Genomic DNA, 72089 nt, shown 5'->3' on the forward strand with positions numbered 1-72089 from the left:
TATTTAGAGACCGGGAATGGTTGCAAGAAATGTTCATCTCTTGTGACGTACCACTGTATATTCCATTTTAAGTTGACAGTGTTATTAAATATATAGACATAGATATGGATATAAATGTTATATATCTATATCTCTCTATATAATCATGTGTATAGTTTGTAAAAAATTAGTTTATAAAAATTAGTTCATTTATAAAAAATTATGAATTCATAGTGATACCGTCCATTCCAATACAACACCAGCGTTGATTTTAATCTTCTCCATTTCCACATTAGTAATACCCCCTTAATAAAGTTAAGAAATCTGACTCTCAACCTCCTTGCTATATTAACTTATTTGCTCAACCATCCTACGCACTGAAGGAAGGTCACCATGTACTACTTCACCAAATGGGAATAACAGACCTACTCAATGGACTACTCAAAAAACAGAGTATGCAAAAAATAGATCTTTTGCAGTTCTTTTTTTCTTTAGAATGACAAGACAGATATTCAAAGTACTGTGTTCAAAATGTAATTATGTTCATTTTTTGCCACTACCAGAGGGTTATATCACACATTTGAAAAATTTTGAGTTCATTTGTTTCTGTTTGTTTCTATTTTAGGGTTTTGCCCTCCATTGATTTAGATATAAATTTGTTGTGTAAAATACTAACATGCCTCCCAAAACCAAACTATATAAACAGAACTATGTAAACAGAAATCCATTGACCTGCCACCTGCTTCCTTGCCCTTCTACTGTTATGCCCAGAATTCGTGATCCCCAAAGACAGCCAGGGAGCCGAGTCCAATGCAAAAGCAAAGAGCCCTTATTCGAGGTAGCTCGAGCTCAATCCCCTACCTGCACTGACCCAGCGGTGAGATACCAGAGAGAGAGAGAGAGAGTAGGTTTCAAAAGCACAAAGGTTTTATAGGGATCATGGCCTTAGCCGATTGGCTGGGGAAGGGTCGTGGCCTCAGCAGATTGGCTGGGGAAGGATAGAACAATGGCTGCCAAGGTGTGGTCACAGATCAGCAATTATCAGCGTCACCTGGAACTTGTTAAAAATGCAAATGTTGGGCCTGGTGGTCATAGACGCACTGAATCAGAAACTCTGGGGGTGGGGCTCAGCAATCTGTGTTTGAACAAGTCTTCCAGGAGATTCTGATGCACCTGAAGTTTAAGAACCACTGTGTCTGAGGATCTCTAACATGTTTGGCCTCAGTGTATACAGAACGTTTCTCACTGGTCACCTATTAACCATTGGCTGTCAGCCTCGCTGTGCTATATAAATACCTAGCACCAAACACCATCCCCAGAGACTCTGATTTAATTGGTTTGGGGAGGGGTAAAATGCTCCCGGGTCATTCTAAGCCTGGACAGGGTTGAGGGCTCCTGCCTCTGGCCCCTACCTGAGAGAAGCCCTCCCTCTTCTACTCACACTTTCCATGCCTCTCACACTCCCCTTCCTCCCACTTTAGACTTCGGAAGAATGCATCATTTGGTAGCCTGCTTTCTTAGAAAACATAAGTTACTCAAGGGGAGGAGGCGTGGTCTGAGGTTTGAGCGGGAACTTCTTTCTGCGGCCATGTCGGGGACATAGTCACTAGTCTGCAGGCCTAGGTCTGCTCTTTCACTACCATATTTAACAATAGCCTCCTAGATAATCTATCACATTATTCTCTGGTTTATTCTCCTTCTGCTTCATTTTGCAAATGGATGCAGATAAGTTTATATTTTTATTCTCTTCCTCCCTTTTTAAAAAAATAAAAATGAGCTTATTATATTTATTCTTATACTTTGTTCTTTTTTAGTTAACAGATTAGAATTGTTAATAATTGCCTTGCTCATTGTAGTTTATAGCTGCCTATTATTCCAGTGTGTACATGTATTATAGCTTCATTCCTCAATTTTAATTTTTTCCATATTTAAGTATTAGAACTAGTAGTCCTCTGTATGTGATGAACATTATAAATATTTTTTCTCCCACTTTTCATTTGTATTTTGACTGTACTCATGGTGATGTAGCATGAAAAAAGGTTTAATATTCTCCAATTACTTGAATTAGTTAATTTTTCTTTGTCATATCAGAATTTTTCAGTCATATTTACAAAGTCTTTCCATACACACAATTTATGGAGGAATTCACCTTTTTTTAGACCCAGTGTGTTACCATTTTTTATATTAAATCTCTGATGTATTTAGAGTGTACTTTTTGATATGTTGTGAGATATGAATCAAATATTGTCATTTTCCTAAATGACTGTCCAATCATCCCAACAATCTTTGTATGAGCCACCATGCTAGGTGCTATGACAAGAAGATAAATAGGACCAAAATCCTGACATTTAGGGTTGTATGGTTTCTAAATAGACATATATGTTAGCAAATAGTTTCAATATAGTAAGAACAATGCTTCAAAGAGGATGCAATGAGTTGTTGCGGGTGTGATGGCCAAGTCCAGCCACACTAATGTGTTCACGGTAACATTGCGTATTGAAGAACATGTAAAAGTTTTTTGTTCCAACAAGAGCAGATTGCATTTCTGAGAGAGGACACAGTATGGTCCAACACACAGAGGAACAAAACAGCAAAATGTATTGGGATGAGTGACAAAGATTCCATCCTAGGCTCAAATTTTAGTCAGGATTCTCTGAAACCTCTTCCAGACTAGGGATCAATCATAGCCTGCTGCCCTGCCGCTGGCTAGCTGAACCCACTTCCAGTAAAGAATCCTGCTAAGCAAGTTTATGGAGAATCTCTCCACCCTTGATATCTGATCACTTTGGTCTTCCTGTAACAAGAATTCCTTATCCTTGATCTAACTAAGTTACTCTAGTAAATTTCTATCCACTGAATCTTTGAGAGGCCTGAGAAAATTAAAACTTAAAAGCTTAAGTTACGGGAAACTGAAACCTAACCAAGCTTAACCAGCTTGTTCCGCTTCTGTACAATTGCTTGGCGAGCCCATGTATTCCTGATCAATCATTGTTGCCTGGCACATCCGTATATTTCTGATCAACCATTGTTACTTGGCACATCCGTGTACTCCTGATCAATCATTGTTGCCTGGCACATCCATGTATTCCTGATCAATCATTGTGATACCCGTACCCCCGGTTGTGGTCTGACCTAAAGGCAGGAACCAATTGAATACTGTTAAGTGTCCAACTTTAAACACCAACCAATCGCAGCTCTGTAACTGTGGAAAATTCCTGATTTCCCCAAGACTTGTTTGTACCTGTCTATAAAAGGGGTGTAAAAACCTCTCTCAGGGCCTCTTGGCGTCACCGGCAATGGGGGCACAGAGGTCCAGGTTCGAACCTGCAATAAACGACCCTTGCCGCTTGGCTTTGACTTACGACTCTGGTGGTCTTTTGTGGGAGGTTTCAGAACTTCGGGCATAACATCTTGACAATGATTCTCTCCTTGATCAAACTCTAATGAGCATTAGGTAAGTGTCTTCTTAACTAGACTCTGACTTTTACAATTGCATGTTCATCTCTACATGGTCTGATTTAGCAAGAATCCTGTCAGTTTAGGCAGACCCCCATTCTCAAAATCTGATCACCCTCTGTAGCTAATTGGTTTCCTCACCTCTACTATCCCCACCCAGGGTGAGGTCTGATCATGCTGACATGCCTCTCAGCAAGAATCCTGTTAGGTAGGTTCAGCCCCTTATTGCTGATGTTTCTTTGCAGTGATTTTCCATCCACCTTTCCCCACTCAGCAACATGGTTAAAATTGCCACTTTTCATTGTATTCAGAGTTGAACCCAATCTCTCTACCCTGTTGCAATAATCCCTAAACCTATCATGATAGTCCTCCCTTGAGTAGTCTTTCTTACCATCTAAACAAGAGCCATTAAATAATTTATCTTTAACATCCCTTGACTCTGCTTATTGGCTATGAATCTTCACCTGTCCTTGCTGAACTTAGAGATGAGTGCAGTTTCTCTTCCCTGTTGCAACATACTCTTCCCTGTGGCAACGTCTTAAACAAAGTCTTCCTTGCAAGGGTTCGCACCTGTCCACATGATTTCTCATTAATGGGTGTAGCATACATGGGAAATGGGCAAGAGGTGGGTAGCTGAAGGTGTGCCTACAGTGATAACCAGAGAGAAATCATAGAGGCTTTGTATTCCATGTAGTGGGAGCCACAAAGAATTTTAAATAGGGAGTGATGAGATCATTTTTCCATGTCATCAAGACAATGATTGCATGCCTATGGAAGATGTCTGGCAGAAACAAATTAGAGGCATCATTCTCCATGGCTCACTGGCTGTTGTTGATCCAATTTCAGGGGAATGAGTGGGCCTGAGGAAGCAACTTACACAGAAGTGGCCTCAGAAATTACCCAAATGTTAGGGGAGAACAGCATGCTGGGGATGGGAGGGAGGAAGTTACCAGCCAGGGAGCCCAATCCTTCAGCCCTAGTGTTGGTCTTTGGGGAAAATATGGGGACTACTGACCCAACAACAATGCAAGAAACTGTCACATCATTCTTCAAGGACTATTGCCACAGACCATTTCAAGTGGTTTCAAGAAAATTCAAAAATAAAATCATATTTCACACACATGCAGAGCCACACACCCAAGGACACGTTTTCTACACGTGATATTTCCTAGATGTTTGTGGCATTCTTACACTATCAGAATTCACAAACTGGGTAGATATTGAACATCCAGCCTTAGAGACTTCCAAGTGTATGTTTTGTTAGATACGGCAAGTGAGAGGGCCTTTACTGTATAAATAAGGGAATTATTTATGGCAGCTCTTTCTTTTTATTTTTCTTACTTTATTTAGACAGAGAGAGAGAACAGGGAGAAGGGAGGGGGAGAGACAGAGAAAGAGAGAGAGAAAGAGAGAGAGAACCTCAAGCAGGCTCCAGGCTCAGGGTGGAGCCCAACATGTAGCTCCATCCCACAGTTCTGGGAGCATGATTCAAACCAAAATCCACAGTCAGATGCTCAACCTACTTACACCAAAGTACCCCATAATATTTATATTTAGTTTTTACAAGATCTGTTTCACACACCAGAATTAAGCAATCAAAAACGATGGTCCTCCCAGAGACACTACATATGTCTAATGCTCTTTTTCTATATTTTTAACCCATGAGGTAACATACATTTGAAAAATTTAAGGAGGAACTTAATTCCATTTAGGAATGAAAATCAATTATGAGAAAATAATCATTTGATGATGAAATATTTCATGAAAACCATACACCAAAAAAAAAAAAGACAGTCTTTTGTATGAATTTAGAAAGAGAACAAATCTTTTTCAAAAATTATATGTATAATATGTGTGTGTGTGTGTGTGTGTGTGTGTGTGTGTGTGTACACAGACACAGAGAGAGAAAAGAGAAAGAAACTTCTGTGGACATGACAGATCCACTGAACCCACACTCCATTGCCTGACTTCAGGCTTTGTCAATGAAAAGAAAAACCAAACAAACAAAAACTCTGGTGGTTAAAGCACACTTTTTCTGATTTATGTTGCCATGAACTGAATGTAATTCCCAAGGGATTTACACATAAAGGGATATCCCTTGCCACAACAGTTACAGATGGATGCTCTCTAAATCAACAAAGTCTTGGAAACGACTATACTCACAGGACCTGAAGCCCAAGAGGCTCTTGCAGATGTCCGAGTTCCCTACTGGAGGTCTCCATGACTACATTTTTAAGAGTGGGAAACTTGAAGGAAATTGTGGGAAGTGAAACACATAGCATCAGATGTGCCCAAAGACAGACTCCAGGTCTGACACCAAAGTAGGTGCTCTTCCAAGATGGACTCAGGACAGAGACCACAGGTAGAGTCCTAGAAAGGCCATCCAGGCCTCACTGCAGGACAGAGGCCAGGCTTCCTGAACTGAGTGGTGAGGTGAGAAGAAGATGCAAGAAGAAGACCCATAAAGGAAGAACTTGTCAATATATTACGTCATAGCATGAAATGAAAACTAAGTAATGGCAGAGAGACTACAAGTGTCCAAACAGCAATGATGAAGTAAACATGGCCCTGTGCTAATGACAGGGAGTAAGGAGGAATGTGGGCTGCCTGCTAAAGTTTGGATCTGAGTGAGGAGTCCATTGATGAGGGGCAAGTCAAGAAGCCAGAATCAAATTCATAGACACAGAAAGTAGAACAGGAATTGATGGAGATTCGGGTGGAGGGGAGCATGTATATGAGGAATCACTGTTTGATCAGCGAGGAGTTAGTTTATTCTGGAATGATGAAAACAGTTCTGGAATGATTTATAGTGATGTATGCAGGATAATGTCAATGGTAAATGCCTCTGACTGTACACTTAATGGTAAAAATGTCAAATTTTATATAATATATATTTTACTACAATTTAAAGAAGAATCCCAAGAATGCTTCACAAGAATTTTTAAACACAGACAGAAGTGAAGAGCAATTTATGTGCCACCATCAGGTGGAATACGAGGAACAGTAGGGGTGTCCTGTGTGGTTGGAGACTTTGTAGAACCAGTGGCTTCTCAAATACCCATCAAGGATGAACCCCCATCAGGTCTTCTTCAGCTTCCTGGCCCCACACAGCCTCCTGGCCACCATGCCCAGCAGCTTCCCGCAGAGCCACAGGGTGCCCAGGGTGACCACCAGCAGGAACAAGAAGACATCCAGCAGGTATTGCTCATGCCACGGCTGCTGCAGGGCATGGGGCTTGAGGTGGGCCGCACCCCCTGTCTGGAGGATGTGGTCGGTCCAGCCCACCAGCCTCTGGGCAGGGGTCAGGGGGTGGGAGCGCCTGATGATGCTGGCGGCCACCGCTGCTGACTTGTACCTGTTGGCAGACACAGAGGTAGGCATTACCTCTGTGGTCATGGAAGTCTTAGAAACCTTGAATCTCACACACACTCGTTCCTCCACATGCACAGAAAACTCAGTTTCAAGGAAATATGTTGACCTGGTCTTGCCACACTAGCAGGGTCACATTGAGAAGTTCAAACGGGTCCTTATGCAAAGATCCATGTCTAGTGCCCAAAGTGCTAAACTATAAAACAGTGATTAAGCTGTAAGGAAAAGTCTCTTCCCAGGAAGCTTATGGTACACTAAAGGAAAAAGCACGTATGAATATATGTGATGTAACATACCCCTGACTCAGGGTAGATGTCCTGAAGATGCTAATAAGATATTCCACCCATCCTCATTATCAGATCATTGTGCCGGATGGGGATTTACCTAAGACATCATGGGTCCTTCTACCAAACCACTTAACAGAAATTCATCTCAACCTACTTTGTGGCAGGCCCTGTGCTAGGCCCTGGGAACACAGGGGAAAACAAGAGACACACTTGGCCATCCAGGGAGGCTTAATCTCTACTTTCCAGTGTGACGGACGCACAATAAATAAAAACAGAAAGAAATGGGGTAGTTACCTATCCTGAGAAGTGTTAAAAATAAAAACAAATTATGACTAAAGTGGGTGAGAGAGGAGTGCATTTAGGACTATCAAAGACCACCTCTCTGAGGGTAGGACATTGAAGATGAGCCCAATGGTCATGAAGGAACCAGTTGTGAGAGGAGAAGGAAGGATGTTCTAGGGAGCAGCACTGACAAAGGGCCTGAGGCTGGAGAAACAGTGTGGCTTATTGGGGAACAAAAAGGAGACCTCCTGCCTCAGTGAAATTCTACTATAAGCAGCATCAAAATATAACACCTCTCTGAGACCCAGTGTAAATAGGTCAGAGTCTTTGCAATACTTATGGTAGAAAATTGTTCTCAGCATCTAACCTAAACGCCTAGTCTTACTCTCAGAGGAAACAGATCAGGTATTAGTATCATACGCATATCATTGTCTGTCCCTAAAGTTTTGCCTTTTTGCAAAAAAAGTGCCACACAGGGGCGCCTGGATGGCTCAGTCGGTTAAGCGTCCGACTTCGGCTCAGGTCACGATCTCACTGTTCGTTAGCTTAAGCCCCGTGTCGGGCTCTGTGCTTACTGCTCAGAGCCTGGAGCCTGTTTCAGATTCTGTGTCTCCCTCTCTCTCTGACCCTCCCCCGTTCATGCTCTGTCTCTCCCTGTCTCATAAATAAAACGTTAAAAAAAATTAAAAAAAAAAAAGAGTGCCACACAGTACTCATCGTATTTCATATCTTCTTTTAGTCTCAATGACAAGTTCAGAGAGCTGCATACCTCTTGTCTTCTATGACTTCCTTCATCTTCAGAGCCAATGTCTCTGCCTTGATCTGCTTTAACTGGATAGAGACACCAAACTTCTTGGCTTCTACTCGGACCATGTTTTCAGGCTGGTCTCCAAGGACTGGAATCCCCACTATGGGCACACCATGTTGGATGGCCTCCATTATGCTATTCAACCCACCATGGGTGACAAAAAGACGGATGCGTGGGTGAGCTGTTGTAAATCAGGAACAGAGCAGAATATTTCAGCATGAAAACTCTCAGAACACCAGGGAAATCATCAGGGCAGAGGAAAATACCAAGGGATTTCAAGGTATGGTGGAGAAAATGGATTTACTGGTCCAGCTTTGAACACACTCAAGGGTGCATATTCCAAGATAGAAGATTCTGGCCTTGTCTGTGTACAGAGATTCCTCTAAGTCAATCCATCTAAGACTCAGAGCCAAGGGAAAACTGCAGAGAACAGTGTTAAGCAAGGCATATTCCTCCTCCCAACTATCCATCCACCTATCCGTCCATCCATTCTTCTCTCTACCCTGTTTCTCTCTTTGCTTTTCTTATGTCTGCTCTCTTTGTGTCTCCTTCTGTCTCTTTTCTGTCTCTCACTCTCCACGTCTCACCCTCTCTCCTTCACTGCCCATTATTTTCCTCTTATTGAAGTCTTAATACTTTTATTGTCATCGCATCTCACCTGGCATTCCTCAAACATACACTCTGTGTGCTTTCTCCTCAATTTAATAAGAAATCCTCTAAAGTAGGGTGTGATGGACCACCCATCTCAGTATTTCCAGTTCCTGTGTGCTACTCTACTCTTTTTTAGAGAAAACCAAAACAAGTGTTGATAATGAAGAGTTCATCTCAAACAGTGCCTCTCAACAGGGATGTGCATCAGAATCTATTGGTGTTTCCTTGAAAATCAGAATCCTGACATTTTGCCTCGAGGAGGTTCCGGAAGATGGCGGCGTAGGAGGACGCGGGGCTCACAGCGCGTCCTGCCGATCACTTAGATTCCACCTACACCTGCCTAAAGAACCCAGAAAACCGCCAGAGGATTAGCAGAAGGGAGTCTCCGGAGTCAAGCGCAGACTAGAGGCCCACGGAAGAGGGTAGGAAGGGCGGCGAGGCGGTGCGCGCTCCACGGACTGGCGGGAGGGAGCCGGGGCGGAGGGGCGGCTCGCCGGCCAAGCAGAGCCCCCGAGTCTGGCTGGCAAAAACGGAGGGGCCGGACGGACTGTGTTCCGACAGCAAGCGCGACTTAGCGTCTGGGAGGTCATAAGTTAACAGCTCTGCTCGGAAAGCGGGAAGGCTGGAGGACAAAGGGAGGGAGAGCTGCTGAGCCCCCGGAAGGCAGAGCTCAGCTTGGCAGGGAACAAAGGCGCCAGCGCCATCTCCCCCGCCCATCCCCCAGCCAAAATCCCAAAGTGAACCAGTTCCTGCCAGGGAACTTGCTCGCTCCGCGCAAACACCCAACTCTGTGCTTCTGCGGAGCCAAACCTCCGGCAGCGGATCTGACTCCCTCCCGCTGCCACAGGGCCCCTCCTGAAGTGGATCACCTAAGGAGAAGCAAGCTAAGCCTGCCCCTCCAGCCCCCGTGCACCTTGCCTACCCACCCCAGCTAATACGCCAGATCCCCAGCAACACAAGCCTGGCAGTGTGCAAGTAGCCCAGACGGGACACGCCACCCCACAGTGAATCCCGCCCCTAGGAGAGGGGAAGAGAAGGCACACACCAGTCTGACTGTGGCCCCAGCAGTGGGCTGGGGGCAGACATCGGGTCGGACTGCGGCCCCGCCCACTAACTCCAGTTATACACCACAGCACAGGGGAAGTGCCCTGCAGGTCCTCACCACGCCAGGGACTCTCCAAAATGACCAAACGGAAGAATTCCCCTCAGAAGAATCTCCAGGAAATAACAACAGCTAATGAACTGATCAAAAAGGATTTAAATAATATAACAGAAAGTGAATTTAGAATAATAGTCATAAAATTAATCGCTGGGCTTGAAAACAGTATACAGGACAGCAGAGAATCTCTTGCCACAAAGATCGAGGGACTAAGGAACAGTCACGAGGAGCTGAAAAACGCTTTAAACGAAATGCAAAACAAAATGGAAACCACGATAGCTCGGCTTGAAGAGGCAGAGGAGAGAATAGGTGAACTAGAAGATAAAGTTATGGAGAAAGAGGAAGCTGAAAGAAAGAGAGATAAAAAAATCCAGGAGTATGAGGGGAAAATTAGAGAACTAAGTGATACACTAAAAAAAAATAATATACGCATAATTGGTATCCCAGAGGAGGAAGAGAGAGGGAAAGGTGCTGAAGGGGTACTTGAACAAATTATAGCTGAGAACTTCCCTGAACTGGGGAAGGAAAAAGGCATTGAAATCCAAGAGGCACAGAGAACTCCCTTCAGACGTAACTTGAATCGATCTTCTGCACGACATATCATAGTGAAACTGGCAAAACACAAGGATAAAGAGAAAATTCTGAAAGCAGCAAGGGATAAACGTGCCCTCACATATAAAGGGAGACCTATAAGACTCGTGACTGATCTCTCCTTTGAAACTTGGCAGGCCAGAAAGGCTTGGCACGATATCTACAGTGTGCTAAACAGAAAAAATATGCAGCCGAGAATCCTTTATCCAGCAAGTCTGTCATTTAGAATAGAAGGAGAGATAAAGGTCTTCCCAAACAAACAAAAACTGAAGGAATTTGTCACCATGAAACCAGCCCTACAAGAGATCCTAAGGGGGATCCTGTGAGACAAAGTACCAGAGATATCACTACAAGCATAAAACATACAGACATCACAATGACTCTAAACCCATATCTTTCTATAATAACACTGAATGTAAATGGATTAAATGCGCCAACTAAAAGACATAGGGTATCAGAATGGATAAAAAAACAAGACCCATCTATTTGCTGTCTACAAGAGACTCATTTTAGATCTGAGGACACCTTTAGATTGAGAGTGAGGGGATGGAGAACTATCTATCATGCTCCTGGAAGCCAAAAGAAAGCTGGAGTAGCCATACTTATATCAGACAAACTAGACTTTAAATTAAAGGCTGTAACAAGAGATGAAGAAGGGCATTATATAATAATCACAGGGTCTATCCACCAGGAAGAGCTAACTATTATAAATGTCTATGCGCCAAATACCCGAGCCCCCAGATATATAAAACAATTACTCATAAACATAAGCAACCTTATTGATAAGAATGTGGTCATTGCAGGGGACTTTAACACCCCACTTACAGAAATGGATAGATCATCTAGACACACAGTCAATAAAGAAACAAGGGCCCTGAATGATACATTGGATCAGATGGACTTGACAGATATATTTAGAACTCTGCATCCCAAAGCAACAGAATATACTTTCTTCTCGAGTACACATGGAACATTCTCCAAGATAGATCATATACTGGGTCACAAAACAGCCCTTCATAAGTTTACAAGAATTGAAATTATACCATGCATACTTTCAGACCACAATGCTATGAAGCTTGAAATCAACCACAGGAAAAAGTCTGGAAAACCTCCAAAAGCATGGAGGTTAAAGAACACCCTACTAACGAATGAGTGGGTCAACCAGGCAATTAGAGAAGAAATTAAAATATATATGGAAACAAACGAAAATGAAAATACAACAATCCAAACGCTTTGGGATGCAGCGAAGGCAGTCCTGAGAGGAAAATACATTGCAATCCAGGCCTATCTCAAGAAACAAGAAAAATCCCAAATGCAAAATCTAACAGCACACCTAAAGGAAATAGAAGCAGAACAGCAAAGGCAGCCTAAACCCAGCAGAAGAAGAGAAATAATAAAGATCAGAGCAGAAATAAACAATATAGAATCTAAAAAAACTGTAGAGCAGATCAACGAAACCAAGAATTGGTTTTTTGAAAAAATAAACAAAATTGACAAACCTCTAGCCAGGCTTCTCAAAAAGAAAAGGGAGATGACCCAAATAGATAAAATAATGAATGAAAATGGAATGATTACAACCAATCCCTCAGAGATACAAACAATTATCAGGGAATACTATGAAAAATTATATGCCAGCAAAGTGGACAACCTGGAAGAAATGGACAAATTTCTAAACACCCACACTCTTCCAAAACTCAATCAAGAGGAAATAGAAAGCTTGAACAGACCCATAACCAGCGAAGAAATTGAATCGGTTATCAAAAATCTCCCAACAAATAAGAGTCCAGGACCAGATGGCTTCCCAGGGGAGTTCTACCAGACATTTAAAGCAGAGATAATACCTATCCTTCTCAAGCTATTCCAAGAAATAGAAAGGGAAGGAAAACTTCCAGACTCATTCTATGAAGCCAGTATTACTTTGATTCCTAAGAGACCCAGTAAAAAAAGAGAACTACAGGCCAATATCCCTGATGAATATGGATGCAAAAATTCTCAATAAGATACTAGCAAATCGAATTCAACAGCATATAAAAAGAATTATTCACCATGATCAAGTGGGATTCATTCCTGGGATGCAGGGCTGGTTCAACATTCGCAAATCGATCAACGTGATACATCACATTAACAAAAAAAAAGAGAAGAACCATATGATCCTGTCAATCGATGCAGAAAAGGCCTTTGACAAAATCCAGCACCCTTTCTTAATAAAAACCCTTGAGAAAGTCGGGATAGAAGGAACATACTTAAAGATCATAAAGGCCATTTATGAAAAGCCCACAGCTAACATCATCCTCAACGGGGAAAAACTGAGAGCTTTTTCCCTGAGATCAGGAACACGACAGGGATGCCCACTCTCACCGCTGCTGTTTAATATAGTGCTGGAAGTTCTAGCATCAGCAATCAGACAACAAAAGGAAATCAAAGGCATCAAAATTGGCAAAGATGAAGTCAAGCTTTCGCTTTTTGCAGATGACATGATATTATACATGGAAAATCCGATAGACTCCACCAAAAGTCTGCTAGAACTGATACATGAATTCAGCAAAGTTGCAGGATACAAAATCAATGTGCAGAAATCAGTTGCATTCTTATACACTAACAATGAAGCAACAGAAAGACAAATGAAGAAACTGATCCCATTCACAATTGCACCAAGAAGCATAAAATACCTAGGAATAAATCTAACCAAAGATGTAAAAGACCTGTATGCTGAAAACTATAGAAAGCTTATGCAGGTAATTGAAGAAGATATAAAGAAATGGAAAGACATTCCCTGCTCATGGATTGGAAGAATAAATATTGTCAAAATGTCAATACTACCCAAAGCTATCTACACATTCAATGCAATCCCAATCAAAATTGCACCAGCATTCTTCTCGAAACTAGAACAAGCAATCCTAAAATTCATATGGAACCACAAAAGGCCCCGAATAGCCAAAGTAATTTTGAAGAAGAAGACCAAAGCAGGAGGCATCACAATCCCAGACTTTAGCCTCTACTACAAAGCTGTCATCATCAAGACAGCATGGTATTGGCATAAAAACAGACACATAGACCAATGGAATAGAATAGAAACCCCAGAACTAGACCCACAAACGTATGGCCAACTCATCTTTGACAAAGCAGGAAAGAACATCCAATGGAAAAAAGACAGTCTCTTTAACAAATGGTGTGCTGGGAGAACTGGACAGCAACATGCAGAAGGTTGAAACTAGACCACTTTCTCACACTATTCACAAAAATAAACTCAAAATGGATAAAGGACCTGAATGTGAGACAGGAAACCATCAAAACCTTAGAGGAGAAAGCAGGAAAAGACCTCTCTGACCTCAGCCGTAGCAATCTCTTACTCGGCACATCCCCAAAGGCAAGGGAATTAAAAGCAAAAGTGAATTACTGGGACCTTATGAAGATAAAAAGCTTCTGTACAGCAAAGGAAACAACCAACAAAACTAAAAGGCAACCAACGGAATGGGAAAAGATATTTGCAAATGACACAACGGACAAAGGGCTAGTATCCAAAATCTATAAAGAGCTCATCAAACTCCACACCCGAAAAACAAATAACCCAGTGAAGAAATGGGCAGAAAACATGAATAGACACTTCTCTAAAGAAGACATCCGGATGGCCAACAGGCACATGAAAAGATGTTCAACGTCGCTCCTTATCAGGGAAATACAAATCAAAACCACACTCAGATACCACCTCACGCCAGTCAGAGTGGCCAAAATGAAGAAATCAGGAGACTATAGATGCTGGAGAGGATGTGGAGAAACGGGAACCCTCTTGCACTGTTGGTGGGAATGCAAATTGGTGCAGCCGCTCTGGAAAGCAGTGTGGAGGTTCCTCAGAAAATTAAAAATAGACCTACCCTATGACCCAGCAATAGCACTGCTAGGAATTTATCCAAGGGATACAGGAGTACTGATGCATAGGGGCACCTGTACCCCAATGTTTATAGCGGCACTCTCAACAATAGCCAAATTATGGAAAGAGCCTAACTGTCCATCAACTGATGAATGGATAAAGAAATTGTGGTTTATATACACAATGGAATACTACGTGGCAATGAGAAAAAATGAAATATGGCCTTTTGTAGCAACATGGATGGAACTGGAGAGTGTGATGCTAAGTGAAATAAGCCATACAGAGAAAGACAGATACCATATGGTTTCACTCTTATGTGGATCCTGAGAAACATAACAGAAACCCATGGGGGAGGGGAAGGGAAAAAAAAAAAAAAGAGGTTAGAGTGGGAGAGAGCCAAAGCATAAGAGACTGTTAAAAACTGAGAACAAACTGAGGGTTGATGGGGGGTGGGAGGGAGGGCAGGGTGGGAGGGAGGGCAGGGTGGGTGATGGGTATTGAGGAGGGAACCTTTTGGGATGAGCACTGGGTGTTGTATGGAAACCAATTTGACAGTAAATTTCATATATTAAAAAAAAAAAAAAAAAAAAAGAAAATCAGAATCCTTTTTACTCCATGCCTTGTGAAAAAAAAATATGCATAACACTCTATCTTAAGTTCCCAATATGTTTGTGAGCCTTGGGGTGAATAATCTTAGGGTGAACCTCTGAGGTATTCAGTTGTTGTGGTAGCTAGGATGCTGAAAAAACTGGCACAAGGACAAAGTAAACCTTGGGGTGTAAGGAACTGTTACCAGACAATTTTATGGACCAAATGACTGGCTGACAAGTTACTCACCTTGACAGTCAGATATTTTGGCACACCCTTCAGACACCATCAACATCAATTTTTTGAAAGTATGACTATACCTTTTGTAACATAGGAGAATGTGCTAATATGTGTGTACGTGGAAGGGGAGAGTGTCTGTAATGGCACGTGGCCTAACAGGTTCTCAAGGGCCCAGGAAAAGCAATGGCAAGAAGACCCCTGATGTGTGTTCTCAAAGTCCACAAACTGTCTCTTGTTGGACTTGGACAACTTTCTTCAGTGCAAATATGTTAGAGTTAAAATAACCTGACAAAAATATCACTTCTGACTGAAAATAGCAGGACTAGAATAGAAAGGAAGAAGCAAACATGGCACTTTTAACCATTTTGGCTGTATATCCTGATTTCCCAGGGACTCCAGTTGACTGCTCCATTCCTGTCCTCTAAACGTTACTTTAGCAACCAACCGTCCCTTCTCATGGTGATGGAGTTGCCCCATGGAGCCCTAAAGAGACATAAATAGAAAAAGAGAAATAGATCTGGTCAGTCCTTACCCAAGAGGTCATTCTGAGGAAGCCAGTCCACGATTTTCACATTTGTTGCCAATTTGATGTCTTTGGGCCACTTGGAAGGCTTACAGTTCCATATCACCCCTTGGGAGAGACGAGCAAAGGCACTGTTCATCTCCATGAGAACTTCCTGGGACTGATAGGTGCCCACCATGGAGCCCATGGCCACAAGGACAAAACCAGAGTCTCCAAACTTGCTGATGAAATTCTCAAATTCCTGGAGAGAGGTAAGAAAGGAAAGGATGTGAACAAAGTTGTTCGTGAAAACCTAGATGTGAAATGTTTATAAAATCATTTCATAAAATGAAAGTCAACTGTTAACAGAATGCACCATCCTGTCAGTACCTAGAGCTCACTGTCTTGAAACTGTACTCATAGGCCTGAGCACAGCTCAGTGCACTCTACAGTGTGCTTATATCCATTGTGTCCAGTGGCCTTGAGGTCATTTTTCTGAGACCTCAGGACACTCCATACCATACAAATACTTTCAATAATCACAAAAGGATATGAAGAGAGTCTTAGGAGTCTAGCCAGTATCACAATAGTCCACATTGCACTTAGGACACTTAACACATACATCAGTACCAATATCTAGATTCAGAATATCCATATTACAATGTTTTAAGAAGAGGAAGGCAGAGGTCGTTGAAACTTCTCTTTTTTTTGTTAAGAACATGGCCCCAGAAACAGGGTCATCCTCATCCCTCATCCTTGTCTGTGCAGATACAGCGTTTAGGAGTGTTCCAATGACAGATCAGAGGTGCTATTGCCTAGGTGAGTGCCAGTTGCTGTCCTGGACAAGTAGGGGGGAGTAGGCATTCTGGAGGCTGAGGTAGATGCTGGGGAAATATCTGTCATTTGTCTCCTTCATATGATTATGAGCCATCTGTTGTCTTCATTGTTGAGAGTTCTGGTAAGGTGTTTGGCCCATTTAAAAATTTTTAATTGATTTTTTTTATTGTTATTATGAGTTTTAAGAGTTCTTTGTATATTTGTATATATGGTTGTATATTTGCGTGTATTACATTTTGAATAATAGTCTTTATCAGGTATACCTATGCAAATATTTGCTCTTGGTCTGAGTTTCCTCCTTTTATTCCTCAACAGGTATGTTGCAGAACAGAAATTTTTAAAATCAACTTGGCCCCCTTCTCAACTCTATCAGAGAACATGACTTGGGCTTTATATGTAAAAAGTAATCACCAACCAAAAGGTCATCTGTTTTTTCCTATGTCACCTCATATGAATTTCATACTTTTGCATTTTATATTCAGGTCGGTGATCTACTTTGTGTTAATTTTTTTGAAGACATACGATCTGGGTCCATTCATTGAAAGACTATCTTCTTTTCGTGGTATTTCTTAAAGCTTTGTCAAAGATCATTTGACTACATTTGTGTGGGTCTATGTGTACTCTCTTCTATTACATTGATCTATTTATCTGTTCTTTTGCTTATAGCACACTTTCTTGATTACTTTAGCCATTTCATAAGTCATGGAGATGACTAATGTCAGTTTTCCAACTTAGTACTTCATCTTCAACATTGTGTTGGCCCTTCAGGGTTTTTGCCTCTCCATGCAAATCTGAGCATCAGCTTATCAATATCCATAATTGATAATTTGCTGTGATTTTCAGTAGGATTGCACGGAATCTATAGATCTAATTGGAGATAACTAACACCTAGCAATAGTGTGTCTTCCTACCCATAAATATGGAGTATCTCTCCATTTATGTAGCTCTTTGATTTCTTCCATCAGCATTTTGTAGTTTTCTCCATATAAATCTTGTACATGTTTTGTTAGTATTTATTCCCAAGATTTCATATTTAGTGGTGAAATATAAATAGTAGAGTGATTTTAATTTCACATCCTCCTGTTCATTGCTGATATATAAGAAAAATATGGATTTTTTTATATTAAACTAGTATGCTTTGATGTTACTATAATTGCTTGCTAGTTCCAGAAATATTTTTCTTGACCTTTCGGATTTTTTAAATAGACCATCATGTCACCTGTCAGCAAGAACAGTTTTAACTCTTCCTGCCTAATCTACATGATTGTTATTGCTTTTTCTTTCTCCTACTACTTTCTTAGGACCTCCAAGATGAGGATGAAAAGCAGCAAGAGAGTACATACTCGCCTGGTACCTGAGAGGTTGTCCTTTCATTTTCTATAAAATGTCCCCTTTAATTAAAAGCTTCCGGAGAAGCTTTTAATTCTGATGAAATCGAATTTACCTATTTTTTTCTTTTGGTATTCATTCTTTCAATGTCACATCTATAAATTCATTGCCAAGTCCAAGTCCATGCATTTTAGCCCTTTCTTTTCTTCTAAGAACTTTTTGGCTTTTAGCTCTTTATTTAGGCCATTGATCCATTTTGACTTGATTTTCATATATGGTGTGAGGAAGGCTTGGAATATATTCTCTTTCATGGGAACGAATATCCAGTGGTTTCAGCACCATTTGCTGAAGAGACTGTTCTCTCCATTGATTGCTCTTGGCACCCTTGTCACAAATGAATTGGTCACAGATGTGTGTCATTGAACACTGTTCTTTTCATGTTGATTTGGCTATTTGCATTCCATTACATTTCAATGTGAGATGAAGACTGGCTTTTCCATTTCTGCAAAAAAGAAAAAAAAGTAATAATAAGGCCACTCAAATGTAGATAAGGCTTAGATAAAACTTGTAGATCACTTTGAGTAGTATTGCTCTCTTAACAACATTAAGTATCACAATTCATGGTCTTGAGATGTCTTTCCATTTATTTAGGTATTCCTTAATTTCTTTCAGCAAATTTGTAGTGTCCAGTGTATGTGTCTCTTGCCTCCTCAGTTTAATTAGGTGTTGTTGTAAATAGAATAATTTGCTTGGTTTCATTTTCAGATTGTTCATAGCCAGTGTATGAAAACACAAGTTGTATGAATTCATTGGGATTTTCTATATACAAGATTATGTCATATGAATATCAAACCATTTCTACATTGTCCATTCCAATTCGGATGCCTTTTATTTCTTTTTCTTGCCTACTTGCTTTGTGTAGGGTATATTTGAATAGCGGTGATGTAAGTGGGCATCTTAGACTACCGATCTGAAGCAGCAGGATTTCAGTCTATCCCATAGAGTATGATGTTAAAGCTGTCAGTGTTCCATAAATACTCTTTATTGTGTTCAAAAAATACCTCTTTACTCCTAGCTTTGTGACTGTTGTTATCATGAAAAGACATTAGTTTTGTCAAATATTTTTTCTGCGTCTCTTGAAATGATGAGCTTTTTTAAAATTCTCTTCATTCTATTAATGTGTTGCATTATGCTGATTGATTTTGTTACATTAGACAAGTTATAAAATACCTTTTATATCCTGTAAAAGGTTTGACATCAGTCTATTTTGTCTGATTTTAATTAGCACATAGCCACCTTGGATGATTCTTAAAGAAGTTCATGGTCTTGGGGCGCCCAGGTGGCTCAGTTGATTGGGCACCCAACTTTGGCTTAGGTCATCTTCTCATGGCTTGTGGTTTTGAGCCCCACATTGGGCTCTGTGCTGACAGCTCATAGTCTGGAGTCTGCTTCTGATTCTGTGTCTCCATCTCTCTCTGCTCCTCCCCTACTCATGTTCTTCTGTCTCTCTCTGTCTTTCAAAAATGAACATTAAAAAAAATTTTAACAAGAAGTTTCTGACTTAATAAATACCCTAAATATTAGTTTCATATCTTTTGTCAACTCTTCAAAACATTTGTTTCTTCCTTCCTGTGCGTTTGTTGACTGTCTCCAGCTTACCTCATTGTACCATTCTGGCCCTTCTTAACTCCATCCAGCACAATACTATAAAAACTATCATCCCAAAGGACCAGTAAAAACCAGCTTTGTTGTCACTTGACATTTATAAGATCAGTGTAAATCTATAATTTAAAATTGGCAAAGGCAGAGCACGACGTCATAATAAGAAGCTGAGTACTCCCAGCTCCCCACAGAAAAAACAAAAGGACAAAAAAGGCTAAAGACTCACTCAGATAATTTTATACGACTTGGGAAAATAGTCAGTGATATACAGAAACCAAACAGATGCCCATTCAGGAAGAAAAAAAAAAAAAACACACTCAGAATGGTGAGAATTTCCATGGCAATTTTACTCTTCTGGCCCCACACTCTTCCTGAAGTGGCATGCCATGGTCCAGAGGCAGCAGTGGTAGCCCTGCCTTCTGTAAGAGGAGAAGAAATGAAATAATTTGCAACATTGTAGCCACTCTCTAGGCTCCCAGGTGACAAGTTAAGATCTCACCAGGCTCAGAGCTCTGACTGGAAATGGCAATATAGCTCAGATATCAGGTTGGTGGGAGTCTTGCAAGGCAATAGAGGGCACAATGTCATGTAAAACCTGCAGGGATACTGCAGAATTTAGAATCTTGGGGCAAGACAAACAAAACATCTATGTCCCTGAACAGAATCTGGGTAAGACTCTTTGGGAACTTAAGACATTAAAATTGGCCAAGTATACAGGAAGAATCAGATGAATGAACGCATACACAAAGGTCCAGACAGGAAAAATGCTCAGAAAATACCTAAGGAGACTTTAAGTTGTCTGCCCTGGCTTATCCAAAGTATTAAAACATTCCCCACTAATTAATGAAGGTGTTCCATGGCAGCCTGCAAACACAACTAGAGGTGACTGGTTTTACAAATGCCCACAACTTTCTACAAAAGATCACAAGACATATTAAAAAAAGAGAGAGACTAAAAGCCAAAATGTGTCATTTAAAGGAATGAAATAAATCTCCAGGAACCCTCTTTGAAGAAACAGACATTGGATTTACTAAACAAAGACTTTTAAGTTGACCAAATATGCACAAAGAGCTAAAAAAAAAAAAGTGGACAAAGGTCTAAAGGAAATCGGGAAGACAATATATGAACAAATAGAGAATAATAGCAAGAAGAGACAGAAATTATTTTTCAAAAAAAGCAAAAAAAAATCAAAACAAAAAATACAATCACTGAATTGAAAAACTCACTAGGGTAGTTCAATACAGACCAAAACAGACAGAAGAAAGACTTAGTACACTTGAAGACAGGACATCTAAAATGTCAAGTCTAAAGAGAAAAAAGTAGAAAGGGCGAGTGTAAGGGACTCACGGGACCCCTTTGTGTAGATTAATATATGCATTATGGAGTTCTCAAGGGAATGAGAGAGGAAAGAATAGAAAGATTGCACCAAGAAATAATGGCACATAACAAGATATAATATGCAGACAATCCTAAGTTTCCTCTCTCACACACACAAAAAAATGTGTCATGACTAATATAGAAATTTAGGAAAGTAGCAAGAAATAAAATCAGCTCAGAATATCAATTGCATTACATTAATAATGACCATTTCAGGAAGGAGATTAGAAAAACAATTTCATTCACAGTACAATCCAAAGAATAAAAAAATAGTTAGGAATAAACTTAACCAAGGAGGTAACTATATTGAACTATGTTGAAAACTGTAAGCCACTGCTGAAGGAAATTAAGAAGACACAAATAAGTGGAAACAAAATTCAGGTTTCATGGATTAGAAGACTTAATACTTTAAAGATGTCAGTACTTTCCAAGGTGATCCACAGGTACCATGCATCTCTATCAATAGTGAACAACATTTGCTTCTGGCAGAAATAGTAACCTATCATAAGCTGATGTGGAATTTCAAAAACAATGAGTACCCAAAACAATGTGGAAAAAAGAACAGGGTTGGAGGTCCCACATTCCCTGATACCAGAGTTACTACAAAGCTGCAGTAATCAAAATAGTGTAGTATGACAAAAAAGATAGATATGTAGATCAATAAGATAAAATAGAAAGTCCAGAAATACCCCAGGTATATTTGGTCAAATAACTTTTGACAAAGGTTCCAGACCATTCGTTAGGTAAAAGACAGTCTTTTCAGCAAGCGATATTGGAAAACTGGATATCCACATGCAAAAAACTGAAAGTCAACCATTACATTATACCATATGGTAAATCAACTTAAAATGGATGACAGACCTAAAAATCTGAGCTATACACATATGACTCTTAAAAGAAAATAGAGAGAGAAATCTTCATATAATTGTATTGGGTAGTGATTTCTCATAAAAGACACCAACAGCACAGGCAACAAAATAAAAAATAACTGCATTGGATTGCACCAAAAGAAAAACTTCGTGTATCAAAGGACACCATCAACATAGTGAAAGGGCTCATGCCCTCTCTCTCAATAAATATATAAACTTAAAATTAAAAGAAAAGAATGAAATTTTGCAATATATGAAAACATGAACGTACCTTGAGGCTATTATGCTAAGTGACATAAGCCAGGCACAGAAAAGCATATATTGTAAGATTTCACATATAGGAAGCATCTACAATAGTCAAATTTCTAAAGTAAAAAGTGGAAATTGGTTTTCAAGAGTTGGAGGAAAAGTAGAACAGATAGTTCCTATTCAATGGAGGAAGGGTTATAATGTTAAATAAGATCAATAAGATCTGCAAATCTGAGGCACATGGTACCTACACTTAATAATTCATAATGTATTTTCAAAAATTTGATAAGAGGATAGGTCTCATATTGTTTTTACCAATATAAAATAAAATTTAAAATAGAATAGAATACAATAAAATAGACTAGAGACATAAAAGTAAGTATGTAAAAAAAAGTAAAAATAAAAGTAAACGTGTTTTGCTTGTCCCATCCTACTTCAGTCCCAGTTCCCACTGGCAAGGGAGCCACCAACTCTATGTTTACTGAACAGCTTTGCATGAAGTCCCTATTGAGTGCTAAGGTTTTACTTACTTGTGGTACTGGTTTAACAGGTCTGGCCATTAAGCCTCCAACATACACAGTGTTGGGAAGCAGGGGCCTAGCAAATTCAAGGGCAAAGTCGGAGTTAACAAACCATAGCTCTGCTTTCTTTAGAAGATGAGACAAAACTGGTCTAGAGTCTTCTGAGAAATGTTCCTTGATGGTGTTATCAAATGTAGACTGGATTCGCCATTGCCTTAAGAAGAAATCCAAGAACATGAGAAAATTCTTCACTCTGCCCCAGAAGTCCATGTGGTCGGTTAGCAAGGAACGGAATACCGGAACATAAGACACCGGGTTTGGTAGCCCAAGGTCCACACTGCCAAATGGGGAGGGAAGAATTGACACAAATGGCTTCCCAAGCTTCTCAGCAATGAGGAAAGAACAGAAGTCAAATGCTTCAACAAATACCAGGTCAAAGTTCTCATTTTTTAAAGAATCCATGATGTCACTTCTCCTTAGCAAATCACTGCATTGAATCCCCAATTGTTCCATTAACTTTACAAAGGTGCCAAATGCTTCCCTGTTAAAAAAAAAAAAAAAAAAAAAAAAGACAAATATTCACTGAAGAGTTAATTTCACAACACTTAGGAGAAACTTTAGCTCACAGAAAATATCCCAGGTAAGTAAGACCCTACCTGGCAGCAGCCCATCTATTTTACCGGTGTCCAGTGAATAATCTGGTCTGGTCACTCTGCTCCATGTGTTTCTGCTTCTTAAAATGTTCTCACTTTTTTCCCTCTACTTTCTCTAGCCAATCACATCCACATCAATTCAAGATCCTTCCAATTTGGCAGCCATCTCTGACTGTAGCAGACATCACAGTTCCATGTCTACTTGACACATTCTGTGATGCTCTCTTTAACTTTCATCTGTATACTGACAGTTCATGAGTGACTGTCTTGTTTCCCAGCCTAACTGTGGAAGTAACTTGGTAGCAGAGTCCGTCAATGTTGATAATATAGCCCTTTTTTGTTCTTTAAATTTTGTAGAGTCTGCATTTGAGAGATTGCCTCACACAAGAAACTTTGTGACGGTAATATTAGAATCCCAATTCTAAACTGAACATGAGATTTATATTTTTCTAGCCTATGAAATAAACAAGTTAAAACAAAGAAGCTTATTATTACCCTTTCCATTTCATCTTTCCTGGAGTAGTGAAAGAACTTAATACTACACCATGTCAGCCCACTGAAAGCCCACAAGTGAGAGCTCATTAGTAATATGCAGTTGTCCACATGCACTGTAAACTTCAAGTGACAACAGATGATTAACTGAAATTATTCTCTATTATTTTTTTAAATGATTTTACATAATGAATGACTGCTGCTTGTGTGGATAAATTCAAGAAATGAACTACAAATTCCTCAAAAGAACAGCATTCATCTATTTGAAATTAAGTTAATCTATTAAAATACAGGAAGGTACTGTGCTCAGCATGCTGCACCATATTTAATAAGTGGGTGCAACATGTCTTCAAAGAAATGAAGTGGGGAAGAAGAGACAAGACATAATAAAAAAATCATGAATAACAACACAAGATGATATATACAATGCTTCAAGAGAGTACTTTAGAACACATCTCTTCTGGACGAAGAATTTGGTCTTCTAGTTTAGGTAAGCAGAAAGGCTTTATGGCGAAAGCCAGATTTTAGGACCACCTTGATGACTGAATAAAATTTTTAAGAAAAAAGGGAAAGGTGGAGTTAGGCCACTATAATTCACCAAGGAAGGCATGAATATGTGTCTTTTCCCTCTTTTGTCAAAGGTAAAGAACTTTCTATACATCCCAGATAATGATGAAAACTTTCAAGCTAATATCACAATGTGTGCCATCAAGGCATTTGGGTTTTTAAATGAGTTAAAAGACAATGGCTCAGGGTATGAAAAATCAATGCTCATCAGCATGTTTCCATTCTTGAGTTTATATGATGAGAGGAAAAGTAAGTATAAAATGGTGGCTTTGATATGCCTACCAACAATCAGAAATTATGTTGTTTATCCTGCCTTCTGTGTTGTGGAGAGTATATATACAAACATTGTAGGTGAAGGGCTGCCAGGAAGGTCCAGAAGGAACAATCCCCTGACTATATAGAAATACATTCATGATTTCAGTGGAAAAGGCACACTACACAGACCGAATAATTGGAAGTGAAAAACTCATCTATTCCATCGATCCCTACCCCCTATCATTGATCTCCCCATCCATCCACTCATCCATCCACCCATCCTTTTCTCTTAAACTTACTCTAAGTAGCTATGCATCCAGCCATTTATTTACATCACTTTATAAATGGTAAGTCTTTCAATCAGAGAATAAAAGAAATTACCTGCCATGCAAAGCTTCTTCAATATAGAAATCAAACTGTTTCTTTAATTCTTTTTCATGATTCTCAGGTAGAAGCCAACTGATAACTTGGTATGCATTTTCCTTCTTTTCTAAATAAAAAATTTTTAAAAACACCAATAAAATATATCATTAAGCCCAACAATGCAGATAATTTTGGCATGATACCATAGTTGTTTTTTTTATCCTAATAATTTTATATATACCTGCATGTTTGCTTTTAGAGGGTTTTTCGGTTTTCTGCCTGCTTTTTCATTTCTTCAGTCATAGGATCTGATACTATTTATTGAGAACATTATAATAATTCAATTACTTCTATTCAATTGAATGAATGATATAGAACTTAAATAAAAGTAAAGTTCTATTTGAAGCTTTCATGTAAAGGTATAGATATTCTTCATTTTACAGATGAGAAGACAAACATAAATGGAGCGTCAGATAATTCATCACGGTTGCACATATAGTAAGTGCTACACTTTGTATTTTAATACAGATTTAATTTTATCCCAGCTCCCCAGTCCTTTGTTTTTTAGGAAAAAAGAGATATTTTTTTATTGCTTACAGGTGACACATGCAAAGGTTTTTCATTCAGCCAAAAATATGGCAAAGGCTAAGTTAACAAGAGTAGTCCTCTGCAGTCCTACTTACCATTCCGACATTTCCCCCATAACTCATGTGTACTAGAGAGTCTGGCACCATTTTTGAAGTTGGATTGTTGACAGCTTTCAAACTCCATTTCCTCCTTAACTTTCTGGGACATATCTTGGAAAAATAAGGAGAAAGCCTCAACATGACCTCCCTCGTGTGACCAAGATTTTCAGCCAAGCAAGCCAGACCCCATGAAGGGAAACTGCACCTCCATCCCACTCAGAGGCTTCCATAATTGGCATTTAGAAACAAAAGGATGGGTATAGCCTTTAATTGGCTCTGGTCATGTGTCTCACACAAACCTATCTTCTGTGTCAGAATCCACTTTGTTTCTGGATTCCAGCATGAACCGTGTGATTGACACTAGACTAGGTAGAACCGCATGATCAATGGTTGTACATCTCAAGGACTGCCCCCATTATAAACAGTGCTCTGAGTTAAGACTGATTCCAGTTTACAAGCCCACTGAATGGTGTGAGGAGGATAGCACCATGCCATCTGATGAACTCCACACCTGTAAAAGGAGAAGGTGCACTAGAACCCGAGAAAATGCCTTTGCTACTGTTGCTCATGATATCTCTGTAGCTCAAAGAAAACCTTGATTAACACAGTAATAGGGAAACACTGATGACACCCTCATGGGGTTAATTCAAGGGTTAATTCAAACTCAGCTTAATCTCAGTTCTCTAAAATCACCAGCAGGAAGGCCCTTAGCTTTGGTGATGCTAATTAGGACATTTGGAGGAAGAACTTATAAATATGAGCAGGTTAAAAGGGATACCCTCCCCCGAAGTATAAATAATGACAATGAAAGGAATGGCAAAAAATGGGAAATGTCAGCGTGGGAGAGTCAGGAAAGAAATTAAAACAGAGGTCTCAGTTTTGACATATGTGGCAACTGACATTACTTTTAAAAAAAATTATAACAGAGCAAGGACACAGATTGGCTTTTGTGACTTACATCAGAGGTTCTACATTACTTTTAACATTGGATGAGATCCCCCCCAATGACCAACTTTAATCGTCTTAGTCAATACTGGGGAAAATAACAGATATATCATGAGAGCTCACCAAAATTTATCAAAGTACCTCTATACTGCTAGGAGGTAGAAAATATTAGATAGAGCACAGTGGTGCATGCCCTGTCTTAACTACTGGGATTAAATATCCCATAGCCACAACAGCCATTGGTTGTTATCTCACAGTAGCTATGGTTGCTCCTATATAAGAAGTCATAAAATTAATGTTTTAGCACTAACACCATGACGAAAGAGAACTCATTGGATCTGCCCAACATATTAAAAGTTTTAATACAACAAAATAGAGTTTTAATAGAGTGCCTTCAAGGATTAAATCCCTTTTTGTAAAGGATCCATTAACGAAGAAGTGATTATCCCCACCAGTTCTCCATTTAATAGCCTAACTTGACTATTCTTAACCCTGAATGAATGGAGCCTCTCAGTGGATTACTGTCATCATATTATGGCCTCCATTTCCAATCTTACTGAAATTACTGACTATATCTAAAACTAATAAATTCTTTACAGTCATAGCTTTGGTGATATATTCTGTTTAATTCTTATTTCAACAAGCTCTCAGCTCTAGTGTCTCTTCACCTTCACCTTTGAAGGGTACAAGTAACTTGTAACTTGGCTTCTCATGGACTACCTCAACAGCCCTACTTGCTAGTTTTGCTGGCAAGATCTTTAACCACATTTAACTTTCTCCAGAAGCACGTGTATGACAGTACTTTGAGGACAACCTCCTTTTGCAGAGATTTCTGGAGCCCATTCATTCAAGACACAAACGCGCACACTGCAACTCACATAGAGGGAGGTGCTGCTGCCCTACACAAAGCATAAGCCGTGGCACCTCAGTTAAATTCCTGGGACAAATTGCTTGTTGAGTGGAAGGTCTTTCCATCCCTGACACTGTCAAGACACACCTATTATGGCTCCATTTCCAGCATGAGAGTATAAGGAGCTTTCCTGGACATACTTTGAAAACAGCAAATGGTGAAAAATTCATACACATACACACACACACACACACACACACACACACACACACCTCCTGATGTAGACAACAATTCCACTGACAGAATTTGTCTGAAATAACTATTTGGGAAATCTGCAGCCAATTGATGGTTTCCACCAACCAGAGGAAGTCTTTAACTGTAAATTGCAGATAATTTTAGTCAATTTCAGCTTTTTCCACAGTAGCAGCTACCCATCCCCCATCCCTCAGTCTCCAGCAGGAAGCTGTATGCATTGTTTATAGAGCAGCTTGTACACAGGTTTCAAGAGCCTGAGTGGGCAAAAAAATCACCTTGTCCAAATATCAAGTATCTGTGCTCTGATTGCTGATTGCTGCTCTGGTCGCAGAGATGCAGACAAAGAAGTAGGCAACAAGGTTTCTGCATCATGCTCTATTATTGCAGCCACTTCCCTCTCTGGCTCAATTGACTTCCAGGGGTCTTAAAAGATTGATGCCCTCCTTTCCCCCTCATTTTCTCAATTTACCCATTTGAAAGGGAACCATTAAAAGCTGGGACATTGTAAAACAGCTACACATATCAGGAAAACTTGAAAGTGTCCATTCATGCCCAGGAAAAGGCTCAGAAAAGACCGTGAACAGTGAAATTTACACCTCGGTTTGATCCTCAACACAAAAGCAGCATAAAACAATTTTTAAAAATAAATAAATAAACAAAATTAATAACAAAAATCTGCAAAGAGAATGGAGGAGAGGTTCATCTCCAGATTTACACATTGTTACATTCAAATGTTCAGTTTTCAACAAAAATTACAAGACACACCAAGACACAGGAAACTAAGGCTTTATCCAAAGAAAATTATAGATTAACAGGAACTGTCCCTAAGAATTACTTTATGTCAGATGTATTAGACAATGTCTTTAAAATAACTGCCTTAAAGTTCTCAGAGAATTAAGGGAAGATGTGGAGAAGGTCAAGGAAAAAGTGTTTGTAAAATGTCACTGAAAGAAAGGTAGGTGGGGTGTCTGAGTGGTTCAGTCAGTTAAGTATCCAGTTTTTCATTTCAGCTCAGGTCATGATCTCATGGTTTGTGAGATCAAGCTCCACATCAGGCTCTGGGCTAGCATCAAGGAGCCTGTTTGGGATTCTCTCTCTCCCTCTCTCTCTCTGCCCCTCTCCAGCTCAGGATCACTCTTTCTCTCTCAAAATAAATTAATAAACATTTTAATTTTTTTAATAAAGGAATATAAAATCTAAAGAAACCAAAAACAAATTCTAGGACTGAAAAATACAATAAATGAAATGAAAATGTCACTAGTGGGATTCAAAGGCAGAATTGAGCAAGCAAAAGAACCATCAAGCATTATCAGTGAACCTCAAGAGAAGACAGTAGAAATGATCAAGGCTGAGGAACAGAAAGTTAAAGAATTGAAGAAAAGGAAACACAGTCTTAGGGTCCAACACATGCCCTGTGGATGCTCAGGAGAAGAGAGAAAGAAAGGCATAGAGACAATATATGAAGCAATAGTGGCTGAAAACCTCCCAATTGGGTGAAAGATTTTAATATAAGCATCCAGGAAGCTCATCCAACTCCAAGTAAAATGAACTCAGACACCCACATCAGGACACATTATATCAAAATACAGAAAGAGAAAGAGGAAATATTAAAATGAGCAAGAGAAAAGTGACTCATCACATACAAGTGATTGTCAGTGAGATTATCAACAGATTTCCAATCAAAAATTTTAGAGGCAAAAAAAAAAAGTTCGAGACCAGAAGGCAGTGGCCCAATATATTCAAAATGCTAAAAAAAAAAAAAAAAAAAAAAAAAAAAAAAAAGAAGAAGAAGAAAAGAAAAGAAATAAGAAAGAAACAAAGGGAAAAAAAAGAATTGTCAACAAAAAATTCTACATCAGGCAACTCTGTCCATCAAAGATCAAGGAAAATTAAGACAATCCCAGATAAACAAAACTAAGGGTGTTTGTTACCACTAGAACTGCCCTGTGAGTAATGCACAAGGCACTTCTTCAGGGAAGAATGAAAGGATGCCAGAGAGTAACTTAAAGGTATATGAAAAAATAAAGATTTTTAAAGAGGTAAAAGAATGGGCATTATAAAAGCTACTGTTATTGTAACAATGGCTCTAACTACTTTGTTGTTTTCAATATGATTTAAGAGGCTAGTATATTAAAAAAAATTATTTGTTTAGGGGCATCTGGATGGCTCAATCAGTTAAGCATCTGACTTCGGCCAAGGTCATAATCTCATGGTTCATGAGTTCATGCCCCACATCGGGCTCTGTGCTGACAGCTCAGAGCCTGGAGCCTGCTTAAGATTCTGTGCTCATGCTCTGTCTCTCTCTCATTCTCTCAAAAATAAATAAACATTAAAAACATTATTTGTTTAAAAGCTACTATCATTATTTGAAATTTGTAACTCCACTCAAATTTTCTACACAATTTAACATACTAGTGCATTTAAATTAACAATAATTTATGTTTAGGAGCACATGATGTATAAAAATGTAATTTTGTGACATCAACTAACCAAAGAGTTGGGGATAAAGCCATCTAGGAACACTAGGAACAAAATATTTCTATGTTATTAAATTGGTATAAACTAAACACTAAAATCTGAGTGTCATAGATTTAGCAGATTAAATGAAATCCCCATGGTAACCACACACACACACAAAAGCTGTAGAATATACACAAAAGAAAATGAGAAAAGAATTTAACATTTTACAAAGAATCAACTAACCACAAAAGAAACAGTAATTCAGAAAGTGAGGCGACAAAAAAGTTAAAGGCATATAGAAAACAAATAGCAAAATGACAGAAGTAAGTCTCTCCTTACCAGTAATTACTTTAAATAACTTGGATTAAATTCTCCAAAAAAGACAGACATTGGAAGAATGGATAAAAATACATGAACCAATTGTAATATCTTCGTATGGTGAGAGATGGTAGCTACACATGTGAGTGTAGCATAACATATATAATTGTCAAGTTGCTATGTTGTACACCTGAAACTAATGTGTAACATTGTGCATCAACTATATTGCAATAAAACATATTAATAAAATAATTACAAATAAAAAGATATTAACAATGGGGGAAACAGGGTAAGGGATGTATGGGAACTTTCTGTACTATCTTTGCAAGTTTTCAACATGCAGTGGAATCTATCTGCAATGACACAGACTAAAAGGGAAATAATGGGAAAAAAAATATTCCATGCAAGTAACAACCAAAAGACAGCAGAAGCCAATGAACAAATATCAAATGCAATTGATTTTAAATCAAAAAAGATTACAAGAGACAGAAGTTTCAATACAGCAAGAAGATGTAAAATTATACACATATATGCACCTAATTAGAGACCATCAAAATATCTAAAGCAAAAGCTGAAAGAATTGAAGGTTTAATACACAGTTTTAAAATAATCATTGAATATTTCATATTCCATGCTAATAATGGATAAAATAACCAGAACAGGAGGTAAAATATATAGATGTGGCATTGTGGAGGTCAGGTCTACACAGTCTAATAAGATATCCAGCATTGGACATGACATGCACACACACACACACACACACACACACACACATTTTCCCATCTTTAAATACAACTAGATTAAAAAAAGATTTTGTGCTAAGCAGTGTTATACAAAAGACAGGGAGGCTTCTGGGAAGATGGCGGCGTAGGAGGACGCTGAGCTCACCGCGTCCTGCAGATCACTTAGATTCCACCCACACCTGCCTAAATAACCCAGAAAACCACCAGAAGACTAGCAGAATGGATTCTCCAGAGCCAAGTGTAGACAAGAGGTCCACGGAAGAGGGTAGGAAGGGCAGAGAGGCGATGCCCGCTACACGGACTGGAAGGAGGGAGCCGGGGCAGAGGGGCAGCCCACTGGCCATGCAGAGACCCCCAGTCTGGCTTGCAAAAGCGGAGGGGATGGACGGAGTGTGTTCTGAAAGCAAGCGGGACTTAATATCTGGAAGGTTATAAGTTAACAGCTCTGCTCAGAGAGCGGGAAGGCTGGAGGACAACAGCAGGGAGAGTTGTTGAGCTCCGGACAACAGAGCCAAGCTTGGTGGGAAACAAAGGTGCTCGCCAGTGCCATCTCCCTCGCCCATCCCCCAGCCAAAATCCCAAAGGAAACCAGTTCCTGCCAGGGAATTTGCTTGCACCATGCAAACACCGAACACTGTGCTTCTGCGGATCCATGCCTCCGGCAGGTCTGACTCCCTCTCCGTGCGGCAGGGCCCCTCCCGAAGCGGATATCCGAAGGAAAAGCGAGCTGACCCTCCCCCTCCCACCCCTGTGCACCTTGCCGATCCATCCCAGCTAATATGCCAGATCCCCAGCACCACAAGCCTGGCAGTGTGCAAGTAGCCCAGATGGACCATGCCACCCCACAGTGAATCCTGCCCCTAGGAGAGGGGAAGAGAAGGCACACACCAGTCTGACTGTGGCCCCAGCGGTGGGCTGGGGGCAGACATCAGGTCTGACTGCGGCCCCGCCCACCAACGCAAGCTATTCAAGACAGCACAGGGGAAGTGCCCCACAGTCTCGCACCACTCCAGGGACTATCCAAAATGATGAAACGGAAGAATTTCCTCAAAAAAACGTCCAGAAAATAGCGACAGCTAATGAACTGATCAAAAACGATTTAAACAATATAAAGTGAATTTAGAATAATAGTCATAAAATTAATCGCTGGGCTTGAAAACAGTATAGAGGACAGCAGAGAATCTATTGCTACAGAGATCAAGGGACTAAGGAACAGCCAGAAGGAGCTAAAAAATGCTATTAATGAGCTGCAAAATAAAATGGAGATGACCACGGCTCGGATTGAAGAGGCAGAGGAGAGAATACATGAACTAGAAGATAAAATTGTGGAAAAAGAAGAAGCTGAGAAAAAGAGAGATAAAAAAAATCCAGGAATATGAGGGGAAAATTAGAGAACTAAGTGATGCACTAAAGAGAAATAATCTACGCAAAATTGGTATTCCAGAGGAGGAAGAGAGAGGGAGAGGTGCTGAAGGTGTAATTGAAGAAATCATAGCTGAGAACTTCCCGGATCTGGGGAAGGAAAGAGGCATTGAAATCCAAGAGGCACAGAGAACTCCCTTCAGACGTAACTTGAATCGATCTTCTGCACGACGTATCATAGTGAAACCGGCAAAATACAAGGATAAAGAGAAAATTCTGAAAGCAGCTAGGATAAACGTGCTCTAACATACAAAGGGAGACCTATAAGACTCGTGACTGATCTCTCTACTGAAACTTGGCAGGCCAGAAAGGAATGGCAGGAGATCTTCAATGTGATGAACAGAAAAAGTATGCAGCCGAGAATCCTTTATCCAGCAAGTCTGTCATTTAGAACAGAAGGAGAGATAAAGGTCTTCCCAAGCAATCAAAAACTGAAGGAATTCATCACCACTAAACCAGCCCTACAAGAGATCCTAAGGGGGATCCTGTGAGACAAAGTATCAGAGACATCGCTACAAGCATGAAACCTACAGACATCACAATGATTCTAAACCCATATCTTCCTATAATAACACTGAATGTAAACGGACTAAATGCGCCAACCAAAAGACATAGGGTATCAGAATGGATACAAAAACAAGACCCATCTATTTGCTGTCTACAAGAGACTCATTTTAGACCTGAGGACACCTTCAGATTGAGAGTGAGGGGATGGAGAACTATGTATCATGCCCCTGGAAGTCAAAAGAGGACTGGAGTAGTCATACTTCTATCAGACAAACTAGACTTTAAATTAAAGGCTGTAACAAGAGATGAAGAAGGGCATTATATAATAATCACAGGGTCTATCCATCAGGAAGAGCTAAAATTATAAATGTCTATGTGCCGAATACGGGAGCCCCCAAATATATAAAACAATTACTCACAAACATAAGCAACCTTATTGATAAGAATGTGGTAATTGCAGGGGACTTTAACACTCCACTTACAGAAATGGATACATCATCTAGACACACGGTCAATAAAGAAACAAGGGCCCTGAATGATGCCTTGGATCAGATGGACTTGACAGATATATTTAGAACTCTGCATCCCAAAGCAACAGAATATACTTTCTTCTCGAGTGCACATGGAACATTCTCCAAGATAGATCACATACTGGGTCACAAAACAGCCCTTCATAAGTATACAAGAATTGAAATCATACCATGCATACTTTCAGACCACAATGCTATGAAGCTTGAAATCAACCACAGGAAAAAGTCTGGAAAACCTCCAAAAGCATGGAGGTTAAAGAACACCCTACTAAAGAATGAGTGGGTCAACCAGGCAATTAGAGAAGAAATTTAAAAATATATGGAAACAAACGAAAATGAAAATACAACAATCCAAATGCTTTGGGATGCAGCAGAGGCAGTCCTGAGAGGAAAATACATTGCAATCCAGGACTATCTCAAGAAACAAGAAAAATCCCAAATACAAAATCTAACAGCACACCTAAAGGAAATAGAGCAGAACAGCAAAGACAGCCTAAACCCAGCAGAAGAAGAGAAATAATAAAGATCAGAGCAGAAATAAACAATATAGAATCTAAATAAACTGTAGAGCAGATCAACGAAACCAAGAGTTGGTTTTTTGAAAAAATAAACAAAATTGATAAACCTCTAGCCAGGCTTCTCAAAAAGAAAAGGGAGATGACCCAAATAGATAAAATAATGAATGAAAATGGAATTATTACAACCAATCCTTCAGAGATACAAGCAATTATCAGGGAATACTATGAAAAACTATATGCCAACAAACTGGACAACCTGGAAGCAATGGACAAATTCCTAAACACCCACACGCTTCCAAAACTCAATCAGGAGGAATTAGAAAGCTTTAACAGACCCATAACCAGCAAAGAAATTGAATCAGTCATCAAAAATCTCCCAACAAATAAGAGTCCAGGACCAGATGGCTTCCCAGGGGAGTTCTACCAGACGTTTAAAGCAGAGATAATACCTATCCTTCTCAAGCTATTCCAAAAAATAGAAAGGGAAGGAAAACTTCCAGAGTCATTCTATGAAGCCAGTATTACTTTGATTCCTAAACCAGACAGAGACCCAGTAAAAAAAGAGAACTACAGGCCAATATTCCTGATGAATATGCACGCAAAAATTCTCAATAAGATACTAGCAAATCGAATTCAACAGCTTATAAAAAGAATTATTCACCATGATCAAGTGGGATTCATTCCTGGGATGCAAGGCTGTTTCAACATTCGCAAATCAATCAACGTGATACATCACATTAATAAAAGTAAAGATAAGAACCATATGATCCTGTCAATCGATGCAGAAAAGGCATTTGACAAAATTCAGCAACTTTCTTAATAAAAACCCTCGAGAAAGTCGGGATAGAAGGAACATACTTAAAGATCATGAAAGCCATTTGTGAAAAGCCCACAGCTAACATCATCCTCAATGGGGAAAAACTGAGAGCTTTTTCCCTGAGATCAGGAACACGACAGGGATGTCCACTCTCACCGCTGTTGTTTAACATAGTGTTGGAAGTGCTAGCATCAGCAATCAGACAACAAAAGGAAATCAAAGGCATCAAAATTGGCAAAGATGAAGTCAAGCTTTCACTTTTTGCAGATGACATGATATTATACATGGAAAATCCGATAGACTCCACCAAAAGTCTGCTAGAACTGATACATGAATTCAGCAAAGTCGCAGGATACAAAATCAATGTACAGAAATCAGTTGCATTCTTATACACTAACAATGAAGCAACAGAAAGACAAATAAAGAAACTGATCCCATTCACAATTGCACCAAGAAGCATAAAATACCTAGGGATAAATCTAGCCAAATATGTAAAAGATCTGTATGCTGAAAAGTATAGAAAGCTAATGAAGGAAATTGAAGAAGATATAAAGAAATGGATAAACATTCTGTGCTCATGGATTGGAAGAATAAATACTGTCAAAATGTCAATACTACCCAAAGCTATGTACACATTCAATGCAATCCCAATCAAAATTGCACCAGCATTCTTCTCAAAACTAGAACAAGCAATCTTAAAATTCATATGGAACCACAAACGGCCCTGAATAGCCAAAGTAATTTTGAAGAAGACCAAAGCAGGAGGCATCACAATCCCAGACTTTAGCCTCTACTACAAAGCTGTCATCATCAAGACAGCATGGTATTGGCACAAAAACAGACACATAGACCAATGGAAGAGAATAGAAACCCCAGAACTAGACCCACAAACGTATGGCCAACTCATCTTTGACAAAGCAGGAAAGAACATCCAATGGAAAAAAGACAGTCTCTTTAACAAATGGTGCTGGGAGAACTGGACAGCAACATGCAGAAGATTGAAACTAGACCACTTTCTCACACCATTCACAAAAATAAACTCAAAATGGATAAAGGACCTGAATGTGAGACAGGAGACCATCAAAACCCTAGAGGAGAAAGCAGGAAAAGACCTCTCTGACCTCAGTCATAGCAATTTCTTACTTGACACATCCCCAAAGGCAAGGGAATTAAAAGCAAAAATGAACTACTGGGACCTTATGAAGATAAAAAGCTTCTGTACAGCAAAGGAAACAACAACAAAACTAAAAGGCAACCAACAGAATGGGAAAAGATTTATTGTCAAATAAATTTGACAAATTGTCAAAACAATTTATTTGACAATAAATTTCATATATTAAAAAAAACAAAACAAACAAACAAAAGACATTGTATATCCTTTAATGGGATAGATAAATTTAATAACTACCAGAAAAAAACTTACTTGGGATTAAATAATCTCTTCCGTAAAGAAGCATGGTGACATTATGACCATGATCTTGAAGAATCTGAGATACCCGGTCCAGCAGTAGATAGTGGCTTCCACCTAGGAATAATACAAAATTTATTTTTGTAAAGGTGAGAACAGAGGGTCTGAAATTGATGTGGGGGATCTGGAGATCCAGGATAAGGTAGCAGAGAGTTGGTGGTCAGTAGAAGATGAGTTATTTTAGTCCTTTGGTTTCATTTTGGGTAAACCCCAGACCAGATACCCTCCTTCTTTCTGACCAAGTCTTAATTTGTAGCAATCTTACATGAAAGATTCCTTTTTGCACTTCAAGATCTCCATGCCAGTGAGATGACCTTCTCTATGCTTAAGCCTAAAGGAGTTCCCAATCCTAGGCACATGCTGCAATTTAGGCTGCCTTTATGGAGGTACTGTGTCCTTTAGGAAAGGAAATTTGTGGAAAATTTTGGCACAAGACTATATATGTGAGAATAATGGGTTTCTAAAGGACAATCAATCAAAGCTATTTCTGGAATCCTTCTGTCTGGAAATTTATGTTAACATGAAAGCCAGAAACATGGGAACATGAATATCAGTCCAAGCCACAGAAGCAGAAGTGGATAGAGCCACTGCTCAGAGCCAAGATTCTTCAGATTCAAATATATTTGGCAGGATGTTCCTCAGTTGGGTCCTGCATTTTACTAAACATCAAATTAAAGCATTCAGGATAACTATGGGCCCTTTGGGTAGAACTGTAGGATCCTGTATGTATATAAAACTGGGACATGGGGCGCCTGGGTGGCGCAGTCGGTTAAGCGTCCGACTTCAGCCAGGTCACGATCTCGCGGTCCGTGAGTTCGAGCCCCGCGTCAGGCTCTGGGCTGATGGCTCGGAGCCTGGAGCCTGTTTCCGATTCTGTCTCCCTCTCTCTCTGCCCCTCCCCTGTTCATGCTCTGTCTCTCTCTGTCCCAAAAATAAATAAAAAACGTTGAAAAAAAATTTAAAAAAAAAAAAAAAAAAAAAAAACTGGGACATCACCCAACATAGGAAAATCCTGGGATCCTAAGGAAATAGAAGTGTGATTCTCTGTGGAGGTACAGATTATCACACCAATGTCTAAAACCATGTAATATCATGGAGCAGTTTGCTTGAATCTATGGGTCAAGGAGTAGAATTTGCCTATGTTGGAAAGTGGGGGTTGTTTGGAAGACAATGATCTCATGATGATTGGGTCAGGACAGATGAATGTAGGACTACAGTAATGGTGTATATCTGTGGAAATCATTCTAGTTTTTTATATCTATACTTGTGTTGCCTGATGTAACACAGATTACATAAAAGCACAAACCCTACACCCTTAGATGCCTTCTTTGGCTCACCTTTAACCCCTGTAAGAAATGGATGCAGGGGAGAAGGTTTCCTGCAGAGGCAGCCATTCCTGAGGACCATGGTGATCCCAGTGCATTCTGGGGCAGAGGCAGGGTTTCCAACACCTCCAAAGAACACCTGCCCCCTCTCAGAGTCCAGAGGACATGCAATTTCAAGAGGTGGGGCAATTCTTTTTTTCTGTTGCCTTTAACTATCATTAAAAATAGATTTAAAATGGAAAACAGAGTTTTTTCAATACTTATTTTTAGGAATCCCCACTGTACAGCATAGAGTCTGGGGAAGAGGACAGGTTTGAGGTAAGAAACAGTAGGTTAAGTCCAGGTGTGTGACATCAGGGAGGTCTGGTGTGCTCTTGCAAAAGGCCCCTCATTTCCCTGACCCTTAGGTTCCCTGTCAGGAAATAAAAGGGAGATGCCCAATTAGATGACCTCAATGGTTTCTTCTAGCCCACGATCCCCAGATTCTTGGGGATCTAAGAGTGACCCCAGGAGCCCCGTATCCTGTCAGAATGGATCAAAAAAAATATCTTGGGGGAACTCCATTTTATGATGCCTCTTTATCCTGATAAATGTTCCTGTTCCATTTCTGTTCCCTTTGCAGCAAAAGTAAAGGCATTACAACTGGGTTCACACAGAATTAACTGTTTTACTGTTCTTCAAAACCTTTTAGCAGCAAGGGCAAAAGAGAGACCTGTTCCCAATTGATTTTCTCTGCCCAGTTTCCAGGTTTCCTATTAGTGAAACAGGCCCCGTTTGTGCTGCTACCCCCAGGAGTCCCTTTCCTTGGCCTGCAAGAGCCTGAAAGTGACCTCACCTTCCACTTTCTATTGGTAACTACAGCACCCTCAGACTTTTAAGGTGTGCCTCTGAAAATCCCGGCTGCACCCAGGAGTAGGCAGCTCAAGGTCTCCAGGTCAGCATTAGATCGAAATTCTGGCCCCAGCAATGCAGAATAGGACACACCACGAGAAAAGGTAAAAAAGAGGAAAGAAAACCATTGCTTTTTCCAGAACTAGCTTCCCCACACCAGCAGTGGGGACCCCTCTGTGAACCCCCTGCCTTTCCACCTCTCCCTCCTCTATCCTGGGATCCAAACAAGCTCTGGGAAACCACAAAGAATGACCTATGAAGAAGGGCTAGATTGAGCATCTGGGATGCGCCTGTGTCTGATTCTGTTGCCAGCACTCACCCAGTGAGGATACAGTCAGGATTTTGGCGGCCTCTGGGAGCAGGAACCGAGACAGAAGAAAGCCAGCTAGCAGCAGCGCCCGCTGGCCTGTCATGCTCCCTCCTGTACCAGCTGCAGATCCCAGCCTTGTGCCCAGAGCCCTGTGCTCTGCTTCTCTGAGTCCCTCACAGCGACCTGTATGCCTTGGGGACAAGCTTTGCACTGGCAGCCAAGGAAATGCTCTGGTAGGAAGCTTGGGAAGAAGTGAGAGATGGGTTCTGTTTTCTTTTCTGTTTATAGCTTCTGGCCTTTCTGCTCCTCCTCCTGGGTGCTTGCTCCACTGGCTATTTGGTCTTCACCCTCCCTAACCAGAAGCAGCAGGAAGGAGGGGTTAGTGAGCTCTCCTTAACCCTTCTCTGTCTGAGTAATCACCACACTCCCTGCAGAGAAGATACTCTGAACCTTAGGAAGTCACTTCCAAGATGACTCAGACCTATCTACATTTTAGGGACCTTTCCCCAAATTTTCCCACCTCTTAATTGCACTATTGACCTCCTACTGTCATCCCCCTGCCCCATTTCCCCAGGTACCTCCTTAAATCTCTTTAAGTGTTCCAATGTCAAAATCCCAGAAGCTTATTCCCAAATGAAAATGACCTACACTTATTGCTCAGGAAGTTTCTTAGGAAAGTAACTTACGGTGAAAGTGCTAGTGTCCCAAAATGTTTAGCACCCCTGGGTGGATGGCCAAGTATTGACCTGAAGGACTGAACCTCTAAAGGTTAAGTCTATAATTCTGAATGGGCATACTAAGTAGGACTGTGTGTTGGGCAGCAAGAAGTTCTGTTCTTATAAATATTTGAAATTATTTATTAGAAAGATTTGTAAACTCTGTCAGCATTATTCCATTTCTTTCCCTTCATAATCTCTCTGTATTTGTGCTATAGTATGAAGCTATGTGATTACATTCATACACTTTCACAATTACCCTCTGCTCAGACATTATATCTTCCCAGTGGAAAAATTAATCTGCATTAGGAAGACACAATTTTTTAAAACAGGCAATCACACTACTTTATTTACCTTACTTCATTACATCTGGTTGTCCCAATAATATCCCATGTTGTGAAATGAATTTGCTGGTGCAGGAACGAAGCCAGGATCACACATTGCATTTAGTTATCATGTCTATATCATCTCCTTTAGTAAGAATTTGCTTCTCAGCTCTTCTTTGTCTTTCTTGTCATTGATGATTTAAAAAGTACAAGCTGCTTATTTGTATGATGGATTCCAAGTTGGGTTTGTCTGATGTTTTCTCATTATACTTCAAGTTACTAGGGGACATGGTGGGACTACTACTAAAGCGGTGTTGATTCCATCTCAGTGAATCACACTGAGAAACACATGATGTAGGATGGTCTTATCATTAGAGATAACTCTATCGCTTATTTAAAGTGGTGTTCACCAAGATCTTGATTGTAACATTGGTATTTTTTACCCTATAATTAGGAAATGAGGTGCAAGGAGACATTTTGAAACTGTATACATATTCTGTTCCTCATCAAATTTTACTCATTCATTTTATCATCTTTTATATTTCTTACCTTTTCAATGATTTTTTTTTTTTAAATCAACAAAGTCCTCAGAACTGCCATAGTCACTGGGCCTGATGCCTCAGAACTTCACAGGGAGGTCCGGGTTCTGTACTAGAGGTATTGTTGATCACATTTTTTACATTTTTTTAATGTTTATTTATTTTTGAGACAGAGATAGAGACAGACTGTGAGTGGGGAAGGGGCAGGGAGAGAGGGAGAAACAGAATCTGAAGCAGGTTCCAGGCTCTGAGCTGTCAGCACAGAGCCCAACGAGGGGCTCGAATTTATGAACCACATGATCGTGACCTGAGCTGAAGTTGGACGCTTAACCAACTGACCCACCCAGGCACTCCTCTGTGACTACATTTTTAAGAGTGGGAAACTTGAGAAGGAAATTGTGGGAAGTGAAAACCATAGCATCAGCTGTGGCCAAAGACAGCCTCCAGGTCTGACCAGCAAAGGAGGTGCACTCCCAGGACTGACTCAGGACAGAGACCACAGGTGGAGTCCTGGGAGAGTCACCCCTGCCTAACTGCAGAACAGAGGCCAGGCTTCCTGAGCTTGGAGGTGAGGTGAGAAGAAGATGCAAGAGGAAAACCCAAAATGGAAGAACTGGCCAAGATCTTATGTCATCATGAAAAATGAAAGAACAGAAAGAAGGAAAGGGACTCAGAAGTTTCTGAGAGAGTGAGTATATGAACCAGACTAAAGCCATCTTGAGAAATTCCACCATGATGACTGCTTTGTGACCTAAAGCCTCTTAAATACAGCCCTTCCCCCACCCCCCCCATTCTTCTCTTTTGTTTAACTACACCTGTGAGTAAACCCTCCAGGCAAAGCTTCCTGGATCTGCTCTGGATATGATTCCTCCTGGGTAGCCCCCCAGCAAGTACTCCCCAGCCTTTAGGGCCATAAAAGCAGGTCTGTTAGGGGGTGGGGTTGTGGACATCGACTCATCTTGTGGTATCCCACGAGATGGACAAGCTTCTGTCCATATGTCCCCTTAATAAACCATTTGTCATCAAGCTGGGCTTGTTGGGCTTTTTCTTCAGTTTCATGGCTTCTTCGCTCTTTGAAGGTAGTTTTGCACATACCTCCTTTCCAGGGAACAACAGGAGGAAGTAAGCAGGGTGCTGTGTCTGGAAACAGGGAGTGCAGAGTGCAGTGGAAGGCGCGGCTGTCTGCTGAAGGTGTGGGTCTGAGTGAGGACTTGATTGACGAGAGGCAAGTCAAGAAGCCAAGATCAAATTCACAGACACAGAAAGTAGAACAGAGGTTGCCAAGAGCTTCAGGGGTTGGGATGTGGGTGGTATGGCAGTTATTATTTCATCAGTGCGGTCTGAGTTAAGGAAGATGAAACGTTCTGGAACTGGATGATAGTAATGTTTACACCACAACAAGAATGCCTAATGCCACTAAACTCTATACTTAATGGCTAAAATGGTCAATTTTATGTGCTGTACATATTACCACAATTTTTTTTTTAAAAAAAGATGCCCAAGAGTGTTTCACAAGAACTTTTAAACAGAGGCAGCAAACAGTGAAGAGCAATTTGTGTGCCACCCTCAGGTGCCAATATGGGGAAGACACCAGGGCTGCCCTGTGCTGGGGAAAGCCTTCTAGAACCAGTGGCTCCCCAAACACCCATCAAGGCTGCACCCCCATCAGGCCTTCTTCAGCTTCCTGGCCCCACACAGCCACCTGGCCACCATGCCCAGCAGCTTCCCGCAGAGCCACAGGGTGCCCAGGGTGACCACCAGCAGGAGCAAGAAGATGTCCAGCAGGTACTGCTCATGCCACGGCTGCTGCAGGGCATGGGCCTTGAGGTGGGCTGCACCCCCTGTCTGGAGGATGTGATTGATCCAGCCCACCAGCCTCTGGGCAGGGGTCAGGGGGTGGGAGCGCCTGATGATGCTGGCGGCCACCGCTGCTGACTTATACCTGTTGGCAGACACAGAGGTGGGGTGTTACTCAGGTGGTCTCAGAAGTCTTAGAGACCTTGTATCACACACACTCTTCCCTCCACACACAGAAGACTCAGTTTCAAGGAAAAGTTGTTGGCCTGGCCTGGCCTTGCCACAGTCTAGCTGGTTCCACTGAAAAGTTCAAACTGGTGCCTCCATGCAAAGATCATGCTCTATGCTAAATGTGCTAAACTATAAAAAAAAAGAAAAAAAAATGACTAAGTCTATCAGAACTAGTCTCCACACAAGGAGGCTTATCACAAACTATAGATGTGATGTTATCATATATATATATATATATATATATATATATATATATATACACACACACACACATACATATACATGTACATATATATGTATATATGTGTGTATGTGTGTGTGTGTATATATATATATACATATATATATGTAAAATACACACACACATATCATGGATGTGTGGGTAAGCTATTTCAAATAAGAAAGAGAGCAGAATATTCAGAATTAAAATTTTCAGAATGAAAAGTTTCAGAATACTTGGGCAAGTAGTAAGGGCAGAAGGAAATATCAAAGGAATTTGAAAGTCTGTTGGAGCCATTATAAAGATACTCTGCTTGGGATGCATCCAAGGTGCATGTACTAACATAGAGGATTCAACATATATGTATAATATATACATGTAACATATATATTATACATACAATATATGTATAATATATACATGTAACATATATTTTATACATGCAATATATGTATAATATATACGTGACATATATATTATGCATACAATATATATAATATATACATGTGACATATATATATTATACATACAATATATATGTATAATAAGCAGCTATTTTGTGCTGCTGTCTGGGCTAGGTGACATATGTGACTCTATGGACTGGAGCCCAGGACGAGGCCTGAACTTTTCTGCCTCTTCAGAGCATCATATTGGCCAGCACTGGCTTCATGGGCTGCAGCCTCCACATTTGGACAGGACCCCACATTTAGATGGGTCCTACACTTGCTTTATTCTATGCTGTCACCATCTTGAAATTCTTAATCTTTATAACAAGGGTGCCCACCTTTCCATTTTACTTGGGCCACACATTTTATATACCCAGCCCTGAAACACAATGTGTAGGGACCATCCCAGCCCTAATGACTCCATATCAGGGTCAGCAGATTATGGCCATTTCGAGTCTAGGTCTTTGAATAGCCAATGAAATTTACAAATTCATTCTTCTGCGTGATCATTTGCTACATATGAAATACCCAATATAATGAAATGTCTGAGGTTATCTGACCCCTGGAACTTAATAAGTTTTCTAGTGTTAAGAATCACAAGCTTCAGTGATTCTTCAGTCATCTAACAAGTACTCCTGTGGGCCTCCTTTGTGCAAGGTAGTATGATAAGTCCTAAGGGTTGAGTCACTTTGTGTCCTTGAAACACTAAGTCATTCAGGCCTTCTTGGTTATAAGGAAGAAAGAATAAAATTGGTCATGGGACCATTGTGCTGGATGGGAATTTTACCTAAGACATCATGGGCCTATTTGCTGACTCACTTAACAGAAATTCATCCCAACTTACTTTGTGGCAGGCCCTGTGCTAAGCCCTGGGAGCACAGGGGAAAACAAGAGACACACTTGGCCCTACAGAGGAGCTTCCTCTTTACTTTCTAGTGTGGGGGACACAAAATAAATTGAAACAGAAAGAAATGGGGTAGTTACTGATCCTGAGAACTGTTAAGGAAAAATGAATTATGACTGAAGAGGGTGAGAGAGGAGTGCATTTAGGACTGTCAGACAAAGACCACCTCTCTGAGGAGAGGACATTGGAGATGAGCCTGACTGCCATGAAGAAGTCAGTCCTTCAAGACAGGAGAGGAGAAGGAAGGATGTTTTAGGAGGCAGCACTGACAAAGGGCCTGAGACAGGAAACGGTGTAGTATACTGGTGGACACAAAGTCAACCTCCTGCCTCACTTGGAATTCTACTATAAGCAGTCCATAAACATAAGACCTCTCAGAGGTCCTGTGTAAGTAGGACAGGGTCCTTTAAACCCTAAGGTGCAAATTATTCTCAACATCTAACCTAAATTTTCTACTCTTGCTTCCAGAGAAAACAGGTCAGCTGTTAGCATCACATACATATTATTCCATGTCTTGGAAGTTTCAGCTTTTATTGCAAAAAGAGCCACACGGTGCTCTTTGTGTTTCATGTCTTCATTCAGCCTAAGTGACCACAAGCCCAGAGAGTTCCATACCTCTTGTCTTCTATGACTTGTTTCATCTTCACAGCCAAGGTCTCTTCCTTTATCTGCTTTAATGGGATAGAGACACCAAACTTTTTGGCTTCTACTCGGACCAGGTTTTCTGTCTGGTCTCCAAAGAGGGGAATCCCCACCATGGGCACGCCATGTTGGATGGCCTCCATGATGCTATTCATTCCACCATGGGTGACAAAAAGACGGATGCGTGGGTGAGCTGTTTCAAATAAGAAAGAGAGCACAATATTTCAGAATGAATATTTTCAGAATGAAAAGCTTGAGAAAACCAGGGCAGGCAAGAAGGGCAGAAGAATATACCAAGAGAATTTCAAGGTCTGTTGGAGCCATTTGAAGATATTTTGCTTACGATGTATCCAAGTGCATGTACTAACATACAAGCCTTGCCCTTGTACAGAAATTCTTTGCCCTGGACAGAACCCACCTAAGACTCAGAACCCAGGAAACTCTCTAGACAATAATGCTAAGCAAGACATATATCCCCTTCTGTCCGTCCATCCATACATCCATCCATACATCCATCCATACATCCATCCATACATACATCCATACATACATACATACATACATACATACATACATCTTTCTATCAGCTCAATGCCTCCCTTTGCTTCTCTCATCTGTTTTTTTCATTGTGACTCTGTCTCTGTCTCTCTCTTGATCTTGAGTGCTCTTTTCTCACCTGTCAACTTATTTCCCTCTTCTCTGAATTCCTGACACATTCGTTGACATCATAATCTATTTGGCAATTGTAAAATTGACACTGTATGCATTGTCTCTTCAAACACATGAGTAGCCCCTTGAAACCAGAGACTAGATTCTACACTTGAGTATTTCCATCTCTAGCATTTCTAGCCCACCTTATTTAGAGCTAAATAAGATTACTATTGAAAATAAAAGTTTATCTCAGTTTATGTCACCCAACTTGAATGTACATCAGAATTTCCTTATCTCTTCTTTGAAAAGAGGATCATGTGCCTTGCTCCAGGCTTAAATAATTATATTTGAGAAGTTGAGCTGGGAATCTATTCCTTCAATTTTCCAGGGTATTTTGAGTCATTATCTTGGTCATGAGCCTCTGATCCAGTCAGTGGTTATGGAAGTAAGGGGTCTGAAAGAAAGACCACAGGGCACAGAGAAAAACTACTGGAGGTGGGGGTGGGGGGAGGTGAGGGAACTCTCTGGTACCAGAGACAAAATGGACCAAATAACCAGCTGTGGTACTTCTTGGCACTTCTTGTTCATCTTGGCACTCAGGTATTTTGGCACATCCTAAAGACAGTATTGGTATTAATGTTATGAAGGTATGAATTGCTCACACTTCAATAGCTAAGAAAGATGTGGGGGAGGGTGGTATATGATATATGTAAGTGCACGTGGAAGAACAGGTACTCATGAAGCCACTAAATACAAGGGCAACATCCCTCTGGTATGTGTTCTCTAGAATCCGTAGGTTCTTTTGGATTGTGTTTGGGTGACCCTGTGTAAAACCTAATGCAGTAGGACAAGGTGACCTTGATGTCTACCAATGTCTCACCTGGGATAGAAAGAATGAAGGAGAGATGGCTATTTGGGCACCTGATCTCATTGGGAGTAGGGCCTGATTCCCCAAAAACTCCAGCTGGCCATTCCATTCCTGCTTCTTGGAGACTCACCTTTAGGTATCAGCAGCTCCTTCTAGAGCAAGTGGGATTACCCAACTAGAGGTCAGAGCCCGATATGCTCTAAAAATATGTAAATGAGACAGGTGAAGCAGACTTGGGCAGTTCTTACCCAGGAGGTCATTCTGAGGAAGCCAGTCCACGATTTTCACATTTGCTGCCAATTTGACGTCTTTGGGCCAGTGAGATGGCTTATACTTCCATATGACTCCTTGAGAGAGATGAGCAAAGGCACTGTTCATCTCCCTGAGAAGTTCCTGGGATTGAAAAGTGCTCACCATGGAGCCCAGGGCCACAAGGACAAAACCAGAGTCTCCAAACTTAGCAATGAAATTCTCAAATTCCTGGAGAGAGTTCAGAAAAGAAAAGGACGTGAAAAATGTTGTTCATGAAAACCTAGACAGCCATGAAATGAAAGCCATTCATTTACTGAACACACCTTCCTGCCATTCCTAGAGCTCATAGCCCCTGGGGCAGCTCAGCACCCTCTGCATGATGCTCATCCCCATTGTGTCGGAATATCTTTCTTCTTTAAAAGCTTGATTTTGTGTCAGGGCCATCCTAGACCCACTGCTCATCATAGGTGAAAGGAGACATGGTCACTTGAGAATTTCCTAAGGCCACCGGAAAATGGTAGTGTAAGAACAAACACTAGTGGGGTGTCAGCGTCTAGCAGAGGGAGCTGCAACGTCTGAGGCTAGATTGCAGAAACTGGGAGAAGGCCTGTAGCATAAGAAGAAGTGGAAGAAATGGAGGAAGGCTCCTGATCACTGGCTCAATGCACCATGTAGAGTGCTTTGCTCTGATACTTTGTGATATTCTTATTAACGGATCTTTGTAATTAATCTCTTACCTCAGTGGCTCACCCACATGACTACAAATTATATCTACATAAGAAGACACTTAAAAAGTGGTAATGCCCAGACCTAAACCTGAACTGGGCAGCTTGCTTTTTAAAGTCCTCAGGCAATTCTTAAGGAAGGCTGTGACTTAATGATGTAATCTGGGCTTAACACAGTTTTGTCAACTCTTGTTTCAAGTGTTTCTTCAGACTCTGACTCTGGACTTCTGCAGCCCCCTTTCCTCAGCTTCTAGATCCTCATTCCTGGATTGATTCCATCTAGCATAACGTTGCCTGGTTTACCATTCAAAGGACCACTTTGACAACAGCTTTGTCATTCTTTTTAATTACAAAAGCCACGTAAGTCCATTATCTAAAAACTGGAAAATATAGAGAAACATTTTTGAAAAAAGCTTCTGCTATCTCACAGACACTATAACCCTTACTCCCATTATGCTCTTGCTTAACAACTCCCTCCCCCTACCCTATAATCAAGACCCACCCTCCTATCAAGTAAAGTCTCCTGCATTCTGGCCTGGCTATATTTACACAACTGAGAATTCTGATCCAGTCTAGCTAGAGTCACCAAGGGAACCCAGAGTCATGCCTATCTTACTTTTACTTTAACACTTTGAGCTACTTGTTCTCTCCAGCTGGAACACCTTCCTCCCTAGCTCCATCCCTAAAAAACCCTACCACCAACTCAAAGCCCATCTAGTCCATGGATCATTCCCCAACTCTCCCTGCTCACTGAGTACAAGGTCAGTAGAGGAAGCATAGACACTTGGGTACCTGGAAGACCCAGGTCACATCAGGGCTTTCCCCAGCTCTGCAGTGAATGGTAGTGGGAAAGTCACTTACACACCACCTAAGTTTCTGTCTTCTCTGTTATAAAAATGGAGATCATCATACTTCCTTCCAGGTGGCAAGATATTATTATATAAGATAAATTGCATAAAATGGCAACACAGTGCTGATAGGCAAAAGGAAGCCAACTCAGCTCCCTTCCACTTAATAACTTCTATTGCAGAAAAATAAATAAGTAAAAAAAAAAAAAAGAATAAATAAAAACTTCTATGGCAGAAGAGCATCCGGGTGGTGCAGTTGCTTAAGCGTCTGACTCTTGATTTTGGCTCAGGTCATGATCTCATGGTTCTTGAGTTCGAGCCCCGCTTTGGGGTTTGTGCTCACAGTGTAGACCCTGCTTGGGATTCTTGGTCTCCATCTCTCTCACCCCCTACCCTGCTCATGATCATTTTCTCTCTCTCTCTCACTCTCTCTCTCTCTCTCTCTCTCTTATAAATAAGCATTAAAAAAAACCCTTCTATTGCAGTAGTCTGAGTTTATGGATTCAAACCAACCTAGCAGTTTTCACAATTTACAACGCCCAGGCCTAACCCCAGATCAATCAAATCAGAAGATGGGCTGAGGATGCTGGAGATGATGTCTGCAGTTCTTACCACCCAGTCCTACCTTGGTTACACACTCATAGTGTTGTGCATTTCATTGAGAATAACGCATCTCTTTCAACAATTCTCCCATTTAATGGATTCTTGCCACGTAGCTACTATACATAGGATCATGCAAAACGCACATGAAAATATCAACTTCTTAAAAGGCTTATGCCAGGGTGCCTGGCTGGCTCATTTGGAAGAGCATGCTCTTCTTGACCTCAGAGTGCTGAGTTCAAGCCCCATGCTGTATGTAGACATAGTAAAATTAAACTAAAATAAAGAGCTTAGCCTACCAAGGCCAGGACTAAAGAGGACACTCAGTGTACCATTTAAGGAGGCCCTCAATCTCAGGGTTGTGCAAGTCCTAACACTATCGTTGCATGGTGCTAAAAATGAGTACTCCCTTAAAAAGCATGTCCTAGGCGCCTTACTTGCCTCACCCTACTTCCTTCCCAGGATTCCACTGGCAGGGCAGTCACCAACTCTGTGCTGAAGACCTCTGCATGAAGCCCACATGGAGAGCTACAGTTTCACTTACTTGTGGTACTGGTGTTACAGGTCTGGCCATTAAACCTCCAACATACACAGTGTTGGGAAGCAGGGGCCTAGCAAATTCAAGGGCAAAGTCAGAGTTAACAAACCACAGCTCTGCTTTCTTCAGAAGATGAGACAAAACTGGCCTAGAGCCTTCCGGGAAATGTTCCTTGATGGTATTGTCATATGCAGACTGGATTTGCCTTTGCTTCATGGTGAAATCAAAGAACATCAGAAAATTCTTCACTCGGCCCCAGAAGTCCATGTGGTCCGTTAGCAAAGAATCCAATACTGGCACATAAGACAGAGGGTTTGGTAGTCCAAAATCTATAGCACCAAACGAGGAAGAGAGAATGGACACAAATGGTTTTCCAAGCTTTTCAGCAACCAGGAAAGGACAGTAGTCAAAATTTTCAACTATCACTAGGTCAAAGTTCTCATTCTTTAAGGAATCCATGATATCACTTCTCCTTAGAAAATGGCTGCACTGAAGCCCTACTTGTTCCATAAATTTTAAGAATTTTCCAAATGTGTATCTATAAGAAAGAGAAAAACAGTAAACATTCATTGAATGTGTTAATTCCACAATACATAAAAGAACCTTGGGCTACAAAGAAAATATCCCAGATAAGCAAGACCACACCTAGCAGCAGCCCACCTATTCCACCACTGCCCATTAGTACCATCATCTCAGGCACTCTGAGCAGATGTTCTGCTCTTGAGAGGGTTCCCTTCCTCCCCTCCTCTTCTCTCCCTCATCTAAATCTCAAGCACTCTCTGTTCCAGTTTATTTAAAAAACACATAGAGATGCCTGGGTGGGTCAGTAGTTGAGCCTCAGACTCTGGCTCAATTCATGATCTCAGGGTGCTTGATTTTCAGCCCCACATCAGGCTTGCTGCTGTCATTGCAGAGCTTGCTTCAGATCCTCTGTCCCCCTCTCACTCTGCCTTTCCCCCACTCATGTTCTCTTTCAATATCTTGAAATCCATTTGGCACAACTGAATTGTGTTATCTGAAAACTAATTGCCATTGGTGGACCTTCTGGTCTAGGAACTTTCTCTGACCATGCAAATTTCACATATCTCTTTCTATTTGATAAACTCTGTAATATTCTCATAAACTTTCTTTTACCTGATGATTACTCAAACAGTGGAAGTCACTTGATGACACAGTTCCATAAATATTGACCATATAGGCTATTTTTAAAAATCATTGTATAATCTGAATGTGAGAGATCACCTCACACAAGGGATCATTTTATCATATAGAACCCAAAACACAGCAAAAATGGGAATTCCACATTTCTATGCCTAAAATTTAAGCAATGCAAGAAAAGAAAAGGAAAGCCTGATTAATAATAAACATATTATTGGCTTGTCTACTTCAGTGTAGGTTGAGGTGTCCAGAGAAGATAATGACAACGAGTACAAACATGTAATTAATACTTTTCCCATGGGAATATTCCAGGAGCTAATCTCCTTAAAATGCTTTCCGATAACTGCCTATATAGAATATGATTGTTTACTTCCTGCTTGAATAATCTACAGGGAAATAGATAATGATGTCCATCTGTACTTTAAGGTATCAGAGTTAACAGGTGCAAGAGCTCAAGACATCCTGCTGGCTACATGCAGGACCAAGAGAATCAACACCCTGGCATCCCTTTAAGCGTACTGTACCAGTGCATCCCACATGGAGAAGGTCCAGAGGTAGGGAACTTTTTAGCAATATACAGAACTCTTCCTGACATTTAGAATTAACTTCAAGTTACACAATGGAAGTGACTGGCTAAAATCCTCCTCTGCTATGCATTTTTTGAAGATTTCACATAGCAAAGGAATGATAACCAGATATTGTAGATACTTACAATAGTGCTGTAAAAATTTCCATATATAGCTCATTAAGCATGCTTAAAATTAAGCTAATAAATAGAAAAAAATGTTTAAGAATCCATGGTTACCCATGCCTGTTTACAAAAATATTAAATGAATGGAAAAGAGACAAAGCCTATACTTACTATAACTAACAGCACAAGATAATATAGATTAAGTGTCAAATGAATAGATTAGATCAGTTCTAGACAGGAAGGACTGTGGTCTCCCAATTGAGGGAGGAAAAAAAACTTTATGAGAAAAGTCAAATGTAAGCAAGACCTACACTAGTAAGTAGAATTTTCAGATAGAAAGAAGGCAAGGCCACTATAATTAGTTAGGAATGGATGTTTGTCTTTCCACATTAATGTCTAAGATTAAGCAGTTATGTGCTCCTTTCCATTCAGATGAAACAAAGGACTCATGTCTTATTTTGCACGAGGTTCACTGCATTTTTAAAAGGACCTTACATGGCCCAAAATAAAAATAAATAAATAAATAAATAAATGGACTTTACATAGCCAGATGTTCAACTACTACAAAACCAGTGTTCATAATTCTTCCCTCCAATACTAGAATATGTGTGAAGAAAAGGAGGAAAAGTAAGTGGCTCTCATTTCCCTAACAACAGTGAGAGGCTGAGGTACCTGTGCTTTTGTGGTGGGGAGGTTATAAACAACGATTGTAAGAGAGGTGTTGAAAGGAAGTCCCAGAAAGATCAACCTCTACTTGCTACAGAAATCCATTCATGGAAGAGGCACAGTACAGAGCAAAGAAGAATCTCGAGTGACTGCACTGGATGAATTGGTGTAAATACTTGTTTCCCTAACCATCCACTCATCGTCTATTCCTTCATCCATCCACCCATCCGTCCATCCCTGTCTTACGTCTACAGGCCAAGCATCCAGGCATCCATCCATTCATTTGTATTGCTAAAATAGTGACTCTTTGGTTCAAAGACATAACAATTACCTGCCACCCAAAGCTTCTTCGATAAAAAAATCAAAATTATTCTTCAATCTTTTGTTATAGTCTTCAGGTGGAAGCCAAGGGATAACTTGGTATGATATCTCCTTCTCTTTAAAATCTAGAAAACACCCATGGGTTAAAAATGTGAAATATGCCACAAACCATGGATTAACATTAGCATGATAATATCATCATGTGTTTGCTTAAATAATTCTATATTTATAGAATGTTTGCCTTTTGATATATTTTTGTATGGTTTGGTTGCATTCTCATTCATTTAATCTTATAAAATGATTAACATCTATGGAGAATCTTACACTGATTGAGGAGTGCTTTTCAATTTAAAGTTATAGAAGCTTCCATTTAAAGCCTCCATAAGGCATACCTATTTGTCCTATTTTACAGGTCAGAAAACAAAGTGAATTGAAGTTAAGACAATTTGTCAAGGTTGCACACATAGGAAGTACAGTCTTTGTATTTCAGTACAGGTCTGTTTGATTCCAGAGCCTCTGCTCCTTCTGTTTTAGAAAAACTCATTTTCATTATTTAGAGTGATAAATCCAAATAGTTTTTTGATTCAGTAAAAAGTACTAAAAAGCTTCTATAAAATACTAGACCGCTGTACCTCTACTTACCAACATGGTTTCTCCCATATACCCATGTGTAATAAAAAGTCTGAGTCCACTTTTGATGTTTGACTGCTGACAGTTTTCTTTTTTTTTTTTTTTTTTTTTTTTAATTTATTTTTGGGACAGAGAGAGACAGAGCATGAACGGGGGAGGGGCAGAGAGAGAGGGAGACACAGAATCTGAAACAGGCTCCAGGCTCCGAGCCATCAGCCCAGAGCCTGACGCGGGGCTCGAACTCACGGACCGCGAGATCGTGACCTGGCTGAAGTCGGACGCTTAACCGACTGCGCCACCCAGGCGCCCCTGCTGACAGTTTTCAAGCCCTATCTCCCATGCCCTCTTTTATGCTTCTTCACCTGGGCAAACTAGTAAGAGAGTCAGCATGTTCCCTCTCTTGACCCTAGTGGGAGTTTCAAACCATGCAAGGAAGGCCAATGAGGGGGAACCCTCAACACATCCCAACTCTCTACTCACAATAAAAACTCAAACTAGTCATCCCTTCCAGCCTCTAGAAAGCCATATTTCAGATTTGCTTAGGAGCCGGCCCTACTCTTCCAAAAAAACATGCCTTACTATTTGAGAAATAAAAATTTCATACTCTCTTATGTATGTGAGCTTTCATCAGTCATAACATTCAAACAAACTGTGTGTAAACCAGGGATACATTAGTGCATAGTCCTACACACTAAAACTAACAAGCCCAATCTTAGTGAAATTACTGCTATCCAAGTATGTACTGGCAAATAAGTAACACTTTGGTTTGCGAGCATAATTTGTTCTGGAAACATGTTTGTAATCCAAAGCACTTGTATATCAAAGCAAATGTCAAGAACCATTGTCTCAGTTGTGATCACGTGATGTTCTGCATCACGTAATACTCATATTGCAAGACACTGCTCATTTATCAAGTCAAATTTTATTAGAAATGTTTGCTTTTCTTGTGGCATGCTTACAGAACAATTACTTGCAATACAAGGTTTCACTGTATTTTGCAATCATACTTTTGGCTAATATGTTCTGTTCAGTATCTATGTCAACAGGTTCTCAATGTCAGTTTGCCTTCACCTTGGAAGGGACACAGTAGACCTTTAACTAGTTGTCCATAGGGTATTTCAATGGTCCTACCATTGGCCACAATCTTTTTTTAAATTTATTTTTTAATTTAATTTTTTAACGTATTTATTTTTGAGACACACAGACAGAGAAGGAGTGTGGAAGGAGCAGCGAGAGAGGGAGACCCAGAATCTGAAGCAGGCTCTAGGCTCTGAACTGTCAGCATAGAGCCAGACGTTGGGCTTGAACTCAGGAACTGCGAAATCATGACTTCAGCCAAAGTCAGCGCTTAACCGACAGAGCCACCCAGGCGCCCCTGGCCACAATCTTTATTGGCAAGATCTTAACCACATCCAACTTTCCCCAGGAGCACAGGTAGGACATTATATTGACAATATCCTGCCCTGAATAGATTCATTTGACATACTCATCAGGATTGAGAAACATTCTCAAAGGAATTCACATAAAGGGATGAGCCATTACCTCATATAAGTCTCAAGGCCTAGGATCTCAGTTAAATTCCTGGGAATTATTTGATAAGATTTCCTGGGAATTATTTGATAAGCTAAGGCCTCCTGATCGATGACACTATGAAACAAAAAGCGATGACTCACAACAGCACAATATCTCAACAAGTCCAACATCTCTTAAGCCTTTGTGCAATCTGGAGACAATAGATTTCTGATTTATACATTTTCCTTAAATCTATTTATGCTTGTTTTTGAAAATCAGCCCATTTTGAGTAAGGCCAATATCATAAAGATCTAGAATCTGTCCAAATTGCAATACAACAGGCACTGCCATTAGTGACCCCCATATTTGCCTTCATTATAAAGGCTTTGGCAACCTCTTCCCATTCTTCCTGGAGTTGGCTAGACCACTTGGATAGCAGTATTAATCTCTACTTGCTGCTGTAATAAATTACTATAAACCTAGTTGCTTAAAACAAAACAAATGTATTATCTTATAGTTCTGGAGATCAGAAGTACAAAATGGGTCTCCCTAGGACAAAAGTATGGTGTGGGAAGGCCAGGAATTCCTTTGGGAGGCTCGAAAGGACAATCCATTTTCTGGTCTTTTCCATCTTTTAGTGGTTGTCTTCATTCCTTGATTCATGGCCTCCTTTCAGCTGGCAATGACATCCATTACCTGCCTTTCCCTTCTATCATCACATTTCCTACTCTTACTCTCTCATCATCTCCTCTTTTTTTAGAAGGACTCGTATAATAATATAGAGCCCAAATGGATAATCCAAGATAATCTCCCCATCTCAAAATCCTTATATCAATCATATCTGCAAAGTCTCCTTGCCATGTAAGGTAGCATATTCACTGGTTCAAAAGAGTAGAGCATATCTTTGGGTGGGGGCATCATCTTCTACCACCATGTTCTGCTCTCTGGACATCAAACCCCCATGTAAATATCACATAAAAATTACATTCACCACACCCAACAGTCCAACAAGTCTCAATCCTTCACATCATCAATTCATAGTTCAAAATCTCATCTAAATATCATTAGCTCAAATGTCTCAACTTATATTATCCAAATAATTCAGTCAAGTGTGGGTGGGACAGTCTGGATATGATCCATCCAAAAGCAAAGTTTCTCTATCTGTGGACCTATGAAATTAGGAAACAAGTTTATCTGCTCCCAAGGAATATTAAGATGCCAGTTGTAGACATTATCATTCAAAATAGAAGAAAATGACAGGAAAATATGAATCTCTGGACCTAAGAAATGTTGATATCTAACTGGGAAGACAATGTTAAGTTTTAAAACTGTAAATAATCTGCTGTGAATTAGAATTCAGCCCTGTAAACTAGAAGTTCTACCCTCTGGGTTCACTGCCTCAAACTCAAGAGTTTTCATTTGTTCGTCATGAAAGGTAGCACAAGTTTTCAGCTGAATAGTTTATGGGCATGTTTCTTAATTTGGGGAAATTCAGTGGGCTTCTTTCAAGTCACTCTTTCTCTGTCCTTTTCAATCCAAACTGTCAGTGTTTATCCCGGTATAAAATTCTCAAGTACCTTCTGGATCTTCTGATTATGTCATGGAATTCACTCCTCTGAACAGGAGGTCCTCCACAGATCTTTAAAAATAATTCCATCTCCACTATTGGTGTCAGTCAATGTGGCTGAAGAGACCCACTGAATCATACACCTAATATTTAAAGAGCTTTGTTAGACTAAATATTATGACCTATTTAGAGAAAATAGGAAGAGATTATCCGGCCACACTTTCTCTTTCCTCACATTCAATCCCCTAATTTTAGAATCTTTTGCAATCTGGATAGGGTGAGAGTTTCCAAAATCATGAAGTCCTCATTCCTTTATGCTTAATAGTTCTTCCTTCAATTTATCTCTTTCCTTTCACATTTTATTATAAGAAGCAAGACATCCTTAACATTTATATTTTTACCAGAAGTGTGTTTATGGTGATTTACATGTTGTCTAAGACAATGTAGATTTTCTCTACCATGCTCCTCTCTTCCTTCTTCACCCTCATTAGCAGAGTTTTTACCTTCGTTAATAAGATACAATTGACATATAACATTACATTATATTCAGGTGCAAGACTTAATGATTTGTTGTTTGTATAGATTGCCAAAGGGTTCTAACATCCACATTTCTACCAATAGTATGTTCAAGACATACTTGCTGCTGTATGTTCTACCAATAGTATGTTCTACCAATAGTATGTTCAAGACAATCTGGACTTATTCTATCATACTTCTTAATATTTTTCCAGCCTGTATTGGTAACCCAATTATAATGCCAGATATTGGTTGGAGCAGCAGCACATGCGAATATTGAAGATCTTTGCTTTTTAGTGCTTGTAATTTCATTTCTTTATTAAAGTAGTAAATAAACTAACAAGATGGGGAAATATGTCCAAAGAAGGAGTTAATAAACGGTTCAAATGTTACAATACAGGAGGAGTGAAGATGGCATAGACATAAGGAGATCCTGGGCTCTCCTTGTCCTTCAAACACAGCTGTATTGAGGTCAGACCCTAGGGGAGGCAAGACTCCCTTACAACAAATTCCTCCTTCCCATTCCCCTCCCAACCCCCGCATGAGGCACAAGCTTATTTACTGGGGCAAACTGACTCTGAACCAACACAATGGGCCTCTCCACCAGAAGACCAGCAAAGGCAGCACCTCACATGCACCAAGTGTACTGAAAATCAAGTGCTTCAAAATGACACCTGCAGTTCTGGTGATACTAGGACCAGGCTTAATTTTTTTTTTCTTTTTTCACTTTTTTTTTTCTTCCTTCTTTGTTTTGGAGTCAGGCTTGCAGTTTCTTCTTAGTTTGTTAGTTTTCTTTTTTTTTTCATTTCCTTTTTTCTCTCTGTTTTTTGTTGTTTTGTTGTTGTTTGTTGTTTGTTTGTTTTTCTTTTTGGATCAGACTTTTTTTTTCCTTTCTTTCTTTCTTTTTCTTTAGAATCAGGCTTATAGTTTTTTGATCATTTGGTTTTTTTCACTCCTTTTCCTTTTCTCTTTTTTTGGAATCAGGCTTTTTTCCTTCTATTTTTCCAGGTTCATATTAACAAACTAATCAAAGCACACCAAGTAAAAGGTCCAAACAGTCACCACTGCAAGCAAGGAGGACCTCTGCGGAGGACCGGCCAGTGGGAAGGAGCAGCCAAATTTCAATAGCAGAGTGCACAGTGTACACCAGAGATACTTCCTGAAGTGCCAGACACTGGACAGTGTATAACCCCCTTTTTTGAAGTTTTTTTTTTAACATTTATCCATCTTTGAGAGACAGAGAGAGACAGAGCATGAGCGGGGAAGAGGCAGAGAGGGAGACACACAGAATCCGAAGCAGGCTCCAGGCTCCGAGCTGTCAGCACAGATCATGACTCAGGGCTCGAACTCACGAATGGTAAGATCATGACCTGAGCCAAAGTCGGACACTCAACCGACTAAGCCACCCAGGTGCCCCTATGACCCCTTTTGAATAGAGCATTATTCTCAGGTGCAGTAAACATAACAAGCTTTGAAAACATGCAGAACACAGAAACTTAGCCAAAATGACAACACAGAGGAATCCTCCCCAAAAGAAAGGTCAAGAAGAAATCACAGCCTGGGACTTGCTCAAAACAGATATAAGCAATATATCTGATCAAGAATTGAGAACAGCAGTCATAAGATTACAAGTTGGGCTTGAAGAAAGCATAGACGACACTAGAATAACCCTTGCTTCAGAGATAAAAGACTTAAAAACTAGCCAGGCTGAAATTTAAAAATACTATAAGTGAGATGCAAAATCTAGTGGATGCAGTCACGATGAGGATTGAAGACATGGAGGAAAGAATAGGTGACAGAATATAAAACTATGGAACATAATGAAGCTGAAACAAAGAGGGAAGGAAAACCATTAGATCGCAAGGGGAGACTAAGGAATCTTAGTGATTCTGTATAATGAAATAATATCCATACCACAGTACTCCCAGAAGAGAAGGAAAGAGGGCGAGAAGGTTTATTTGAACAAATTTTAGCTGAGAACTTCCCTAATCTGGGGAAGGAAACAGGTATTCAAGTCCAAGAGGCACACAGACTCCCCGCAAAATAAACAAAAACAGGTCAACACCATGACATATCCTAGTGAAACTTGCAAAATACAAAGATAAAGAGAGAATTCTGAAAGCAACTAGGGACAAAAGGTCCTTAACCAAAAAGGATAGACACATAAGGTTAGCAGCAGACCTGTCCACTGAAAGGGAGGCCAGAAGGGAGGGACAGGAAATATTCACTGTGCTGAATGGGAAAAATGTGCAGCCAAAAAATTCATTATCCATAACAGTTGTCATTAAGAAAAGAAGGAGAAATAAAGAATTTCCCAGGCAAACAAAAACTAAAGGAGTTCATGACCAACTAACCCAGGCCTGCAAGAAACTTTAAGGGGGACTCTTTTGAGTGGAGAAAAAAAAAAAGGCCAAAGCAATAAAGACTACAAAGGACCAGATAACATTGCCAGAAACACCAACTCTACCGGTAAATAATGGCACTAAATTCATATCTTTCAATAATTACTTTGAGTGTAAAAGGACTAAGTACTCCAATAAAATGACATAAGGTATCAGAATGGATAAAAAAATAAGATCCATCTATCTGCGCCTAAGACAGACTCATTTTAGAGCTAAAGACACCTGCAGATGAAAATGAAGGGGTAGAGGACAATCTATTATGATAACGGATGTCAAAAGAAAGCCAGAGTAGCCATACTTGTGTCAGACAAATTTTATTTTAAAACAAAGACTGTAACAAAAGATGATGTAGGATATTGTATCATAATTAAGGGGTCTAGCCATTCAAGAAGATCTAATAATTGTAAATATTTATACCACCAACTGGAAGCACCCAAATATATAAATCAATACATTAATAACAAACATAAAGAAACTTATTGATAATAATACAGTAATAGTAGGGCACTTTAACACCACACTTACAACAATGAACAGACCTTCAAATCAGAAAATCAACGAGGAAACAATGACTTTGAATGAAACACTGGACTGGAAGTACTTATATCTGGACAATTCTTAGATATATTAACAGATACAGTCAGAACATTTCATCCTAAACCAGCACAATACACATTCTTCTCGAGTACACGTGGAATAGTCTCCAAAATAGATCATATACTAGGTCACAAATCAGCCCTCAATAGGTACAAAAAATCAAGAGCATACCATGCATATTTTCAGATCATAATGCTATGAAACTTAAAGTCAACCACAAGAAACAATTTGGAAAGCCCCCAAATACATGGAAGGTAAAGAACATCCTACTAAAACTGAATGGGTTAACCAGGAAATTAAAGAAGAAATTATTTTTTTCTTTTTTTAATGTTTATTTATTGTTCAGAGAGACAGAATATGGGGAGGGTGGGGCAGACACAGAGAGGCAGACACAAAATTCAAATCAGGTTCCAGGCTCTGAGTTATCAGCACAGAGCCTGATGCAGGGCTCGAACCCATGAACTGCAAGATCATGACCTGAGCTGAAGTCAGACACTTAACCAACTGAGCCACCCAGGTGTTCCAAAGAAGAAATTAAAAAATACATGGAAGCAAATTAAAATGAACACACGACAGTTCGAACCCTTTGGGATGCAGCAAAGGCAGTCCTAAGAGGAAAGTATATTGTAATTCAGGCCTCTCTCAAGAAGCAAGAAAGGTCCCAAATACACAACCTAACCTTACACCTAAAGGAGCTAGACAAGGAACAGCAAATAAAGCCTAAAGCCAGCAGAAGAAGGGACGTAATAAAAATTAGAACAGAACTAAATGATATAGAGACAAACAAAAACAAACAAACAAAAAAACCACAGTAGAATGGATTATAGAAACTAAGAGCTCATTCTTTGAAAGAATAAACAAAATTGATAAACCCGTAGCCTGACCTATCAAAAAGAAAAGAGAAATGATCCAAGTAGATAAAATTCATGAATGAAAGAGGAGAGATCACAACCAACACAACAATAATAAAACAATTATAAGAGAATACTATAAAAATTATATGCCAACAAATTGGGCAATCTGGAAGAAATGGACAATTCCTAGAAATGCACAAACTACAGAAATTGAAACAGAAAGAAATAGAAAATTTTAATAGGCCCATAACAAGCAAAGGAATTGAATTAGTAATCAAAAATCTTCCAACAAACAAGAGTCCTGGGCCACATGGCTTCCCAGGGGGATTCTACCAGACATTTAAGGAAGAGCCAATGTCTATTCCCCTTACATTGTTCCAAAAATTATAATGGAAGGAAAGGTTTCAAACTCATTCTATGAAGTCAGCATTACCTTGATCCCAAAACCAAAGACTCTACTAAGAAGGAGAATTATAGGCCAAAATCCCTGATGAAACTGGATTCAAAAATTCTCAACAAGATACTTGCAAATCAAATTCAACAGTGCATTAAAAGAGTTATTCACCATGATTAACTGGGATTTATTCTTGGACTGCAGACGTGGTGCAATATACACAATATGATCCTCTCAATAGATGCAGAAAAAGCATTTGACAAAATACAACATTCATTCTTGATAAAAAACCCTCAACAAAGTAGGGATAGATGGAACATACCTCAACATACAGGCCATATATGAAAGATCCACAGCTAATATCATCCTCATTGGGGAGAAAATGAAAGCCTTTCCCTTATAGTCAGGAACAAGGCAAGGATGCCCCCTTTCACCATTACTATTTAACATAGTACTAGAAGTCTTAGCCTCAGCAGTCAGACAACAAAAAGAAATAAAGGGCATACAAATAGAGCAAGGAAGAAGTCAAACTTTCACTATTTGCAGATGACATGATACGCTATGTAGAAAACCTGAAAGACTCTACCAAAAAATTGCTAAAACTAATGCATGAATTCAGCAAAGTTGCAGGATATTAAATCAACCTGCAGAAATCTGTTGCATTTGTATACACCAATAATGAAGCAGCAGAAAGAGAAATCAGGGAATCAAACCCATTAAAAATTGCACCAAAAACAATAAGATACCTGGGAATAAATCTAACTAAAGAGGTAAAAGATCTGTACTCTAAAAACTATAAAGACTTATAAAAGATATTGCAAAGGACACAACAAAATGTAAAAGCATTCCATCCTCATGGATTGGAAGCACAAATATTGCTAAAATGTCTACGCTACCCAAAGCAATCTACACATTGATTGCAATCCCTATCAAACTACCACCAGCATTCTTCACAGAGCTAGATCAAACAATCCTAAACTTTGTATGGAACTATACAAGACCCCAAATAGGCAAAGCAATCCTGAAAAGGAAAAAACAAAACTGGAGACATCATGATTCTGCATTTCAAGCTATATTACAAAGCGGTAGTCATCAAGACGGTATGGTACTGGCACAAAAACAGACACAATTGTACAACTATGTAGTCAACTCATCTTTGACAAAACAAGAAAGAATACAATGGAAAAAAAAGTCTCTTCAACAAATGATTTATGGTTAGGTAAGGGAAATGAATGCAAAAATGAACTATTGGGACTTCATGATAAAAGTTTCTGCCCAGCAAAGGAAACAATCAACAAAACTAAAAGGCAGCCTACAGAATGGGAGAAGATATTTGCAAACAACATATATGATAAGGGGTTAGAATATAAAATCTTTAAGGAACATACCAAACTCAAAACCCCAAACCCAAACAACCCAGTTAATAAATGGGCAGAAGACATAAATAGACACTTTTCCAAAGAAGACATCCAGATAGCTAACAGACACATGAAAAGATGCTCAACATCATTCATCATCAGGGAAAGAAATACGCATCAAAACCACAATGAGATACCACCTCACAACTGTCAGAAGACCTAAAACTAACAACACAGCAAACAACAGCTGTTGGGGAGGATGCAGAGAAAAGGGAACTCTCTTGCACGGCCGGTAGGAATGCAAACTGGTGCAGCCACTCTGAAGAACAGCATGGAGGTTCCTCAAAGAATGAAAAACAGAACTACCCTATGATCCAGCAATTGCACTGTTAGACATTTACCTAAAGGATACAAAAATACTGATTCAAAGGCATACATGCACCCTGATGTTGATAGCAGCATTATCAACAATAGCCAAACTATGGAGAGAGCCCAAATGTGTGTGTGTGTGTGTGTGTGTGTGTGTGTGTGTGTGTGTGTGTGTATATATGTATATATATATATATATATATATATATATATATATATATATATATATAAGAATATTATTCAGCCATCAAAAAGAATGAAATCATACCATTTGCAACATCATAGATGCAGCTAGAATGTATTATGGTAAGCAAAATAAGTCAATCAGAGAAAGACAAATACCATACGATTTCACTCATATGTGGAATTTAAGTACGAATACAGATTAACATACGGGAGGTGGGGGGAAGAGAAGAAAGGGAAACAAACCACAGGAGAGACTTTTAACGACAGAGAATCAACTAGGGTTGATGGAGGGAGGTGGGTGGGAGATGGGTGATGGGTATACTAAAGAGGGAATTTGTGATGAGCACTGGGTGTTGTATATAAGTGATAAATCACTGAATTCTACTTCTGAAACCAATATTTCACTGTATATTAACTGACTAAACTTTAAATTAAAAAAAGAAAAAAAGAAAATAAATTCCTAAAGCAAAGGCAGTTATTGTGACCTGAAGGTCACAAAACAAGAAGCATTCCACGCAGCCCTCCACCAATACATCACATGCACAAATAACACTGGGTGTGTTATTTCCTAAGGTCGGGAAGACAGACAAGTCTACACACAGGCCAAAAAGCACCTCTGGATGATTCAATTTGAAAAAATTCTAAGAACTTTTCCTCCAAAAGTTTATCCCCACATTTGCTTTCCAAACACTCTGTTAAACATTTACTTTGGATCAAAGATCAGGCTTCAGTTTAAATGATGGTGTAAATGTGAAAATATCTATCCCAGTGCTAGTCACATAGCATTTCTTAAGTAAATGTTTACTTTCAAAAGAAGCCCTCCAAATAAACCCCCCCTCAAAAAAACACAAATGTTACATTACACTGAAACGGGAAGCAGGTCAGAAATAACACCCCAATCATGTGTTTTCCCTATTTGCAGATGTTTAGTAGAGCTCTATTCCTGAAGTAAAGAATGAATATGCTGTTTCAAAGCCTCAGAAATGCTCGTGATTGGGGCATATTGAAAGAAACTCTACTCTAGACTCTTTCTTTTTTTTTTTTTATTTAAAAAAATTTTTTTAATGTTTACTTATTTTTAACAGAGAGAGATACAGAGTATGAGTTGGGGAGGGGCAGAGAGAGAGGGAGACACAGAATCCGAAGCAGTCTCCAGGCTTTGAGCTGTCAGCACAGAGCCTGACTCGGGGCTCGGACTCACAGACGGCGAGATCATGACTTGAGCCGAAGTTGGGCACTCAACCAAATGAGCCATCCAGGCTCCCCTAGACGCTTGCTAATTAAGTTTTATTTTATTTGAGAGAGAGAGAGAACCAGTGGGGGACGGGCAGAACCATAGGGAGACACAACCCGAAGCAGGGTCTGTGCTAACAGCAGCAAGCCCAATGCAGGACTCAAACTCACAAACCAGAAGATCATGACATGAGCCAAAATCAGATGCATAACCGACTGAGCCATCCAGGTGCCCCTGCTGAAATTATTTATTAATCAATCTGAAATTCTAATTTAACATAACTTCATTTAAATTTTAATTAAATTTAATTGCAATTTTCAAAATCAAGATTAACTACACTGACAAATTATCATCAACAAACTACAGCTCTTTATTCATGTCTGTCATCAAGGCAGATACAAAGAGATATGTATATAAATAATATTCACTGAAGAATGAAGAACCTAATCTAGAAAGTGATTTAAATGACCTTAAGTAGGCACTCAAAGACATATTTCTACAGCAGCTTTCACAATAGCATTATTCACAATATCCAAAAGGGGGAAACAGTGCAAATGTCCATTGACAGATGATGACTGGATTAACAAAATGTGGTATGTACTTACAATGCAACATTATTCAGCCTTAAAAAGGAAAGAGATTGTGATCCATACAACAACATGATGAGTCTTAAAGACATGATACAAAGTGAAATGAGCCAGACACAAAAAAACATATACTGTATATTTCTATTTAAATGAAATACCTAGAATAGGCAAATTTTTCGAGAAGTAAGGCACAGTAGTGGTTACCAAGGGCTTCAGGCAAAGGGTATTTGGCAGTTACTATATAATCAGTACAGAGTTCCTGTTTGTGATGATGAAAATGTTCTAGAGTGATGGTTGCACAACAATGTGAATGTACTTAAAGTCACTAAACTGTCCAAAACAAAATGTTTAGTGATCAATTTTATGCTGTGTATATTTTACCACAATAAATATCTTAGAAGAAATTTTCACAGTAAAAAAAAAATTTGTTTTTAATAAAATCTAAACAACAACAAAGGCTGATCACCTTCAAAATTTTATAATTTCTCAGAATTTTATTCCTCAAAGATGCTGATTAAAATTGAATCTTTTTTAAATCAAAGCCTGAGAAAACTACAGATAGAGCAATCCAGAGCTTAAAGTCCTAAAGCCACCCAACACTATTATTAGCCTGCCATATGACCTTGGGCAATTCATTTCAGTTCTCTGGGTTGCTGATGTCTTGTCTGTCAACAGAGAAGAGTTGATAAGATTTCCTTGCTCATTTTGACTAACATTCATTGGATTCGATGATTCAGTTAAGAACATCCAACATCATTATCCACAAACTCATGGGCAGTCATTGATTTTTCAAGAAAACAAAATCATCTCAATTATGGGATCTGATCTCACCTGCCTAAATAAGGGGCTTCCTGAGAGACCTTTCTTAAATTTCAGTTATCATAGGAAGAAAAGTAATCTCTGATATAAAAAAAAAAAAAAGAATGATCCTTTCCTATTAGAAATCTTATATATGGATGAACACTTCTGTTCACATATTTTCAAGCTATGTTATGAAGTGCCATTTACCAAAATAACCTGTAATAATATGTGGACTGTTGGTTGGGATGAAGGTAAGGGAGGAAAATATGAGACTACAGAGTGTGGAGTGCTGGTAGACATAGCCAGCAAGTTTTACAACACCTTACTTAAATGCACGCGCGCGCGCGCGCACACACACACACACACACACACACACACACACACACACTTTTCATTGTTTGGGTCCAATTAGATTTTAAAAACACTTTTTTGAGCCCATTTATGCAAAAGGCATTGTTGCTTCACTCTACACTTTGCATAGAGCAGAAGGAATCAAGGATTAGTGGGAAAAGATACCTGATATGAATGAATTCCCTCTCTGGTGAAGCATGGTGACATTATGACCATGATCTTGAAGAATCTGAGACACCCGGTCCAGCAGCAGATGATGGCTCCCACCTAGGAACAATTCACAACTGCATCTTTGTAATCATGAGAATAGAGTGCCTGAAGTTGATGGGGTGATAGAGCCAAGACATGAGAGATAGAGAACAGAAAGATGACGGTGAGTAGAGGAAGATCAGCTTCATCAGTCACGCTGCCCATCTCCATCTGGGTAAGGCACAGCCACTCACCCTGAGCCTACTTGCCCAAACCCTTGACCTTGGCAAACCTCCCTCTGATTCTTTTGTGTGACTCTGGTCACAAAAGTGACCAAACATCAGTGTGATGAGCCTCTCTGTGCTTAGGCTTTAAGGAGTTCCTGATTCTAAGCACATGCTGATTCTAGCCAGGCCTTATGGACACTTGGTGCCCTACAGAAATAACTGTACTGATGCAAAGTTTGGCACAGTGCTATATATGAGTGTGAAGGACTCCTAGCGGAAAATTAATCAGAGCATTTCTGGAATCCTTCTCTCTGGAAGTTTAGGCTAATGTGAGGGCCAAAACATGGGAACTTAACATCAGTCCAGGAAAGAGCCACTGGAGCAAAGGAGAGAGAGACACCACTTAGAGCCAAAATTCTTCAGATTCAAATATATTTGGCAGGAGGTTTCTCAGTTGGGGTCTGCATTTTGCTGAATATCAAATTAAGGCATTCAGAATAATTGTGGACCCTTCCAGTGGAACTGCAGGATCCTGTATGCATGAGAGACTGAGACACCACCCATCCTAGAAATATCCTGGGATCCCAAGGAAACAGAGTATGACCCCCTGGGGAGGTACAGTTTCTATCACATCAAGTTGTATCTAAAACCATATGCTACCAGGGGCCATTTTTATGGAATCTATGAGTCTCAGCAATAGTCAAAGCCAGACCACACGGGAAGGAATAGAATTTGCCCAAGCTGGGAACTGGGGGTTGTTTGGAAGATGAAGGTCCCATGATGATTGGGTCAGCTCACATGGATGTGAAACCACAGTAATAAAAAAGTTTAAAAAAGAACTACAGCAATAGTGTGCATCTAGTTTCTTATACTCTAGTTTTTAATAGCTATACTTGTGTTGCCCTGAGGTAACACAAATTACATAAAACATGAACCCTACCCCCTCAGACTCCCTGCTCTGACTCTACCTTTAACCCATGCAGGAAATGGATTCTGGAGAGAAGGCTTCCTGCACCTGCACAGGCAGCCATTCCTAAAGGTCTTGGTGAGCACAGTGCATTCTGGAACAGAGGCAGGGCTTCAGTGCCTCCAAACCACATCTTCCTCCCCACCTCACAGAGTCCAGAGGACATGTACTAACAAGAAGCGAGGGAGTGCTTTTGTGTCACTGCTACTAACAATCAGAAAGAAAACTAAATGAATAAAAAAGGAATTCAAATGCAGTTACAGGGTTTCTTAAAGAGTGATTTTTAAAACTACCCACTAAAAGTGCATGAGATTGGAAGCTGTGAAAAGGCTGCTCCTGGGCTGAGAGAGCGGAGTAAATTCCTGCTGTGTGCCTTTAAGGAGGTCCAGCGTGCTCTGGCAAAGGTGCCCGACCCTTAAGTTTCTTGTTCAAGAAAACACTGTGGGGGCTAAATGAGATGATTCAGCGTCCTTCCAGCTCTAAGATCCCCCAATTCCCAGTGACCTATACAGTCAAGTGACCTAAAAGAGCCCCCTGTGAGTTGAAATACAATGTTGGGGAAGCTCCATCCTAGGATGACCCTTCATCCTGGTATGATTTTCCTTTTCATCTGCTAGTCCCTTTGGTGCAAAAGTAAAGGAGATAAAACTGAGGCCACAAAATGCAAAATTAACAGTCCCTCAAGTCCTTCAAACACTTCCAGCCCCACGGGTGAAAAGGAGTGGGCACTGGAGAGACCTGAACGCCCAGGGTCCACTCCCCAACCCTGGCCAGTTCTCTAGATTTTCTCTGGATGAAAACACCCTCCTAACTGTTATTGAAATGCCTTCCCTTCTCCAATTGGCTCCCATGCAGCCTCAGAAAATCCGTGCTGCTGTCCCCGTGAGCTCTTCCCTGGGCCTCCAAGAGCCTGCAAATGCTCCCCCCCGCCCCGACCCCGTCTCTGTCGACAATTGCTGCACACCCCTGAGAAGCTTAGGGTGAGCCTCTGAATGTCCAAACCACCCTGGGGAAGACGCTGCCCTGCGTCTCGAGCACAGGGAGGGATCTCAAACCTCTCGCCCCATCCCTGTGCCTTGGAGAGCTAGTCTGAATAGGAAGAGAGAGGAAAGGGTATTCTACTTTCTCCAGAAGTATCTTCTTCACCCCTACATGAGGCAGGGGCTCCTCATGCCCCAACAACCCCCTCCCGCCTCTCCCTCCTGCAGCCTGGGACCCAAGCGCTGCCTGGAAAACCCCACAGAGTGACCCTTTGGCCCAGGGCTATGTGCCTGAGCCTTCACGCAGGTAGAGTCTGGGACGAGCCTGTGTCTGATTCTCCAGCCACGCACTCACCCACCAAAGACAGGGTTAGGATCTTGGCGGCCTCAGAGAGCAGGAACCCGGGCAGAAGGAAGCCAGCTAGCAGCAGCACCCGCTGCCCCGCCATGCTCACTCCTGTACCAGCTGCGGAGCCCGGTCCTGTGCCCAGAGCCTGCACCCCGCGCCCCACACAGTAACCTGTGCGCCCTGGGGACACGCACTGCACTGGCAGCCAAGGAGATGCGCTGGCAGGCAGCTTGGGAAGAGGTGAGAGGTGGATCCTGCCTGTCGTCTCTTTCTGTCTGTGACTTCTTGCCCTTCTGCTCCTCCTCCCCGGGTGTTTGCTCCACTGGCTAATATGTCCTCACCCTCCCTAACCTCAGGCATCTGGCAGAAGGAAGGAGGGGTTAGTGAGCTCTCCTTAACCCCTCTCCTTCCATGGAATCACTACACTCTCTGCGGAGAACATACTCTGAACCAGGAATGGCAGGGACTTCAGGAAGTCATTTCCACGATAGTGCCACCCCCAGGTGACTCAGACCCATCTCCATTTTAGAGATTCTTCCATGAATTTTCCCACCTCCTAACTGCACTATTGACCTCATACTGTCATCCCCATGCCCCATTTCCCCAGGTACCTGCTTAAAATCTCTGCGAGTCTTCCAATCTCAAGACACCGCTCCCTGGAAGGGGTTGTGTCTACTCTCTAGAAGTCAATCCCCAAGAGAAGTCCACCTATCATTCCTGGACTGTATTCTGAGGACCTCTTAAGGAGGTCATTTATTTATGAAGACGTGCCAGAGTCCTAACTCTACAAGTCCAAGTCTTTACCTGAAGGTTTGAACCTCTACTGCTGAGACTATAATTCCAATGAGCATCATAAAATAGGACTGGGGATATTTCCACAGTCTCCTCAGGCACAAACTGAAGACATCTTGTCATTCTGACTCTGCAATATTAGCCCTGGGAAGGACAGGGCATGCAAGGGTCAAGGGTAGAAATTTAGAGATTTGTTAAGAGGTGTGGGGGTGGTAATAAGTGTCATGTTCTGGATAGATTCTGACGTTAGAGTTGACAGAATTAGGCCATTGAGGTAGTCTGTAGAAGAGGTGATCAGAGACTAAACAGGAATTGGGTGGGTGATAGCAGAGAAGAAGAGACAGATTAAAGAAATATTCAAGATGAAGTCTTACAGAGCCGGGGTAAATAAGTATATTCCTCAGTCCTCCCATTTGACTATCTTTGAAAAAGGGTTGGTTGTTTGCTTGCTTTCCTTTAAAAAATCTGTTGTTTTGGGGTTTTGACCCTTCTGTTAGGAATGAGAACCTACAGGTTTTAGTCTGGAAATCTACATGTTGAACTATCTTTGCATTTCAGGATAAATCCCTCTCAGTATTGGTGTCTAATCAGTTTTATACATTGTTGAATTTGGTTTACTAGTACTATTGACCCTTGAACAACATGGAGACTGGGGGGTGCTGGTCCCTCTCACAGTCAAAAAACTGCATATATTTTGACTCCTCCCAAAATTTACTATTAATATCCTACCGTAGACCAGAAGCCTTACTAATAACATGAAAAGTTGATTAACATATACTTTGTATATTATATGTATTATATTCCAGAAGTATATGTAGTACCAGCAAATGTATTACATATACTACATGTATATGCTGATATTCATCTTTGAGGGATACAGATCTCTTGCAGCTGGCTTTTCATGGACTACCTCAACAGCCCTGCTCACAAGTTTGCTGGCAAGATCTTTAGCCACATTTAACTTTCTCCAGAAGCACATGTATGACAGTACATCGAGGACAACTTCCTTTTGCAGAGATCCATGGACCACACTCATTCAAGACACAAACATTCACATAGGAGCTCACAAAGAGGGATGCACTGCTGCCCTAAACAAAGCACAAGCATTGACACCTCAGTTAAATTCCTGGGAAGAATTACTTGTTCAGTTGAAGATCTTTCCATCCCTGGCACTGTCAATGTTCCGTTTCCAGGATGAAAGTATAAGGAGATTTCTTGGACACTATAAAAGCAACTGGTAAAAATTATATATATTTAAGAAACTTTTATGATACATACACACATATATGTATATATTCACATATATATTCAACTATAAAAATATATATATAATTCTGAAAATAAACAATAGGTAAAAATGCAGTGGGGAAGGTTCTGGTAAGATGGTGGAGCACCAGGAATCTGTCTCCTGATGTAGACAACAATTGCACTGACAGAATTTGTCTGAGATAACCATTTGGGAACTCTGCAGTCAATTTATGGTTTCCAAGTACTTAATTAATCTTTGTTTGGAAGGCACCATTTTTTTTTCTTTTTTCTTTTTTTTCTTTTCTTTTTTTTTTTTTGCATCTCACTCACTATTATTTTATTCTCAATGCTTATTCTGGTATATATAGCTTAGTTATTGAAGGCAACAGGCAACAATATTTATTATTTGCCCTGGATTTTCCACTGGGCACCTTACTTCTATATTTATGAAAGCATGAACAAACAGCATTGCTTTGTAATTGTCTGTTATGTGCCCATATCCTCCACTAGGTGGAGGGTGTGGTCCACATTGACTGGGACCACATTGTATCCATCTCTGTATACCTCATGGAACTTAATTCATTTCCTGGATCATAGTAGGCACCTACTACATGCTGGTTCTTGTTAGGCATTAGAGATACTATGATGATCAAATCCTTATGCTCTCAGTCTTTACAGAGTTTAAGTTCCTGTTGTTCATTAGCTATGAGGTCTGAACAAATGGCATCTTCATATGTAAAATGAATAGTCTGCAGTTGATACTTAAAGTTTGATGCCCCTTCCAGTACCAGGATTCCAGATTTCTAATCCTCATCCTGGTTTGCAACCTACTCATGCTGAGATGGTTATGGAATGAAAAGTGTTGGAACACTTGTTCTTTCCTGATACCTACTTTGTGTTGCAGCTTCTGCTCAATTCATACAGCTGAGACTGGTTTGTGAGTGAAGGATAAGAGGTTAGGTTCTGTTACTCACATGCAGTCCCTTTTAACATCCCTAGATCTAGACAGCCTTAGGTGATAGACCTTAGAAAGTTTCCATGGAATGTCTACTCTGAGCACTACTCTGCACTAAGAGTCAGCAGTGAGATGGAATGGAAATTCTTGTTATTGTCAACATGTGGTAGCAATTTCAGTACGTTTTACAAGGAAGTTTAGAGTTTGATTTGTTTTTTATTTTCCTGGTATGGATGCTGAGTTTGGAAAGACAAAACAACAAACACAGTCTTTCTTAATCCTGCCAAGTGGGGATGACTTGGAGAAGACTATCTGGGAATCTCTTGGCAGGGGATGGTCACTTGCAGCTTCACAAAATCTTTTTCTTCTTCTTTTTTTAATTATTTATTTTTAAATTTACATCCAAGATAATTAGCATATAGTGCAATAATGATTTCAGGAGTAGATTCCTTAAGCCCCTTATACATATATCCCATCCCCCCTCGCATGACCCCTCCAGCAACCCTCAGTTTGTTCTCTATATTTAAGAGTCTCTTATGTTTTGTCCCCCTTCCTGTTTTTATATTGTTTTTGCTTCCCTTCCCTTATGTTCATCTGTTTTGTATCTTAAAGTCCTCATATGAGTGAAGTCATATGATATTTGTCTTTCTCTAATTTCGCTTAGCATTAATACCCTCTAGTTCCATCCACGTAGTTGCAAATGGCAGGATTTCATTCTTTTTGATTGCCAAGCAATACTCCATTGTATATATATACCACATCTTGTTTATCCATCCATCCATCAATGGACATTTGGGCTCTTTCCATACTTTGGCTATTGTTGACAGCACTGCTATAAACATGGGATGCTAGTGTCCCTCTGAAACAGCATACCTGTATCTCCTGG

The 72089-nt window shown here is 40.2% G+C and overlaps 2 protein-coding genes across 4 annotated transcripts; both read right to left on the bottom strand.

Moving 5' to 3' along the window:
- Window positions 1-6183: 6183 nt before the first annotated feature.
- On the bottom strand, window positions 6184-39567 carry LOC132680741 (UDP-glucuronosyltransferase 3A2-like). 2 transcript variants are annotated; one of them, XM_078444867.1, is made up of 8 exons: window positions 39009-39567; window positions 36429-36530; window positions 25638-25751; window positions 24973-25081; window positions 22634-23165; window positions 15811-16042; window positions 8143-8362; window positions 6184-6790 (listed from the first exon to the last, which is right to left on the bottom strand). In XM_078444867.1, exons 1-8 carry the CDS (start codon window positions 39100-39102, stop codon window positions 6514-6516), a joined length of 1680 nt encoding a protein of 559 aa, XP_078300993.1. In that variant the 5' UTR covers window positions 39103-39567; the 3' UTR covers window positions 6184-6513. The 2 variants fall into 2 exon arrangements, with proteins under 2 accessions (XP_078300993.1, XP_078301001.1); XM_078444875.1 differs by lacking the exon at window positions 25638-25751 and having other exon boundaries at window positions 39009-39557.
- A 1146-nt stretch (window positions 39568-40713) lies between these two features.
- LOC132677420 (UDP-glucuronosyltransferase 3A1-like) lies at window positions 40714-68583 on the bottom strand. 2 transcript variants are annotated; one of them, XM_078444880.1, is made up of 7 exons: window positions 68403-68583; window positions 65662-65763; window positions 52149-52263; window positions 49309-49840; window positions 46588-46819; window positions 44794-45013; window positions 40714-42522 (listed from the first exon to the last, which is right to left on the bottom strand). In XM_078444880.1, exons 1-7 carry the CDS (start codon window positions 68566-68568, stop codon window positions 42246-42248), a joined length of 1644 nt encoding a protein of 547 aa, XP_078301006.1. In that variant the 5' UTR covers window positions 68569-68583; the 3' UTR covers window positions 40714-42245. The 2 variants fall into 2 exon arrangements, with proteins under 2 accessions (XP_078301006.1, XP_078301014.1); XM_078444888.1 differs by having other exon boundaries at window positions 68215-68513.
- Between the last annotated feature and the right edge of the window lie 3506 nt (window positions 68584-72089).

This window comes from Panthera onca, chromosome A1, assembly GCF_046562875.1.
Source record: "Panthera onca isolate mPanOnc1 chromosome A1, mPanOnc1 haplotype 2, whole genome shotgun sequence".
Classification (NCBI taxonomy): domain Eukaryota; kingdom Metazoa; phylum Chordata; class Mammalia; order Carnivora; family Felidae; genus Panthera; species Panthera onca.

Excerpts from the sequence above, each read along its gene's own strand:
- LOC132680741 (XM_078444867.1), bottom strand. The coding sequence starts at position 39,102 with ATGACAGGCCAGCGGGCGCTGCTGCTAGCTGGCTTTCTTCTGTCTCGG. Across the intron at positions 8,363-15,810 it reads TCCTCAGAATGACCTCTTGG|CTCACCCACGCATCCGTCTT; the intron begins GTAAGGACTGAC and ends GATTTACAACAG. Across the intron at positions 6,791-8,142 it reads GAAGTCATAGAAGACAAGAG|GTACAAGTCAGCAGCGGTGG; the intron begins GTATGCAGCTCT and ends GTCTGCCAACAG.
- LOC132677420 (XM_078444880.1), bottom strand. The coding sequence starts at position 68,568 with ATGCCTGAGGTTAGGGAGGGTGAGGACATATTAGCCAGTGGAGCAAAC. Across the intron at positions 52,264-65,661 it reads AGGGAATTCATTCATATCAG|ATTTTAAAGAGAAGGAGATA; the intron begins GTATCTTTTCCC and ends GGTGTTTTCTAG. Across the intron at positions 46,820-49,308 it reads CTGTAACACCAGTACCACAA|GAATTTGAGAATTTCATTGC; the intron begins GTAAGTGAAACT and ends AACTCTCTCCAG.